Source organism: Ambystoma mexicanum, chromosome 8 (assembly GCF_040938575.1).
Source record: "Ambystoma mexicanum isolate Mex_15411 chromosome 8, UKY_AmexF1_1, whole genome shotgun sequence".
NCBI classification, from domain to species: Eukaryota; Metazoa; Chordata; class Amphibia; order Caudata; family Ambystomatidae; genus Ambystoma; species Ambystoma mexicanum.
In genome coordinates, this window is record NC_090929.1 from 682,052,976 (window position 1) to 682,125,064 (window position 72,089).

Genomic DNA, 72,089 nt, shown 5'->3' on the forward strand with positions numbered 1-72,089 from the left:
ATGAGGTTGAGGCAAGCTGTTGTTCCACTTTTGTTGATGAAAGTAGAGAAGTTGTGATAAGGGCCATCGATGATGCTGAGGTTTCTAGCTGATGGAGAGCAGTGGAGAGTGTCAACTGGAAACTTGATAGGCAGAGGAATAGGTGAGAGAGAGCTTTTGGCAGGGAAGAAGAACACCTCTGTTTTGGTTGAGTTTAACACCAGAGTGTGCAAAGTCATCCAGTATTTAATGGCAGAGAGACAATCAGACATTTTGACAGAGAGATCAGAGGAGAGTTCAGGAAAAGAGAAGAAGATTTGTATGTTATCCACAAAGAGTTGGTACAGGAACCCAAAGGTGGAGATTAGTGCCCCAAGAGCAGAGGTGTTGAGTGTAAAGAGGAGCGGACACAAGACAGAGCATTGTGGAACACCAACAGGTAGAGGAGTGAGTTGAGCAGTGTTGTTGCTCCAGAAGACAGACAATTATGAGGTACAAGTAGGATTCAATTGAGGCAAGGGCTTGATCACAAATCCCAAGAGGAAAGAGTGCATTAAAGAGTCCAGAGCGATCAACAGAGCAAAGGCAGCAGACTGGTCAAGGAGAACTAGGATAGAGGATAGGTTGAGTTATTAGCAGAGGTGATGAAGTTGTACACATTCATGAGAGTAGTTTCTGTGGAGTGACAGGGGTGGAAACCTGCTTTTAAGGGGTCTTGAAGGCTGTGGATGGCTAGGAAATTGGTAAGACAGAACACAACCGTTTCAAAAACATTAGAGTAGTGCAGAAGGAGAGACACAGGGTTAGCTGGTAGTTTCAGGTCAGCCCCTTCATTTTATAGGAGCAGGATTACTGTGGCTGTTTTGAAAACAGAGGGAAAGCAAGCAGAGTCGAAGGGCAGATCAAAGAGTTCAGATAGGTGAGAGACCACTAAAGGGGCAATAGGCATGACTAGGGGGAGCAAAAGTGTCTGATGGGGTACAAGTGAGGTTTGCCTTCATCAGCAGAGATAGCACTTTGTCAGCATTAGTGTGACTAAAGCAAGAGATAGAGGTAGAGGATGATGGTAGAGTGGGCAGAGTGTAAAATATAGGAGGAGGGAGTGTGAGGAAGGTCAGGAGAGAGTCTCTAATATTGGAAATGTTTGCATAAAAGTGTTCTGCTAGGTGATTAGCTGTGAGAGTGGAGTTGTTAGTCATAGACTTAGAAGGAGTGAGGAGTGAGTTTAGGGTGCCCTGTAGCCGGTGAGGATGGTTGGAGTGAGAGTCAATGAGGGTTAAGTAGAATTCCCTTTTCACTCTATCAAGAGAGTTCTTGAGGGAGTTCAGGGCAGAGAGGTAGAGTTGCAGGTCCTCATGCAAGTGGTTACGCCTCCATTTGTGCAGCAGCCGACACCAGTCTCTGCAGAGAGAGCATATGAATGGGTTGACCCATGGCTGAGGATGCTGAGACTTAGGGGTGAAAGTAAGCGGTGGCAGGTGAGAGGAGAATAAGTCATATAGTAGGTATTAGAAGTTGGAGAAGGCAGTGTTGGTGGAAGAGGCACAGGGTGTGAAGGAGGAGAGTGAGAACTGTAGGTCGGAGAGAAAGAGGGAAGGGCAGAAGGTTTAAATTTCCTTTTTAGTAATAGGTTAAGCAAGTGGTGAGGAAAGGTCAGACGGTGGAAAGGAGATGGTGGTGGAAACAATTGAGTGATCAGATATGGATGGAGTGATGATAGTATTAGTGACTGAGAGAGAGGTGGAGATGAATAAGAGATCCAAAGAATTACCCCCTGTGTGGCTAGGTAGGTTATGGATAGAGTATAGAGTGTGGTCACTAAGAAAAGACTGAAGTTCAGATTTCTGAGAAATGGTTGGAGAAAGATAATAAGGTGATGTTTAGTGGAAAGAGAATCAAGGAGTGACCCAATATCATCAAAGAATGGTCCATTGGGACTGGGAGGATGATAGATGTAGATGATGTGAACTGAATAAGGAAGAGCAATATTAGAGATGGTGAATTCAAAAGAGGTAGGAGAAGATGTGGAATTGGAGATTTGTAAGGCATTGAGGCGGGAAGAGAGTAGGTGCCATATGCCTTCACCTCTGCATGTCAGTCGAGGAGAGTGAATGAAGGATAGTTTGGCGTTGTGTAGGGCAGCCAGATGGAAAAATACAGGTTATAGCAAGAAGGTTTAGGGGAGGAGAGCTGGGGAGAAAGTAGTCAGTGATAAAAGATGTTTTGTTCTATGCAGGCTGATCATTCCAGGGTGCAATGTTCAGTTGATGAGGTAAGGAAGAGTATAGAAGTTGAGTGTCAGAGGAAGAGAGGCTAGGTGGATAGGTGTTAGAGAGGGCATGGTTAGCCTGTTGGCTTTGTTTTCTGGAAGGAGGTGGAAGAGAGATGGAGTAGTGGGTGTTTTGAGTTGTTAGTTTTCTAATTGGGATAGGAAAGGAGGAAGTTGTAGCATGATTGGAGAAAGCGGAGGGAGAGCTGGGTAGGACGAGCAGCAGGAGGAGCAGGAGTGAATGCATTATATGTGAGTAGCACAGTCTGGAGGGGCAAAAAGTAATTAGGAAGCTATGGGTACCCACAGGTGCAGGTGTATGCAATTAGTTGCTTTAGTGGAGTGGTGGTGGAGTTTGATTTGAATGTGTGTGTGCTGTGTGCAAGGCATGTGGCAAACAGGGGCTAACAGGGAAGACAGAATAAAAAAGAGAAAGATATAGTCGCAACCCCTAGCTTGGTTTTCCCTTTTCTCTGGACTCCCGGACAAATGCACAGTACTTACATACCCAAATTAACCCAGAAGTACCTTTGTCAGAGGTCTCAGCGACAGCCCCTAGATTGATCCTGGAAGCGTGTGTTGGGTCACCTAGCCCCTACAGACAACCTCAGGCAGATGGAAAGAGGGCTTCTGGTGGTGTTGAGGAGGTTCTGTGTTGCTCCCACCCAGTTGACGTTCCTTTTGTAGGGAGAAAGACCTTTCAAAGATTGTGGTTGTGGGGTCAAAGGTCACAGGGGCAGTCCCTAGATCAATCCTGGATGCTTCTATTTGGTCTCCTGACCTCTGGAGGCAGCCTCAGGCAGATGGCACATTGGCAACATGTTTGCATGTAAAATGTGGTATGATTGTTTTCTAGCAAATACATGTAAATAAGGTAAAGGCTTGGTGGGCCACATCCTAATCTAGAGTCTTGTGTGTTGTGCTGAGCAGGGGGCATGCCCAGGTGAAGAATGAACGCACGAGACACATATCTTTTTGGGTGCCAAACCAGCCATATTTTATTTCACGGCAAACATTTAATGCACTCCCAAAAACAGAACTTTCTCCAATACACAGTCATTAATAATCAATACATAATTGTCACCACTTCCTACTGGCAAGTGGTCCAGGCAGACCCTCGCTCTCCACCCCGCTGGGGTATTGCATGGTGGTGAGCACCTGCCAAACCGGCCACATTTTTGTTTTCACTGCAAATATATAATGCACTCCCAAAAATGTGACTTTTCTCCAAGACGCAGTTATTAACAATCAATACATAATGTTCAACACTTTCTACTAACAAGTGACTATGGCTCTCCATCCTGCCAGGGTGTCGCATGGTGGCGAAGCCCTGTCCCCTCCCACCATGCCCTTCTCGGGGGGCGTTACCAGGAGGCAGCTCCCTTTCTTACCAGGCCCAGCGGCCATCTGTTCCCTCTGCCCCCCTACCCCACTGGAAGACTCTGGTCGCTGTGCCCTATTCCAGCTCTGGAGTCCCCCCGAAAGAGAACTCAGGATCCTGCACCCCTCTCCCCTCCTCCTAACAAGAAGGGTGGGAGGGATGCATAAACAAACTCCAAGGCTGTCAAGACAGCTCCATGCGGGTGGTGCAGGTGGGCATTGCAGGCATGACAGTGACAATCCCTGGCTGGGCGAGGCAGAGATCTGTGCTCTACTTGTCGCCTAGGGGCAATATTTAAGCCCCGGTTTAGTGCTGCCATGCCCCCCCAGTCGCACACAGAGCCTGAGAACCACCCTCTGACGCCTCGCTGGGGCTGGTTCTAACAGACATCAGCCTGACACTTCCACCCTGGCCGCCCCCCCACCTGTCCAACCCGGCAACGCCACAATGGTGGGTTTCACATGTGATGGAGGTTGTGCTATCAATTGGGAACATACAGAATATCAGGTTTTGAAATTAAGATTTGATCAGCAGGAGCTAAAACCAGCTCCTGGGTGCCAGGCATCACCCAGTAGGCAGGACCACTGGGGAACCAAGAGCGAGTACACAGAGCACTGCAGATATAACCTCCACATGAGATGCACACTTTATTATGTCTGATTCGTTTTGATTAAACGTGTACAAGATGGGTCTTTGTTCCTCTTTATTAACATTCTCAAATACTCACAAAGTTAATGTCACATATGCATGTTTGCTTAGGCTCCAGTTGGCCAGGGAGCCAAAATTAGCCACTGGTATCAGTTGCTTTCAAGATATGCCGGCTCTCCCAGTGAAGAGCAGGAGGTAAATCACTCTCAGAAATTTGGAACGTCAAAAAATTGATTTGTCCATATGATGTATCTCCAAGGTTATGATTTTCTGAAAGAGCAACAACGAATCTCCCAATTCCCTTCGGTGATTTAAGTGTAGCTAATTCAGGTATCTCTAACGTCAACACAATGACATTGGTGAGATCTAACTGTCTATTTGAAATTGCATATTTGCTGTGAAGGCGGAAATGGCTCAGTTACCTTTCATCCCAATCCCAAAAACAATGTTTAGATATCTATGGCTTTCATAGGCCATGAATTATAAATGCTGTTTGTTCTGCACTAAAGCAGATCTCACTTGGGTTTGAAAAGTGAGAAAGCGCAGTGCATTTCACAGAAAATACCACTCTATTTAGAATCAGTTTCCACAAATGGTTCCCCCCTCCCTGATCCACCCATTCCAGGGATTTGGCAGAGAGGTGAATAAATAGGGCATCCATCTAATTGCATTGGTTTGGTACTTTTAATATTCACTTTAAGGTTATTTTTAAGACACAAAACCAGCCTGGACCTTCAGAGCTCTCAGGTATACTCCCAGTCAGCTATGACAATTCTGGTTTCTCTCACCCGGCTCTAGGAAATCAGGTCTACCTTGGGTAAAATCTGCTTCAGTTTTCCTCGTGGACAGGCCCATTCAGCTCCATATATTATTCAAAGCTCAGTGCCCATCAATTTGGGAAAGGGGCTCCCCATTCTGGACTCTTCAGAATCCTAACTCTTTACCTATTTCATGTGTGTTAATGACTAATATTTCCCCACTTGGTCATATTGACATCACAGGTTTTAATTGCTGAAGTATTTCCAATGGCTGACATTCCTAGATAATACACCTCGGCTTTTCATAGGATAATCATATTTTTGCATATGTGGTAGTGTGGGGCTGTGCACTGTGATATCAGAATCATTCTATATTCCATATCTTCTGGTAGGAATCTTTCCATCTATGAAAGATGTATTTTCAGATTCACAGTGTCCAGTCCTGCATATGCATATACGGCATGAATGTGTACGATGAAATAGAATTAACTTATTAATAGTCATATCATTTTTCAATGATTTATATATATTCATAAACTTTGTTTAGTCTCCTTTTGTGGGTGAGACACTTGGTTTAGAACACTTGTTCTTTTGATATTGGACCCCTGCATTGTGAAGTTTCATTTAAAATCATTTCTAAATGCATCAAAGAAATGCTAATTTTAAAATGTCAGAAATGTGCACATGGGAACCTCTTGTTAGCGTAATGAACCATGTGGGAAGCATCCAAAGGCCCTCTGAGAACCTAATGATTAATAAGATGGGGTGCCAGGTCATTTTGTTTGGGTTTTCATGAACTCCAGCTTGTTGTTTTTATAGGGACAGCTAATGTGAAGAGGTGAAACCTTAAATTAATTCAGGCCTTTAATGCTTCACAAATGAACTCTCAGGCCTCTACACCATGTAGTCAACTCAGATGGTCTCTCTTCAGAGGATCATGTTTGAGGCCTTGCTGAAATATATTTAAATGTATTTTTAAGAATATTTCTCTTGAGATGAGCTCATGTTTGTGGGGTAACCAATTAGCCAGAGGCCTTGAGTATGGAGTTCCTTGGTAGTAAAAGATCAAATGTGTCTCTTTGATGAAAGATACATAGGTCTATTTGTCTCCAGATAGCTTAGCTAATCTCTCTGGCCTTAAGCCTTCTTCCATCACTCATTTATGAATGGTTGAACAGATGTTCCTTTTTAATTAAAGTCACTGGAGACCCAGCAAAAACAATCATCGGCCAAGCCAAAATATGAACTGCTATCTGGCCATACATATTAAATGGTAATGTATTCCTTGTATGACATGTAGCTATAACACTTAATACATTTGCAAAATACTTTTAGTTGCATTTATAAGTGCATCACAGTTTTCTTCTGACGTATATACTTGAAAGGATAATCCATTTCGTGTGTACTGCTGTTGAAAATAGAAACAATACAGATATTCAACATTATCTCACATGTTCTGAATGAGATATTCTGCAAGGTTAAAGCAAGCCTTGCATAATGCTATGGTTAATTTGAAAATACATGTCAACACTTTATGAAATTAAAGAGCAATTTACTTGGCTTTTATAGTTTTAAAATTAATATTTATATATTACATGCCAGATTTTCTTATTGCTTGGCCGTATTTCTGACAGAGTATGTAGAAACAGGTGCTTGTCCATTGGTTTCCTCACATTTTCTCTCTCCATTATTTGAAGGCAATGCTGTTATTAATGATTCATCTAAACACATAACATTTCACAGACTCCAGATTTCTTGTTTGCAACGTTTGTTTAAGTACCTCAGTATTCTGTTCATGGTAGAAGATAAAGCAGGCCATAGACAAGGGTAGCCAGGCATCTTTTCAACATTTCAAATTTATTTTTGAAAATGTGTAGCTTTCTGGTAAAGAATGAGATGAGAACCCACCCTGCATTAGTAACAGACTTCTCCTGTGAACTAAGTGCAGACAAATGTTCTGCATGGGGTTGTATTTCAAAGGTGGAATGAAAACCTGTATGCTGCAAAAAATGGATGACATGTTTAAAATCCTGCTTATAAGTCAATTTTGCTTTTGGTGCTTTTGGCATAGATGCTGAGTCTTGGAGAAATGGGCACCAAGAAAAGGGTGTCATCCCCTGGTCTGCAGCTAGCGTGTGTGCCTGGGATACCGGTATCATTCAATGAGGCAAAGCAGCAGCCACATTATTTTCCCTTCAGCATAAAGACCATTCAACCATGTGCCATGCATTCCAAAGAATTACCCCAAAACCGGTAATGTTTGCACCATCTATTAACAAGACAATTCAGTATTGTCAACTGGATCACTCAAGCCAACACATAGATCCATTACATTGTCAAGTAATTCTACCCATCTTTTGGGATCTTCCTTCACCTCTCTGGAAAGCCTGGCCTGTGGTATTTAATCTCTTTGCGGACCACCGAAGCGGTGTGGCATACAGCAGGCAGGAATAGACATTTTCCTGCCATTGGGGGCTTTAAATCCCAGTAATCTTTTGCTGCTGCACCCTGCAAAGCCACCACAAAACTGGGCTCAACATCCACTTCTGACTCTGACAGCAGTCTGGTGCAGGTGATGATGCCACCACCACCCAAGGGGTGGGGGCGCGACCATCTTTTCACTAAAGGATGCAGAGCTATGGGAGATTTCTCTGCCAATGCACATGTTGCTTTCACTTTTACCTGCAATGTATGCAAATCTTGTTTATCCTAAAATAATTTTCATGGATAAGCAAACTGGAGGATCACTTTCACTTGACCATAATGAGAGAGGTGGGGCAGGTGAATTTGTTAAGTGAAGCATCAAACGTTTTTTTTCCCGAATTGGCCCTACGGATCAAACAAATTAAGGGAGCTTGAACCACAAATCTTGGTGATCTGTAAGTGTTCATCCACAATGTATTTTGTGTAAATATGGGCTGAAATTGTGCATTTAAAAAAATGCATTTCTGAAAAATAGGGTTAAAAAAATAAAATGACAATTTGTACAGAAACACGTTTAAAAAATCCAGTAAACAAAGTCGCCAGATGAGTACAGGAATATTTTGCATCCAATTTTTGTGCTGACTGTGCACAAATAAGAATTATGAGGACTGGCTCGAAAATATATGCCAGCATTGATCAACTTTCAAGCATGTCGCCAAACCCGATCATGGGGCATGTCAACATAATATGCCAGCTCATTCCCCTTTCAGTTCCTAACACAAGTCATCAGATGGCTTTCCTCAATAATGTATGTCAGCATTTTCTCTGTAAAACACATTTCAATGCTGTCTTTTCACAGCAATATTTGGCAGCATTGTGTCACCATTAACACATTTTCATGAGGCCTCAATAGTACATTCCGACTTTGCCGCTGTACAACACATTTTTATGCTGCCTCGTGAGGCCTGGTCCAAATAATATGCCTGCGTACCCCACTTTTATGATTCTTGTAGCCAAAGAACATGTGAATTGTCAACAATATATAGCAGTGACGCCACCCTATTTTATGTTGCTTGTGCTGAAAGAAAACATGAGGCTTGCCTGCCCATGGCATATGCCTGGGCTGCCCTTCCTTTCTTGTCACGTATGCCCAAAGAAAATATTACAACTCCCTGTCAATGATATATGCCCATGCTACCTCATGCTTTTCATGTTGCTTGTGCCCAAAGCAGACCATGAGTCCTGTCAATATATGATCAGGACCACCCTGCTACCACAAACCCTCTTCATCCTGCTTGTGCTCAAAGAAAGAAACTGGGCCTGAGACAGTAACTTCTTTCCAGAGGCTCACTGAGTGGCAGTAGCATGGTTTTTCCCCCATTGTCCTCTGCACATGCATAAATAAAAACACACATATACCCTCTGTGCACACATCCCTACACACACACACATACAACTCACACTTACACAGCATAAATCAATCCTAAACCCACTAACCTCGCACCAGCGGTCTAGTAGGACTAGCTCCAGCTTTGGACATTAGCAGAAACACAAAGGCAAGCATGTAGTAGGCCTCTCCCCCCCCCCCTCCAGGGCACGGCTGGAATTGCAGCCCTGCATAGGAGTAGAGTGGCTCATTGGAGGGAACTTCCCTTCATCCTTTCCCCCTCTGTGCTTCTGTGATGGCTGGAGCTGAGGTCTTCATTCTCCACATACCCCCAGCATATGTACGAGAAAGGTTGGAGGGAGAGGTCAAGACCTTGCTTTGCTTTAGGAGTGCTTCAACTTCAGTGCCCGAGGATGCCATCTATCTGTAGCTTTTGCAGTCAATGCTTCACAAGATGGGGATAACCCTATACTGCACATCATGAACCTGCGGCCCTTTAAGATGAGGTAGCGCTATCTGGGATCGATGGGGATGCAGGTCTTACTCTCGCACCAATAATCAGACCGACTCAGGAAGTTGGCAAAACACAAACTGTTTAATTGCAATTGTCTAAAACAGGGATTACAACAGGCATCAACGGACGCCGCATAGTCACATGTCTCTGAACAATTTTCATGAAAAAACACATATTTATAACAATAATTTGTCATAAGTGACGTCATACTATGTGGCAGAATAAGAAAACTTACTAGAGGATGTGATAGGCTTAAGGTGAACATCTAAGTAAACTTTCTATGGAGGACTGGACTGTGATTGGGTCTCTACGGTCAGGTGGAGAGCTAAGCCCACCCCTAGTGCAAATCATCTTCCGTGCCATACTAATACACGTTTCAATGGCTTTTCAAACTATAGTGCTCTTTGCTATGTGGCCCTCTACAATTGGTTGGCACACTTGTACCATTCTGGAATATTCCGCTTGCTAGCCATGCAAGCTGGTACCCCAGGTGCTGTAGGGTTAGCTTGGTCATGCCACACCACCCAATTAGCCCAGCATCCATCATCACTCCTACTGTCTGCCATTAAATTAATCCTTTGAACTCGGCCTTGCAAGTATCACTGTGCCTGAGAATAAAAGGGAGTTTGTTATCTTCTGTTCTCGGTGTAGTTTGCCCAAAGTCTATTTCCAACTTGACCATGTGACAGAAGATCGTGTTTTGAGCTCTTTCATTGTATTTAATACTATTAAATGAATAAAACCTGGCACTTCTAGTGCTTTTCCAATACACCTCAACAGGAGCCCATCTTGCTTCGCACGTTCATTGTATCGCCTCGAGTAGATAACCAGTTTCTTGGCTGCTCCAATACTTGAAACTAGGCCGGACAAGCCTTCTCGAAACTTCCTTCACCATCAGCTGTTTTATTCTACTGCACCACACTTTCAGCCCTTCTGTTCTTGGGGTCCAAGGTTGCTAAAATGCATCGTGGAACATCCAGATTCTATATACAAATATATAAATATTGGCGGCACCAACTGCAGTCTATTCACTAAATATAGCCAGCCTTATGATCACTTAGTCTACTTGTGTTACTGCATCTGTACAATTATAAAACGGCTTTGCATTTTCTTCAGTGCTCTTTGTACATTCAATCTTCCTTCTGCTCATGAAATGTTGCTCAAGTCTTACTTTGCCATCCAATTCTATATGGACAATTCACCTTCTTCATTGGCATTTCTTCTAGGTGCGTCATTTCTTCTTCATGTGATTTCACCAGTCTTCTCTTTCACTCATCTTCACACTTCTTCCGGAATTTCCATCAGAAGACTGTAAGTTCTTCGCAGATACATCATATAGGATTTTCTCAAAGGATACCTTGTTTCAAGGTCTCTTTGAGGTATAGTTATCATTATTGTAGAAACGTGGTTGGCTCTAGATTTGGAAATGACCTTGCTGAGCTCTATTGTTCCTGGTGCATTGGGGTAGAATTCATAAATCGCAAGATCACTGGAGCTGTTTGAGATTTAGCCAAAACCCCATTTGTTGAGTGGAAGAAGGGAGTGTTTTCCTGGCTATCTTGCTTTTGCATTTCAAAGAAAATAATCTTTCACACTGTTTGCTGCGATATAATGTCGTTTTGATTAGTGAAAGTGGTGGGTTCTTCTTCGATTTGTAGTACACATGTAGTACATCTGGGGCTCTTACATCCCCTTGTTGTCAGCCGACACGTGTTTCGACCCATGGGTCTTTATCAAGGCTGATTCGTATTCAAAACCATGTGAGGTGATCAAATTGTGACATAATTGTGACATAATTTGTTTCATTAGTGTACAGTGAGTGGTGTTGAGTGATAGTGGCGTGTTAAAAATTGGAGAAATACATAATAAACATGACACAATATATTCAATGCATTATCAGCCAATGTTAAGGCAGAGGGAGAAGGAAAGAAGGAGAGAAAAAAGGTTTAGCAAGAGGTTTGGTTTGTTCCAAGTTAGTCATGTGTGCGGATTGTGGCCTCTTACTTATTGTTTCAGGTCTGGTGTCCCCTGTGGGGTCCTGGTACAATGCTGTGGATTGCTTGTCCTGTGAGTACAGTGGCTCCTGTTGGGCCCTGTAAGGGAAGGATGAGGTATTGAATAATGGTCAGGGTTCTGTGTGGTACTGCTGTGGAGTTTGATTGTGCCTGGGGAGTTAAGGGGTCGTGTTGTTGCTGGCGTGTTGAGGGTCTGTCCCTGGTGTAGGCTATCCAATTGTCTCCATTGATCCTGGCATGCAGATGGTCTGGAGGCTCCGCTGTAGCAGTGGGGCAGTGCTGTAGCAACCAGCTGGTGGCTTGAAGGCCCGTTGGCCGTGTGCTGGTTGGCCATGGATTTAGCTGCCGGGCGGGTAGTGGCGTGATCTGGAGGTGCCTGTTGGGAGTTTAACTGAAATTATATGCAGGTGGGCGCAGGGGTGCCAGGGGCAATGGCGTGGGCTAGTAGTACCCATTGGGAAGTGACTGGAGAAATTGTGCCGGTGGGCGTGGGGGTGGGCCGTCTCTGGTTGCCTCGAAGGTTGGGTGCAGTCCCTCCCGGTATTACTGTGGTTGAACGTCTAAAAAGGAGCTTGGTTACACCGGATTTTGGGGGCTGGAGATCTCCTGAGTGGATGTGCCGGCCGGCCGATAGGAATGGGACCAGGCTCTTGGACTGTGCATGGGCGCAGAGTGTCCTGGTGATCCTTGTGGACTGGGGGCTCACTCTTACCTGGCGTATCGTTATGAGCGTTCGGTTCTCGTTGTTCCGGGTGCCGTGCTGGTTAGCAGGATTATATGCTGTGCGCATGTGAAATTGCCGAGTCATGGAGAGAGTGTCTGTGCACATGTGCAGGGGGAGTAGTGCATGCGTGTTTGTTGGTGTGCATGCACATGCACAGTGAATCGGCGGTTCCCTTGTGCGCATGTGTGAAGGGATAGTGGAAGTGGCCACCGTGCCTCCGTGTGAAGTGAATAGTGTGCAGCCTAGGTTGTGGACTGGTGTGGGGGGAGAAGAGGGAAGGGGCCATGGGGTGCCAGATGCTGACACACGGGGGGTTTATTTGTGCCAAGATGAGACTTGGTAACATGTGCCTAGGTCTCTAGGCTTAAAACTAATTGGATGGTGTGGTTATATGGATGGGGTGCAATGTGGTCTAGTAGAAATACTCTCCCTTAATAGTGAGAGCTGTGTTGGAGTGATCACCAGTCATGATAAACTGTTTGGGGCATGTTGATCCGGATCTCTAGTTGTGAGTCCATATGGTTGGCATTGTGATTGTTGTATGTATGTAGTCCCTGTGGTCCAGCAGATGAGGATATCATCACGTATACGAAGGGATGTCCCAACTTTCTGTGCATGCAGAAGGCCTACTGTGGTAGTCCTGTAGCGGGATTGGTATGTTGGCCCTATGTCAGGTCATGCATGTCAAGGTAGGGTTGGTGGTTTTTCTGGAGAAAGTCTCTCAGAGAGCAGAGTGGAGGGCATGTTGAGACAGAGTATTGGTTACAAGAACACATTAAAATCGTGATCCCTGTTCAGGCCATTCTTGATACATCTATAGCGGCAGATAAGTCTTGCTTCTTCCTGTCGCAACCTTCGTACTCTGTCACCTCCTCTTGCTCCCATCTTTACTGTTTTAAGTCCAATGTATCTTACCTGGCTTTTGTCTTCCATCTGGTGGTTTTTCTGCCAGTGGTTGGCTAAAGGCAGCTTCGGGTCCTGGGAGTGGATGCTGTTTATGTGTTCTCTTATCCGAGTTTGTACTTCTCGGATGGTACTCCATATGTAAATTTTGTCACATACACAAATAAGTGCATAGATTACATATTTAGTTTTACAATGTATGTGTTCCATGATTTTGAATGGTGGGCAGCCTCTAAATTTTGCACATTTGGTAAGGGTGTCGTATTTGCACATGGAACAGGTTCCGCATTTGGTGAAACCAATTAGTGTTTGACTGCTTAGCCTGTCTTTTGCTGAGATGCTTTGCTCGGACATAAAGGATGGACTGAGTAAGCTTCTCACTGTGGGCGCTCTGCTGTATTACAGGCTTGGGTACGCATTTAGACTGGGTCTAATGTGTTCATCCATTAGTAGCAGTTCCCAGTGTTTGACTAAACATTTTTGGATTTCATGACTGTCCATGTTATATCTGGTTAAAAATCTGATTGTAGATTCTGTGTCCGTCTTCTTTGTTTTGGGAGTAAGTAATGTTTCCCTCTTGATGGTAGTGGCTAGCTTCCTAGCTTCCGTGATGTTTTTGTCAGAGTGACCTCGGCATCTGAATCTTTGGTCCAAAAGATCACATTCTTCTGCAAAGTGTTTCTGAGTGTAGCAATTTCTCTTAGCTCGAATGTATTCACCTTGTGGAATGTTCTGGATGACACTTCTCCTGTGGCAGCTTTTTGCATGTAGCACTGAGTTTACCTCTGTCGGTTTGCGGAAGGGTTTGGTTATTATCTTGTTGTCTTCGATTGAAATCCTTAGGTCCAGAAAGTCAATTTGTTCTGTACTGATATGGCTAGTTAGCTCAATATCATAGCTGTTTTGGTTAAGTTAATCCACATATAGGTTTAGTTCTTCTTGTGTTCCTCTCCATATGAGGATGACATCGTCTATATAGCGTGCCCAGTTGACAATAAGACTGGTGAATTTTGTCTCTCGCATTGCGTGTTTCTGTTCATATGAATGCATAAAGCAGTTGGCTGGTGCTGGAGCATAGCTGGCTCCCATGGCAATCCCCTTCGTTTGTTTGTAGTATTCACCGTTGAAGATGAATGTATTGTTAGTCAATGAGAATTTAAGAAATTCTTTTGTCATCTCCGCTTGTTACAGATGTGATGCTGATTCATGTTTGATAAGATAACCCAAACTGGTTATAGCCAGTTCATGTTTGATGGATGTGTACAAGGCCTTTATGTCTAATGTGGCCATTATAAAGTTAGGTTCCCAATCAATCTGTGAAAGTATTGCCAAGGTATGCATGGTGTCTCTAAGGTGCGTTGGTATCTTGGTGACTAGCGGTTGTAAAACATTGTTGATATATCTTGCTAGTGTTTCGGTAATTTCTCCTATTCCGCTCATGATCGGTCTACCTTCTGGGATTTTGTCAAAGTTCTTGTGAATTTTTGGCAGAAAATAGAGGGTTGGCATGATCGGGTGATCTGTTCTGAGGTAATCATGTTCATCATCTGTTATGAGTCCTTCTGTTTGGTAGTGTTTGAGTAGTTCTTGGTGTCCCTTCAGGATTCCTGCTTGTGGATTAGTAGCTAGTTTTTCATAGTTGCCTGGTATTTGGAGGTGGTTCGCTGCCATCTTTATGTAATCCGCTTTGTCCATTATTACAATGTTGCCACCTTTGTCAGCCTCTTTGATTATGATGTTCTTTTCTTCCCGTAGGTTATTTAATACAGTTTGTTCTTCTTTGGATAGGTTTTCTTTGTCGTTTTTCTTGTGATTGAGTTGATACTCCGATCTATGTAATTCGTTGGTGACAGCTTGTTGGAACGTGTCAACATAATTTTCTGTGAAAAGTTGAGGCATAAATTTGGATTCGCTTCTGAGGTCTGGGATACTCATGGCTACGTTATGGATGCCAAGTTCTTGCATGCAGTCCTTTTTGCTCTTTAGGTCTTCTTCTAGTGTGCCTAGGAGATGGATGTCTTCTAGGTCACGTGTAGTGACAGCACTTGGTTGTGGTGTCTCTTCTCTGGGTTTGTATACCGTTGCTTTTGTAGCAAAGAATTTGGTCATTTTAAGACGTTGTGTGAATTTGAAAAGGTCGATTTGAATGTCGACAAAGTTGTTGTTGCGTGACGGTGAAAAGGAGAGTCCTTTGTTGAGTACTTCTATCTCTACAGATGTTAGTTCTTTGATGGCAAGTTCATAATTAAATTTTGTCGTTCTTTTGTCCCATTGTTTTCTGGGACTGTGACCTTGTTTGTCTTTGCTCTATTTCTTCCTCCAAGTCTCTTGCACCTTTTGTTTGATCTTCCTCCTTTCTCTCTTCTTGTTGGGTTCTTGTATTTGTTAATGCCACTGCGAAAGACACCGTTTTCTTTATTTGAGGTTTGAGACGGCTTGCTTTCTTGTGTCATTTTATTTGCTCTAAAAAAGAGAGTTTAGTTGGTTGTTTATCTGTTGCATGTTCATTTGGTTCCGTTGTATCATCTTGTTCACTGTCCACTTCAGAGCTGGCAGGTGAGCTGTTGGGTGTGCTTTCTTTTGACTTCGGTTTGTCTTGGTCATATTTTGTTTGGTAGGTAAAATGCTCTATCTTCTCTATAGACTTTCTCATCCCTGAAGAATGTATGTAATTTCCTCATTTTTACTTCATCCTGGTGGGTTTTGAGAATTCTGTACATTGTTTTGAAGTTTTTCTCCTCGGTAGATTTAGGGGCATCATAGTCTTCTATTTCCTTTTTTAATTCTTCAATGAGAATAACAACTCTTGCATGTTATCATTGTTGTTGAACCATGTACAAGGTTTTGTTCCCATTCATCAGCTAGATCAGAGTCTTGTGGATCATCAAAGTCAGGAAAGATAAGTATTCTCAGGCCTCTTGGGATTTTCTTTTGTTCTGCATATTTTTGCATTGTGGTTTTTTCCCAAAATGTGTTCATTTCTTTTCTAGATAATTTTTCCAGTCTCATAAACTTTTGTTTGAGGTCTTCTTGTGGGTTAGAATCTCTAAAGGCATTGTCTGTGGATCCTCTTGAGGCAAACAGTGCTCTGATGTCCTCATTCCTTGACATCATATATTCCGCCATTCTGTTTCTGATTTGTTTCGTTAAGTGGTATATAACCAAAAGCTTGAGCAGTGGTCGTCTCCCTAGTGTTTATGGTAGAAACGTGATTGGCTCTAGATTTGGAAATGACCTTGCTGAACTCTATTGTTCCTGATTCTTTGGGGTAGAATTCATAAGTCGCAAGATCACAGGGGCTGTTTGAGGTTTAGCCAAAAACCCATTTGTTGAGTAGAAGAAGGGGGGTGTTATCTTGGCTATCTTGCTTTTGTATTTCAAAGAAAATATTCTTTCACACTGTTTGCTGCGATATAATGTCGCTTTTATTTGTGGAAGTGGTAGGTTCTTCTTCAATTTGTAGTAAACATGTAGTACATCTGGGGCACTTACATCACCTTGTTGTCAGCTGACACGTGTTTTGACCCGTGGGTCTTTATCAAGGCTGATACGTATTCAAAACCATGTGAGGTGATCAAATTGTGACATAATTGATTTGTTTCATTAGTGTACAGTGCGTGGTGTTGAGTGATAGTGGTGTGTTAAAAATTAGAGAGATACATAATAAACATGACACAATATATTCAATGCATTATCAGCCAATGTTGTGGCAGAGGGAGAAGGAAAGAAGAAGAGAAAAAAGGTTTAGCAAGAGGTTTGGTTCGTTCCAAGTTAGTCATGTGTGATGATTGCGACCTATCACCTATTGTTTCAGGTCTGATGCCCCCTGTGGTGTCCTGGTACAATGCTGCGGGTTGCTTGTCCTGTGAGTGCAGTGGCTCCTGTTGGGCCCTGTAAGGGAAGGGTGAGGTATTGATTAATGGTCAGGGTTCTGTGTGGTACTGCTGTGGAGTTTGATTGTGCCTGGGGAGTTAAGTGGCCCTGTTGTTGCTGGCGTGTTGAGGGTCTATCCCTGGTATAGGCTATCCGATTGTCTCAGTTGATCTAGGTGTGCAGATGGTCTGGAGGCTCCACTGTAGCGGTGGGGCAGTGCTGTAGCAACCAGCTGGTGGCTTGAAGGCCTGTTGGCCGTGTGCTGGTTGGCCAGGGATTTAGCTGCCTGACGGGTAGTGGCGTGAGCCTGAGGTGCCTGTTGGGAGTTTAACTGAAATTATATGTCGGTGGGCACGGGGTGCCAGAGGCAATGTCGTGGGCTAGGAGTGCCTGTTGGGAAGTGACTGGAGAAACTGTGCCGGTGGGCGCGGGGGTGGGCCGCCTGGCTGCCTTCGAAGGTTGGGTGCAGTCCCTCCCGGTATTACTGTGGTTGAACTTCTAAAATGCAGCTTGGTTGCACCGGAGTTTGGGGGCTGGCCGTCTCCTGAGTGGATATGCCGTCCGGTCGATAGGAATGGGGCCAGGCTCTTGGGCTGTGCATGGGCGCAGAGTGTCCTGGTGATCCTTGGGGACAGGGGGCTCGCTCTTACCTGGCGTATCGTTATGAGCGTTTGGTTATCATCGTTCCGGGTGCCGTGCTGGTTAGCAGGATTATATGCTGTGCGCATGCGAAATTGCCGACTCATGGAGAGAATGTCCGTGCACATGTGCAGGGGGAGTAGTGCATGCGTGTTTGTTGGTGTGCATGCACATGCGCAGTGAATCGGCGGTTCCCTTGTGCGCATGTGTGAAGGGATAGTGGAAGTGGCCGCCGTGCCTCCGTGTGAAGTGAATAGTGTGCAGCCTAGGTTGTGGACTGGTGTGGGGGGAGAAGGGGGAAGGGGCCATGGGGTGCCAGATGCTGACACACGGGGGGGGTTATGTGTGCCAAGATGAGACTTGGTAACATGTGCCTAGGTCTCTAGGCTTAAAACTAATTGGATGGTGTGGTTATATGGATGGGGTGCAATGTGGTCTAGTAGAAATACTCTCCCTTAATAGTGAAAGCTGTGTTGGAGTGATCATCAGTCATGATAAACTGTTTGGGGCCTGTTGATCCGGATCTCTAGTCATGAATCCATATGGTTGGCATTGTGCTTGTTGTATGTATGTAGTCCAAGTGGTCCGGCAGATGAGGATATCATCACGTATAGAAAGGGATGTCCCAACTTTCTGTGCATGCAGAAGGCCTGCTGTGGTAGTCCTGTAGCGGGATTGGTATGTTGGCCCTAGGTCAGATCATGGATGTCAAGGTACGGTTGGTGGTTGTTCTGGAGAAAGTCTCTCAGAGAGCAGAGTAGAGGGCATGTTGAGACAGAGTATTGGTTACAAGAACACATTAAAATCGTGATCACTGTTCAGGCCATTCTTGACACATTTATAGCGGCAGATAAGTCTTGCTTCTTCCTGTCTTAACTTTCGTACTCTGTCGCCTCCTCCTGCTCTCATCTTTACTGTTTTCAGTCCAATGTATCTTATCTGGCTTTTGTCTTCCATCTGGTGGTTTTTCTGCCAGTGGTTGGCTAAAGGCAGCTTCGGGTCAGGGAGTGGATGCTGTTTATGTGTTCTCTTATCCAAGTTCTTACTTCTCGGATGGTACTCCCTATGTAAATGTTGTCACATACACAAATAAGTGCATAGATTACATATTTAGTTTTACAATTTATGTGTTCCATGATTTTGAATGGTGGGCAGCCTGTAAATTTTGCACATTTGGTTTGGGTGGCGTATTTGCACATGGAACAGTTTCTGCATTTGGTGAAACCAATTAGTGTTTAACTGCTTAGCCAGTCTTTTGCTGAGAAGCTTTTCTCAGACAGAAAGGATGGACTGAGTAAGCTTCTGAGTGTGGGCGCTGTGGTGTATTACAGTCTTGGGTACGCTTTTTGACTGGGTCTAACATGTTCATCCATTAGTAGCAGTTCCCAGTGTTTGATTAACATTTTTTGGATTTCATGACTGTCCATGTTATTGTTATTATGTTATAGTTACCATTATTGGCTTTGCGCATGTTGCAATTTCCGGCTGCCAACATATAGGTAAAATCGGGGCAGGACTTCCAGTAGAGGCACTTGGCTCCTCCTCTACATATATGCTGGGGGTGGCTCACAGAGACATACGCATCACACGTCTACAGTATAATTAGACAGTGTGCGTGAGTGATAGAGGACATTTTAACATTCCTATCACTCATGGACCTTGCTTCTCTTACAGTATTGGCTGAAAGGAGGTGGACACCGGCCCATCCATAATAATGGCCATCTGTGTCTGATATGAAATTTAAAAAAGAGCAGAGCATGTGTGTGGGAGAACTTGGCACAATTCTCTACCATACAATGAGTTTCAAAATATCCTGTTTACTGTTTTCTTCGAAACTGCCCACCATATCACACCCTTTATGAATACTCAATTTGTATTGACAACGTTCTTCCATGCGGTTAAATATTAGTCTTAGCGTGTGATACATAATGCACCAATCAATATTAAAGGACTTGTAATGTGCAACTCCACACCTTGCAACTCCACACCTTGCCAGTTGTTTGGGAGAAAGAGGTGTGGTTTTGGTGATGAAATTTAAAAAAAAAAACTTGCAGTAACAAATAGAGTATCACTGGCGAGGCAGATATTCAGTTTTAAGGATGCAAACTACTGAATTGATATGAAGAATGAATTGGCTCTAGTTCGGCAATGCCTCCATCAGATTGAGACAGTGAGAACCCTTGCTAGTAGTGCACAGGAATTGCAGTCTAGTGGTTAGCTTTAGAATTAAGTGAGCTCGAATCCCAGTTTACCTGCTAATCCAGCCACATCACTTATCCCCTCACCTTAAAAATAGGTCAGATATTTTTAGTTCCTTTGTAAGAACAAAAAACAAAAAACAAAAAAAAAACACAAAAAATATATATATATATATATATATATATATATATATATATATATATATATATATATATATATATATATATATATATAACACATCCAGTAGTCCGAGTGCTGAAGGTTAAAGAGATGAGGATTTTCTATGAAGAATGCACCACATAGCTGCCTTGGGTCTTGGGAGGTGGAAAGTGTTGGTTGGTGGTTTTGAAAACAGTGACCTGTCTTTTGCACTCGCCATTTTGTACTGTGTAGAGTTTTCTGGTTTGGTTTACCTCACATTCCCAGCCTAATGCATCGTTGTGCCACGAGCCGGAAGACTGGTGCCTGAACAATACATTCTATGCTCTTGAAATTCAGGACCGATGGGGGATATCTTGGAATTCTTAGTTGTATGGGTGTATTAGCGTTTCGGACTGATGGATTGTTTGAAGGGAAATTCAGGGGATTTTTACAGCATTTGTTCTTTTTGCACCTGCTTTATTAATTCCACACATCTGTGCCCATGGAATCTGGTGACCCAATTGATAGGGAAGCATTCATCATGTTGAAAATGTAGGTGGCTAAATATGTCAGTGTCTCCCAGAGATGAGGTATATCGTTTGTATTATGTTATGTTACTTTTTTTTTTGTAAAATACAAACTAATTGTGAGTTGGTGTCAAATGGTATATGTACTTCATGGGGGTGCACAGAAGGTCATGTATGATAAACATCCCATACGAGTCCAAGTCTTAACCCTGTGGTATAGTCAACGTACGAGCGTTTAAAAATTGAAATATTCACGTTTTTAGCATTACCATTTTAATTATAATAAAGACCTATCTTGTGTATAAACTAAAAAAATATATAATAATACAAATGTAATAATGTTTTCTATGCGCTTTCTTTCTGGCACCTCAAACGCTGTTGAATACGCTCTAGGGCATTTGACCGTTTACTTGAAAAGCAGAAGGACCGTGATACCATCCCAGCTATAAAATGACGCATTGAATGAAAGAGAGAATTATTGATAAACGTAATACGTGTATGTGGTCTAAATGAGAGTACGTTGGTCTCTGCTCACAACGGTTCAAAATTCAAAATAAAATAGTTCGACAAACAGACCATGCCCCTCATTGAATACTCTAAACTTCAAACACATCTGCCAATCACCCGAAGGGAAATCCCGTTAGGGGATCATTAGAAGCTATAATACAGTTTCCATTTTTTTAAAAAAATGGGCTCCCCCTGCCGACCATACGCACACCATATTGGACAATAGATGAAGCGCACAGTCCCAAAGGGGGTTTTATTTTCTTTCTTCCACTTTATTGGTCTTTAACAGAAAGAGACCCTGGGGCACGCTTTTGAGATTGAAATGGCAGCCAGACAATGGCTCTGCTGGGTAAGCTATTAGCGGAGAGCGCTGGGTACTGGGAGCCCCAACATCCCTGCGCCTGGGTCCAGTATCTGGGCGACGCCACAGATGATCCCCGGAATCTGGAAGCCGTAATGAGAACAAGCCCCCCCCCCTTACACACACACACACTTTCCTCGCGCAGTTGTTATGTTAAAAGCTCCTCTGCCCCGAAGCGTTGACTGCAGCCTCATTGAGAAGCGGGGGCCTGGCTTCCGAAAACACGCAGTTCAGCCTCCCTTCTGTTCCCCATATGGGGACATTGTTCCGTCATTGCCTGACAAAGCCGGCCCCCCTCCGAGTTGCCTTTTCACCCCACTGTGCTCGGATAAACTGTTGGTTTCACTTTTTATTAACGCCTCAGCCTTGGGCCAGCAAGCCCCAGGAATTTGTGAAGGACGGCGACACGTTCTCGTTGCGTTGGCGTCCCCCCTGCGTGGGCACGCAGAGAAGCACGCTGCCTGTTAGCCATATTAAGGACCCGTCCAGAAATAGTTTGTGTTTATCAGAAAATGAAATCTCGTTCGCGAAGTTTGGCATTGTGATTTTAAAGAGGATGCGCCTAGCAGCATTTAATGACTTTTCCCTCAGCACCGGAGGCGCAGTATATTTTTGTTAATGCCCGCTTCTCGAAGGTCTTTGAAGATTTTAAGTACATATGGTTTGGCAATGGCATGAAGTGCACTCCAAAATCCATGTAACAAAAATGCCCCAAGAAGGCGCTTAATGCCTTTAGAAGTCCGAGGTAACTTGCCAGGGGGTGTACATTCTTAATTCCTCAGTTTGCATCATGCGCTCCACCCCTCTAAGCATCATGAGTTATTGTCCCCTACCAGTTGCAAGCACACCGATATTCCATGATAATACGGTGGTCTGTGGCTTGCAATGAATTTAAAGAAAATATCGCAACCAGCAACATCTAAACTATGTTTGCTGGTTCGTAGTTTAATCAGGGTATCCTTAACATGTTTTTATTAAGATTTCGCAGTCAGCCGTGTGCTAGATGCATGATAATGTAACCCCTAAGTCTACAGCTCAAGGATAGTAAAGGTCGCTGTGAAATTGGAGCAATATATATAGTTAGTAATAATTGTATTAACTGGCTATCGTTATTAGTATATAGTACTAATAATAACAGTCGAAATATTGATATTAAGAATAACGTACCATATATACAGTCGGACTAACTTAAAAGCGAATTCCTATAATACATGGAAGTGTGCACTATATGGATAAACGCCTACACGTAATTGTTCTGTTTGCAATAAGAACATTACAGCATTAAGTTGAGTTGTGAAGTCACATGTCTGATGCAAGAGCCCAAAACCAGCCCTGTCAGCGGAATGAAACACGTAATTAAACGTGAGCCATGGCTAGCATTTCACGCGCCTTTCGTTTCAACTAATGTTCTCTGTCCATTCCCAATAATTAGTTGATACATAAGGAACCAGTGATAGTTGTATGATTATTTCGATTTAGTACACGGCTGGGGTTTAAGGCATGCCACCACGCATTGGAACCCACAAAGACAGCTTGCAAATGCACTTTTTAAGCTGCTTAAAATATGTGTTTACAACACATCACAATTTGTTTAGTTGTGTGTTTTTTTTCCTTCAAAACAAGCAGATTTTGCATGTATTCCAAGTTTCACAATATATCATATATCTTCCAACAGAGCAAGCAATTGATCCGGTATGAAAGGGGGGTGATCACAGTGTTAAGACCATTTAAGAATATTGCAAGCCACCTCAGAGGTCCATGACATTATAAAGAGACTCTGGACTGTATTTGGTGACAGAGCCCCTTGCTGAATTGGAATGACCCCATATGCCACACCGGGGCGGGGGGCGGGGGTGTACTCCATACTGTGTATAACCCTCTAGCTGTGACATCACAGCTTCCTACTTCCATTATGATCCAATAGTTATGATATTGCTCAACACTCACTCATGGGAATCAGTGCTAATGGAAGATGGTGGCAGCCCATGATGTTGCATTATTCACTCTTTAGTCAAGTAGCCCGGCAGCTTTAACTCACAGAAAACGAACAACAGTCCTTCTAAGCACTGCAACTTTTTCCTTACTTCAAAGCACCTATTATCGCCTCTGAATGGATACTATTATTACTATGTATTATTATTATTATTATTATTATTATTATTATTATTATTATTATTATTATTATTATTATTATTAATCATAATGCTGGTAGTTATTATAAATGCTATTATTAAATAATATAGCAAATAATAATAATACTAATAATAATAATAATAATAAATATACCCACGTGCAAGAAACTATTGCTAAATGAGAATGTAAATACATAGATAACTGATGACGTGCACTATCCTTATTTTCAGTGAATTTAGTTTCATAACTTTGCACATTCAAAATGTTCCCTTAGCAGGGCTATGAATCCAAAACATCTTGTCCCATATGTTGAATGCTGCTCAAATTAGCCAAAGGATCAGTGTCTTCTTCTCGAGCAAAGTGGAACGTTGGAACGTTTCCTAAGCATGTTTTTATTGAATGCAAAATTCAGGTTTTTGGCACGTGTTTCCATTTAGTTACAGATCACAGCTGCTCTTGGTCGTAGAATTTATTTTTCCCATTTTTCGGTTCAATAACCTCCGCCCTTTTCTAGGCATCCCACACAGCCCTCACTCAACGTCTTAAAGCATGGAAGGCATCTGCATATTCTCTTTCGGTTTTGGTGCCTGCTGGGGCGTCGGCTAGCCCGCCGCCAGTGCTTCCGCTCTGAGCAGAGATTGCCCTGCAGACGAGCGAGACGGTGCAAGCATCCAAGATGGCGCTGGGGCATTGGATCTGCATCCCCTGAAAGGGGTAAAGAGTCTCTTGCGTTGGGACGAGTTTACACGGTTTGCCCTCACCGATCACTTCAAGCCTTTTTAGCCTGAATCAATGCATGCATTTCTGTTTCTAACCCCATCCCGCACCCCCTCTGCTCAGCCCTTTAAGCAAAATCTGCGGATAGTTGCTTCCCTGTGTTTGATTGGATAATTATTCTTCAGGATCAAACCCAGGAGTCTGCGGTTCACGGGGGGGGGGGGGGTGGAGGAGAGGGGAGACAGGGTGGTGGCATGGGCCTTCAACCTTGTCTACAATCCTTCAAATGAGTCGTGTGCAACCTGTGAGGCTAGCGGTTGATAGCCGGCTGTGAGGAACCTTCAGCCACAAGGCAACGCATGCACTATCAGCTCTATTCTTACCAGTGGTGCGTAGAAAATACCCATAGCACTAAGGGCTGGCCCGCTATTAGTGCTTCATATTGGATCATGTACTTTCCTAAAACAGATATTCACGTTGGATTTTGCATCATTGTTTTATCAGCAGACCCTCTTGTAGTAAATGTGTCTCATTGGTAAATTCCACAATTAAACATCCATTTGAAGGCCTTTTGTGTATGGCATCCTCTTGGGGAAGGAAGACGTTTAGTTGGGCCTACCTTTTCGGTTAGTTGGCTAGCTCTTCTTCCTTTCAGGCCATAGCCTCTTATTACACTCGTGCTCTTGTCAGGAGCAGTTGGTGCTGTTACGAATTTGCCTAACATTGCATCATAAGCTGTGCTTTGCTAACCCATTCTTGGTCATGCTCAAGGAATCTAGGCCACCCTCCCCGGCGTGGATTTAGGTAGTTTATGAATGTTTATCACTGTGAACAAAGCAAATGTTCAGAGTTCTGGTTTAAACATGATAGATATCAACATTCATGCAGGATGGCCACTTTGCCCAAGAAGGTGAGAAAAAGAGGTAAAGAGTTAATTTCCCCTACGAGTTGCTCATCTGCTTGGTGAACATTTTGCCATCAGGCAAAGGAAAGCTGATTGTAGTAGCTGTTTATCACACGTGGGCCTATTGGGACACATCCCTAACGCGGGAATGTCCAAAACAGACAAGCCTACATGCTGGTGTACTTGCTGATGGCCATACTTGCTCTTGGAAAGAAACTGGGCACCATGAGCTTGTGGCATACTATAATGTTTTTGAGCCGAATCTCTTGCAATTTGCCAGGAATGTTGGGCATAGGCATCAGTTGAAATAACTGGTCCCACACACCAGAAGCAAGTAGTCCTCCTATCATCTAGTTCTCCAATCTGCCCACTTACTTAAAATGGGCCGAACATCTGGGTTCAGGAGGCACAAATCATTAGAGTCAATTACTAGATCCCTGAGGGTCAATTGGGTTCACTGGTCTCAAAATGGCTACATGCAAGCACAGGACCCTTCATCAAGTCTTAGCTAGATGCAGTCCTGATGCACAGCTAGATTAACTTGGATGTGACACACCTGCATACCACTTTCTAGGGTGGGCTCAGCATAGCCAGGTTACTTATATTAGGAAACCCAGATGTACAGGCCTACCAGTATACAAGGCAGAAACAGCAGCCAAGGCTGTAACCCCACACATTTCTCAGCTCCAGGGAAGTGAGTATTGGGCCCCTGAGTACTCCCATCCTTGCCAGGTGCAGGGCATGACGAGGCTCACTTGCTCGTCACCCTGTAAAAGCATCTAAAGTCTAAAGTCTTCATTGTTCAGAATCAAGCTAGGAACTACGTTTTCCAACATGACTACTAAGTGGCCATCTTGGAGTGGTGCTGAGCATCATAAGCCCAATCACACCCTAGGCACAAGGCTTGCTGTTCATGCACCAAAGGGACCAGAGGCATCTAACCTGCTACCTCTCTGAACGAGAGTGACTTCCAGTGCATAATCACTTCTGGTAGGTAGCTTCAGCGGGACACGCCCCCATATATTGTCCCACTGCTGCATCAAAGATAAATACTTGGTCCATGTGGACTTACGCAGCGGGACTCCTGCTAATGCCTATGATAGTCCCGCCTGCTCTCTACGTTAAGGTGGATTTGGGGATCTCATCTGCACCAAGTGTACATAGGTGCAATCACGTGTTGCAATGCAAAGCCTAAATGTATGATATGTGTCTGCTTTCTTGTAACATGTGTATTTCTCGTCAGAGGAACTTGCCAGGCTATGTGAAACTGGAAATACCTAGCAGGGTAACCTCGAGGAGTTTCCGAAGTGAACAGAAAAGCAACCTTGCTACTGAAGTTTAAGGCCAAGATGATACTTAAACGTCTGCATCACGACCAAAGCGTAAGATGCTAATCAAACGAAATGTTTAAGCACATTGAGAAGTGTATTAACCGCATGTTAGCTGTGCGTGTAGCTATGCCTAAAAAGTAGCTAGAGTGCTGTTAAAATAACGCATGCAAAGAATAACGATGAAAAGCAACAATCACTTCCCTAAACCCCGACCTATCCACAACATTGCCTTAATATGCCCATGTAGCCGCACTCCCCGCGCCTCTCTAACCAGGAGTACCCTAAACCGCTTTCCCCCTGTGGTTCAATAGCCCAAGTAGTGTTTTCCTCCTGTACGGCTGGCACACTTTTGGTGAGGTAGTTGCCCTGGCACTGGTACACCCTGCTTCTGAAAAGAGCTTTCCTGGCACCAGTGACAACAGAGACATGGTGTAACCCCTGCATTCAGGGGCCACTGGTTTAAGTAGTTGCACATCTTGCATTGTTGAGCTTTACCGATTGGAACTCATCTGAAAAAAAGACAGGAAGATGGGTAACTCATTGGGAGAACTGTGATAGAAATCATAGTGGCGTCCGAGGGGGCAGGAGTGGGGTGAGGGACAAATGACGTGGCACATTCACTGCAGGGCTGTGTGATGACATCATCAGGATGTGCCACTGCCCTTTGCCGGAAGTCCCAAGATAGCATGGAGTCTCCAGTTTGCTGAGAGCGGGGATCCTGATTGGAGAGTGGGCAGGCATGCTTCTCCTCTTCGTTCCCGGTGCGCGCAAGGCTTGGAGCGCAACCTTCTTTCACCTACGAGGTTCTTGTTTACTGTGCCGACGTGTTCCTTGCTGTTCGTTGGATGCTGTGTTTTTCAAATGAGTCAGGGTACTGGTTCGATTGATGTCCACGCAGATGGATATTCGAGACCAGGGAAGGGGTGTTAGCAGTTCCAGGAGTCGTTTTGGTAGCGGGAGCTTTCTCTTTTAGAAAACAGATAAGTGTGGCCTGGTTGGCGGACGGGGGTATCAAAGACGGTCGGTGTGGGAGGCGTGCAAAATAATTTAGATAAGCACAGGCAGAGTCGCCGAGGGAACAAAGTAGTGCGATTGTTTGCACTTGTGCTCTCCATTTAAACATACGTGTTGTTCATTCGTATATGAGCAGTGCACCAATAGTGAGTGAATTAGGACTTCAGCATCAGTGTATGTGTGTGGCTGCACACATGCAGATTACCATAAAAGAATAACTCGGGGAGATTTGTGGACAACTGCTCACAAAATGAAATAGCGCTTCCCGGATCTGAAAGGTTTAAAACGAATGACATAGGCGGGTTTGTGGTGATTGCTTACAAATTACATTCCGGAATACCTTATGATATAAACGAGGAGGTCTTTGGGGCCGTGTTGGTGTCCACGTTAATGGGCTCAGCAAGGGGGCGTGATCAGTCCAGACTCACTACTTTTGGATGCCATTCCGGCCACTTTGTATTACCACATATTGTCATATACCAACATCAAACCAAAATGTGACATTCTTAATACACAATCTCCATCATTAAACATGTTTATATTATATACAGTTCCTCTATTATCACGTGGTCCCGGTGGACCATGCCTCCTGGCTCTCCAACGGGGTGCATGGTGGTGAGGCCCTATCCCCTCCCCACTATGCCTTTGGGGGGTGCCATACCAGGTGGCAGTCCCTTCGTTAGTTGCCCTAGTTGCCCCCAGGTCCGGCCCCCCCACCTCCCCCTCCAGGACCCTCTGGTGGCTGTAGCCTATTATTTAAATGGGGGTGAGGGGGCGTGCCCTCAACTCAGCCCCATTCCAACTATGGAGTCCCCCAAAAGATGATCTTAGTGTTCATATGATCCTCCCCCACAATACACTCCCCCTCCGACCTCAAATAAAGGGTGGGTGGGATGGGAAAATGCAGGGGTCGGCTACCAGCAGTGAGCCCAGGTCCAGGGTGGCAAGAGGGACCAGCGGCAAGAATTCCATGTCAGCAGGGCGAGGAAGTGAGCTGTACACTCCTCGCCCTGCGATCACCCTTTTATTGTGAAATCCTAGCGCCCTCCATCCCCCGCTACACCAGGGCCAGTGACACCTGGCGGCCCATGCCCCCACTGGGGAACTAGTTTTCACTGGCATCCACCTCTCTCCCCCTCCATGGTGCACCGCCGGCCCGCCCCACCTGGCCTCCACGCAATGGCGGGTCTTTGCACTTCATGGGCTCAGCAAAAGGGAGGAGTGATCAGTCCAGACACACTACTTTTGGATGCCATTCTAGCCACATTTTATTGCCACATATCATATACCAACACCAAATCAAAATGTGACATTCTTATTGAATGCATAACCCCTAGCATCAAAATGTTTTATATAATATACAGTTCCTCTATTATCACGTGGTCCTGGTGGACCATGTCTTCCTGCCCCCTAATGGGGCACATGGTGGTGAGGCCCTATCCCCTCCACACCATGGCCTTGGGGGGTGACAATACCAGGCAGCAGCCCCTTTGTTACCGGCCCTAGCTGCCCTCTGGTCCTGGCCCCCCCTGCATCGCCCACCGGGCCCCTCTGGTGGCAGAAAACTATTTTGATAGGGGGATCTCAGTGTTCACACAGTCCTCTGACACCTGACACAGGGGCGCTGATCCACCGGTCCGTGACACCCACCTTACTATCCTCAGATATCCCACATCCCGGGGACGTCGCCGCAGACGAGAAGAGCACGTCAGGCGTAAAGCAGGAAACAAGATGAAAAAATGCAGGCGTCGGCTATCGGCAGTGAGCCAAGGTCCATGGTGTCAAGGGAGCGTGGTGGCGAGAATTCCTTCTCAGCAGGGCGAGGCAGTGAACTGCACACTCCTTACCCTGTAAGTGCCCTTTTTTGTGAAATCGCAGCACCACCATACAGCCCACCCCTCTGCTACGACCTGGGACTTTTCATACCTGGCCACCCCCCCTCCCTTCACTGGGGAACTCGTTTTCACTGGTTCAGCCAGTCTCCCCTTCCACGGTGCGCCCCCTGGTCCATCCAACATGGCCTTCCCGCAATGGCGGTTCTTTGGACTTCATGGGAACTTGAGCCACATTTGCATAAAAGGAACATTTCAACTGGATGAGTGGCCTAAGGTGTTCCCAGCCACAGTAGATAGTTACAGCCCAGTGGCAGCATGAACCAATTATTGGATTAGTTGGTGCACCCCGGTGTGGGAGGTAGGCCCACAAAGAGGTGTAGTGACAAAGATGCGCACAAGACATTTTTGGTGTGTTTTGGTGCGAATTTAAACATCAGTTTGAGGGACATAGCAGCAAATAATGCCAGCTGAGGGAACAGAGAATTTGCTCCAGCGCCAAGATTCCTTCGGGCTTATGTTGCGCTTTATAAATATTGTTAAGATAAGATAAGATCTAATGAATAATTGGATGTGTTGCTGGGAGCTGTGCGGGACAGTGGAATGGCACAGGTTTGGGATGAGTTAAAGGCTTCCCAGCCACCACGTGCTAAATTGCTGCAGGATTGTGTGGGTGGAGAAAAAGAGAGGGTAGGAGCAAGGGGGTCCCTCCTGACATAGCTTTTGTCCTGCTCCCAAAGAAACACATGTATAATGCGCCTAAGAAGGTCATAGAAAGGGTTCAATTTCCAGGAGAACCATAACTGTGGAGGTCCAACAAGTTGGGGTAGTGTCCTGTTCCATTGCCACGAGTGGAAGCAGGGCTGGTCTTGTTGGCAGTGAGTCCAGTGGAGCCATCCATAGTGGCTCAAGTATTGTGGACCACAGCAGTAGTGAATACAGAGGGATTCCACCAACTAAGTGGGGTACACACTCACACTTTAGATTTTGGACACCTTTCTTCCCAAGTGTGGTCTCAATATCCCATGCTATTCCTTAGGCAAAGGTTTAACAGAGGGGAGGATGCAAATGCTTGTTGGAGGAAGTTAGGGGATATCGGAATGGCAAAGTGCTATGGCATCAGGAGTGGCAGGCAATCCATTGTTCAGCTCAATGGTGCTGAGTAAGGTGATGGGAGCTGTGAGGGCACCTGTTTGAACAGCTCTAGAAGTGCCAGGCAAAGCTCCAAGCATGGGGCAGCAGGTGCCAAAGACAACGGCGCATTGCTGTGTGAGCCAGATTGTGATGCATTTTGTAATGAAGTGGGCATTGTACCAAATACAGGAATGGGGATTGCCCTTCTTTTAGACTGACACCAGGGGGATGAGACTACACCAAATGTAGGGGGTGTGGAAAGGGGTACCAGATTTGGCCCTTGCACATTTGGGAAGTAAAGATATTAAATTGTTTGGGCAGTGGCTCCTGCATAAAAAACTTGGGCGGAGAAGTGGTGTGGGTGGCATTGTTACACATTGGAGAGATTTTGCCATGGTGGCACATGATCACAAGAAGATATTGTGGGAAGGATTACCAGCAAGAGCCTATAATGTGTCGGAATGGCAATTGAACAATAAAATGCCCTAGTTGACATTGCCATGAATCAAAAGCCAGTATATGTACCACAAGGATGGCATGCATCTGTCTAAGACAGGAATATACATACTCACGGGTGAGATCATGTTTTTTTGCAAGACTTACATGCACCGCCCCTTTTTGCAGAGGTTCTCTGCTCCACTTCTTGCCCCCCCACCAGACTCTTCGAAGGACATTTACAGACATGCACACCCCAAGTCCTACCATCCCGATCTGCCTCCCCCACATCTTCAGGTCAGAGTGCCATTGGTATGTGAGCGCCACCTGCAGACATACTGCCTGGCCAATGACGCCCCAGTCCCCATCCTGGGGGATATGATACGATATGATTGGTTATTTATAACACACTTAATACCCAGAGGTTTCTAAGCGCGGACCCGGGGATCGAACCTGTGTTGCTCCGTGTAGCCTTGCTTCCAAGTCGAGGACGTTGCCCCTGAGCAATCCTCCCGAGAAGAGCCTTCTTCACAGCATCTGATAACAGCACTCTTTAGGCAGAAGTCAAATCACCCCTCCACAGCCCGAACATAGCTTAATTGAACAAATGCACACCCTTCTTGTGAAACATCAGTTCTCCCTTCCAGAATGCATGGTGAATACTCTGCAACTTCCCATTGCCCATTGTCAACTTTTGCTTCTTGCCATTGAGTTTTCTCACTTAAGCATTGCGTTACTTTCTGCTCTGTGTTGTCCTTCAGTCTTTCCATGAATCAAGTGCGACCAGCCGCTTGCAGTCTTAGGAAAGAAATTAAAGAACCATGGAAATTCAGCCACCAGCAACTCCCTTGCATCCCTCCTACATAACCATGTCAGATCATTCCCTCAAAATTGAGCAACAATCACCATGGGCGTCTGTATCTTGCTGCTGTCAACCACCTGATTCACCACTCCTCTCACATGTGACAAACACAAGCCCGTAACTCCAAACCATAAATACCTAATTTCTCCAGGTTGATGTGCCCTTTGATAATCATTGCTGCCAGCCTCACAAAGGAATGCCTCGTTATCCACACAACGTGCATACTTAAGACTCTTCTTGAAAAAGATGGCAGGTAAACAAAGAGATAAGTAACCAACTGAAACACCTAATGATCACAAATATGCGTCCGAATGTATCTCTTAAGACAAACAATTCTCCACCTCCCAATTCTTTGCATCTCCCCCATCAGTCAGGTGCCCTGCAGGCTGCCGGCATGCAGTGCCGCTCCTAAATGAATGTGAGGAACACTCTGAGGCCTTAATACCTGCCATATCCAGCCCCCTATTAAACACTCCGCTGAACTGGAAATAGCACCTGACCTGTCTCGCTTACAAACACACCGACAAAAATGTTCTAGGCCTCACAGACAAAAATGGCAAAGAGCATTGAACTGGACAGCACTCCAAACCTGGGCTGGGACCCACACTTATCAACTTGCCCCTTCCCTTTATGTCAGTCTTTTACCTCTCTAATCTAATTAGGACACAACTATCCCTGAGTAATACATCCCTCTATTGACTGCCCCTTCATTGTCAATTATTGACAATAGTATCAGCTAGTTAGTCTTAAATGCAGCATGAAAGGCCCAGGAAAAGGCTACCCTGAAAGGTGAGAACTAATAAGCGGAGGAGCCCACCTTGCCCAATGTCCCAATAATCACCCACAGCTTTTCTACATCCACTGCCCTTCTGCCATCTTTCCTAATCCACTCTATTCTTTCTCTTCCAGCCGATATCTCCCTAATGAAAACATTTGATGAGACCACCGGGAAGACATGATGGACATGCTAGGCCCCTTCATTGCTCAAGAAAGATTGCAACAGACTTTGAACCAAAAAGATACCTGCCCCACATTTATGCAGAAGGGCTGGTATCGTGTGAACGGTCCATTGTAAGCTTTCTTCCTTTTAAGGACTAGGGTTACTGCTATCATATCCAGCAACCAAATTCACAAGTCGGCTGGAAAATGTGTCTTCATCATCGCTTCCTTGGGGTGGTACAACCGAAATTCCTGCATATCTAAACAAGTCACAGCATAAGCAGCATCTTTCAACACTCCTGGAAGGTGCTCAGCCTTAAATATGATGTTAGCCTTCAAATAAATCAAAACCACAATCTTCAACAATCTTAAAACCCACTTGCAGGATGTTCTCTGGTTGTTGAACACTTTCACCACTGACATGCTGTCAGACCAGAACACCACATGCCTATAACATGTCTGTAAGGCAGCCTCTGCCCCATAGATGCAGTGCCACCACAACGGGAAACAACTGCATGAAATTCAAATAACTCACTAAGCCACTCTTGCCCCATTCCTTAGGCCACTCTGAAACACACCAGTCATCTTCTCAAAATGCCCCAAAGCTAAGACTCCCAGCTGCATTTCTATTCAAGCCCACTGCCACATTCGGCACTGGGACATCAGGCTAGATCAGCACACCTTTAAAATCCTGGTGAACTCCTCCCATCCTCTCAAATCCTGCTTCACCCTGGCCGGCAGCCGCACCCTGTGTTATTTTCCTACCAACCCCGACATGTTCCTTCCAAAAGATCCAGAGAAAGGGCAGCACATGGAAAGAATGTGCAGAGCAAAATTAACCTGTCCCACCAAGACCAGACACTGCCCGGGTAGGACCGTGTTCATTGACAAACACCTCTGAATCGATTCACTGAATACCTCCAACCATCCGAGGAATCATTTCAGTTCCCCAAAACTGTAAAACCATTGTGGCTGCTGTTGCCTTTTCTGCAGTGAGTGGGAAACCCAGCTCACTCATTACCCTTAATAAATACATCCAGCACCCGCTCACAGACACAGGAACCTGGTCTCCCCACTAGGAGAGAGTTACTCAGGTAATGCAAGATGTTGCATGACTCCACCTGCGTTCTGACCACCCATTCCAAGAAAGTACTGAACCGTTTGATACGAAGAGCATGACACTGAATAGCCCATTGGGATACATTTATCAACACATTCACTATAACCACAATGGAAACCTAACAATCCAAAATCCTCTGGATGAACTGGAAGTAGTCCAAAGGCTGATCCAATGTCTGATTTTGGTAGCATTGCCCTTCTCTTCTTTCTTTGTAGCTTAGCAAACGCTTTATCAATGATGCATTCTTCATCGACCAATGCCCTGATTCAACAGCATCATTCACAGACTACCCCTGGGGTAAAGATACATTATGAATGAGCTGAAATTGACATGCATCTTTCTTGGACCGTTCTACTCGATCAAGTCGCATTAAGGTGTAACTCTGAAAGGTCACACTATCCCTTAACACATGTAAACCCTTCTCCAGCTGGCACAGCACCACCTCGGGGTTAGTCAGAGGAGATAATTGGCTCTTGAAATCAGATCTACCAGCTCCCTATAGCCTACAGAAATTCAAAAGTTATAATTGTAACCTGGACTGTCTCTTCATCAGAGTACCTCACCAACAAGGTGGACAGGGTCTCAAGAATTATAAGGTAGGTTGCCTTAAGCTCCCCCAAGCCCCGAGCGCACCTCCATTCAAGCACTGCTTGTGTTCATCCCCATTGCCCTTGCCCTAACCATCTACTTTATTTCCCTCTTTCTCTTTAGATTTCTTGTGGCATTTGAGTTTTGGCCAGGATAGCAAACCTCAGAAAGAACAAGCCTGCTTGAGCTTGGAAATTGCCTTTCCTCTATTGCATGCCTGCTGATTATATGCCCAGCAGATCCCATTACTACCTTGAATAATTCAAACACCAAAAGGAAAGCTGATCAACAGTGAGGCCTGTTTGGCTGTCATTTGTTATAGCAAGCTGGCACCTCAGTCTGAGACCACTGAATATTTGGTTGACCTGTCTTCAGCGTGTGAAACGTGGTGGAGTATGCCAAAAAAGGCCCCCAAACCCAATTCCCTCTGGGCTGCAATGATTGCAAAAGCATACTTTAGGCCCACATGCTGGATTTTTTTCCAACACCATTGACATATATCTACACATTTTGAATCTAATTCACAAGCAATGTGTCAATGTGCAGTTACTTGCATCTACCCCACCTAGCCTTTCGGTCTTTGTAACTGTCCACATTCAACATCTACCAACTTAAAAACATCCATTCACTGCCCCTTGCAAACCTTTTCTTTCACCTGAGACAGGTGCCAGACAACATGCCAGGTGTCGATAACATTGGCAATACATCTGTTCTAGGTACTCTAGTCTAAGCCATGGACTCAGCCGCTGAAGATGCTGTTTGGCTGCCTTTACAGTGTCACTGTGGTTGGGGCGGCTTTGTTATCCTTCACCTGTGCAGCACTTTCCGCAGTGCCCTGCTGCCTCCCCTTCTGCTGAGCACTACCTGTTTCCTCTCTGTCCTTCTGACAAAGGTCAGGGTCCAGCGCAGGTCCTGCTACAGCTGAAACAACGTTGCTTGACACATTGGTGACATCCTGACCACTGTCCCTTCCTGATTCTTTTTTCACCCCTGGGATTGTGGCCCATGAACCACATTGCTGTGCCTGATGGCCACCCAGAATTTCCAGATTCAGCCATGAAAACTGCTAAAGAGGGAAGGTCCAAGGGAGCCTAACCAACTGCCTTGTATGCAACACTGGCCCCCACCGACCGTGTGGGAGAAATCCATAGAGACTCTGCAACCAATTTCCAAGCAAACTCTTCCTCCCCTCCCTGTATTTGCGCCCCCTATAGTACTTAAAGTGGGAGGCACTACCGACCGTGATGGGGGCGCAGATTGGGGGGCAGTCAATATTTCTATCGCGGGCAAAACAGACACTGTGTGCACCAGGAGCTGAGACCATACTGTACTTACTCCAGGGCACTGGGCTCACCAGCCGCAGCTTGCCAGGCGTGTCCTTCCCCATATTTTCCTTTTTTAGCACCTGCCTGTGCAGGTGACCTCCTAGGCCTTTTTGTGTCCAGGAGCAAGACAGCTTTTGGGGGTCCCCACACTCAACCTGAGCGTTCCACACCGGCTGGAGCGGCCCCAAAGCCTTCCCAATTCACTGAATCTCACCACCAAGTATGGCTATCACAGATTCCATCACCTGCTCATTCACCAGGCTCAGCAGTTTATTTAATAAGTTCTAATTCAGCTGAGTCATTGCTAATTTGCCCCAAAAGATTGAATCCAAATAAACTCCCTGGAACATGTATCCTCTCTAAAGACCACTGGACATAGTAGCTCCACCATGCAATCCCACTATACTGTGGCACGCCACTTGCACTTGACAATAACATAATTCCCCACTTAGCACGGTTCACTGGCAGGCTAAGCAGTACAATTCTTAGCCAAATGCCACCTGCAGCTAAGTGTGGGGCACCGTTGCACCAATGATTGAAATCATCTCGTGCCCCACTCCTCCTGCCCGTCCAGTGGTACCGAGTCCTGTCCCTCACTCCCCATGACAGTTAAAAAAGAGAGCACCAAGATATGAAATAGGGACCTCTGATCCGCAGTCAAATGCTGGACCACTGAGCTAGCCCTTCTATGCCTCCATGCCCCATCTAAGCCCTTTTCCCCTCCTTTCAGTCCCCTTCTTATTGCATGACTACACAACAACAATCAGGTGTGGTAGCACCACAACAATAGCTCCTCTGATGCCCTCTCACCCGGTGATGCCCTCTAGAGCAGGTCACAGGTGCCTCCACCACACAGAGATTGGGTGGCAGGAAATATCAAAAAACACCCGTACGTTTGGAGCGGCGCTGGTTCTGAAAATGTCTCCTCCACTGTTTCTGCGGGATCCTTCTAGGATGCACAACAGATCTCCTCTCCTGGTGCTCTGACAGGTCATAAAAGCTACTACTCAACAGCCTGGAAAGGGACCACACTGGTGTGGGAGGGCTCCTTTATGCCTCATTCCGAAGAGACCCCTCCATTATGGGGACTGCTTCTGGAGCATTTCACTGACATCACACACCGGCATGCCACCGATGAGAAAAGGAGGATGACCTGCCTCCCCTTGTGGTTCCAGGGTGAGGGAGGCTCCTGAGCAACTACCGTCCCTGCCCCCCAAATGGGGAACTTTTTCAGTAGGCTAAGTAGTTTGAACTAATTCTTGTCTCTGATCATGCTCCAGTGGAAGCTGCACTGGATGGAAGAATAGTTCCTCTTTTGAGTCGGCAGGTCATGTTTAGGATTCTCTGGAGTACATTTGGTTCATCATGAGCAGATCAACTTTTTCCCGAGCTGCATAGTCACATTTGCCGGTCATTAGGGCACTGCTTTTGGCAGTTTGGGGGAAATTCAGGGGAACATTGTCTGGAACAGTCATAGTTTTACTCAGCATCATTTGGTGAAGGTCCTTGATACCTACAACATCCTCCAGATATTGACCTAGATTATTTGTGTATGTGGTAAACATCACCTGTTAACTAACAAAGGGAGTGGGGCGGGGATCAGTGAACGGATTCAAGTTTTCTAAGTGGTTGGCATGGGTTTACAAGAGATTATTCAGCTTGAGTGTTCACATTGCCCAAGTTTATGCAGGACCCTTCCAGGATGCATGACAACAGATCCAGATCTTTTGGCACCATAGTGATGATAGTGGATCCCTCTTACCACTCACCTACAGGTGGATCTTTGGCACAGCAAGGCCTTTGGACTTGACCAGACTCACGCGAGACAACAGGTAAATACGGAATTTAAATGTCAATGAATGTTTGGACCGCGACGTATGGAATAACCGGTAATTTACTGAATATATTACCTGCATATGTCCACAGTCAATCCTTGTAATGGAGATTACAATTAGGTGCAGTTTTCAACTGGAGGCAAACATGTACCCAGCTTTCTAGGTTGGGGTGGATTGTGTGGGCACGTAGTTACGCGATTGGGAATGGTATTCATGTCGTATTGTTAGGTGTATCTACACACACACACACGCACATGCACCTACCTACCTATGTATGTTTATTGCCCATGATATTGAGCAATAACTTGGATGTAAAAATTGGCCAATGTTGGCTGTGAAGCCACCATTGTTCATGACTGACCTTATTAGTTACAGCAGGATAACCCTTTACATGGGTAATGCGCATGGGCGGTAAGCACATAATGGGCCTGATTCATGGAATTCTTTGCACGGTTCAAAGCGAATTTGCACTGCTGAAAAGTGACTTTGCACTGCCGACACAAACTCTGATTCCTGGAGCTGTGCGAAGTGTATTTTTGCAGTGCAAAGTCAGTGCAAGTTCATTGCGACTGACTTTGCACTACTCCAAAAATATGCTTTGCACAGTTCCATGAATCAGGGGTTGTGTCGGCAGTGCAAAGCCACTTTGAATCGTGCACAAATTCACTGAATCAGGCACTAGGTCCCTAATGTGGAATATAAATAGTAATTAATTTTATACATTATTATTATTATTATTATTATTATTATTATTATTATTAATAATAATAATAATGATAATAATAATAACAATAATAATAACAATAATAATAATAATAATAATAATAATAATAATAATAATAATAATAATGATAGTAATGATAATAATAATAATAGAGAGCAGACCTAGCTTCAGGGAGCAAGTCATGGAGAAGTGCACGGCAAGGGAAGCAGATCACAAGAGATCAATACAGGGGGAGCCGGGAGCTAACAATGGGACAGGGCGGACAATTTAGCGGCAAGGGATCTACACGCATCCAGGGGAGGAAAGAGGAGGGAGCAGATCACCCAGTCTCAGTTTAGGTGGAGAGTGAAGGAGGTGGGTCCCTAAGTGTTATGGGGGAGCCATTTCTTGAAGAGGGGTATCTTAAGCTGCTTCCTGAAATGTAGTTTGAGAGAGAGAGAGTCTTGTGTTCATTTTATGTGTTACTATTGGTGGAGAATACATTGGCTAAGCGATTGCGCCCGTCTTACTGTAATTTGAAATGGAAAGTTAATGCTTTTTTGTATGGGTTGTATACAAATGATATGCAAATATATTAAACGTGAACTTTGCTGCATAGGCATACGTCTTTTCCAGTTTTTTTATGTCACGTATCCATGCGCATCTATCTGAAATCTCCAGACCCAATGGCCCCCAATCTTATGCTTTTCCCGCTCCTAAAATGTGCTCGTGCCAGACTCTCTAGTGCGCTCCCTTTTATTGTAATGCGTATGTCCCCGCTGCCTGTCTGAGGAGGACGTTTCAAGCATTCGTTGTCGCCAGAATATTTCTTCCACTGAGCTGTGCTCGTCTCTTGCACAATATTCATGCGGCTGCGGTATTGCAATGTCTCTATCATACCCGGCTTCATTCCTCTTTTCTCGGGGGCATACATGTTTAAGCCCTTAAGTCTTTGCTACATGTGTCCCGCAATGAATTATGCAGCGCCCTCGAGCCCGCGGCGGCCTCTGCAATGTGTCCAGATGACATGAAAGCGTCACTTCAACAATGCTAATTCTCCACAACCCAGACGTCCACACCCTGCCCTTTTGTCCCGACTTGTCATTTTTCTGAATGCACAAATCTGTTCCTGGGGCCAAGACATTCAGAGGCATTGTAAGCCGGCTTCTCGGGTAAAGTGTGTCATTTATGAGAATGAACGCAGGTGGTCAGAGCGCCCCCTGCATCGTGCATGCCTCGGCTGCGGCAGTTTTGGCATTCATACGAAAATCAGATGTGTGTACGAGTCTATGAGCAAGCAATGGTCGTTGCATGCAGTCATGCTGACGAGGGGAGCTTAGGAGACAGGATTGTTCTAGAGCAGGGGATTAGTGTGCTTCTCCTGTGTAACACCAGGCTTCCTATCACTTGCACGCCGAGCACGCATTCTTTGCTGGCATCTTCATGACTGCAGATTCAGTGTTGAAGGCGATACAGAGGTAGCCAGTGTATGGTGCTCTAGTAGGATCTCTCCCATGGTTCAATAGGTACAATATGTACGGGCCTCATTACGAGTACAGCAGTGCGGTAAAAAAAGGGCAGTGATTCCCTTACCGCTGCATTACTGCACCACCGTACTATAGGTTTGGTGATAAGGTAGAGAATAAACTAACTCTGCCACTTGACTGCCAACAATTGGCAAAATCGTCAGGTTTACCAAGAGCAGTAATTCAGCTGAAACCCCATGGAGTCCTATGGTCTCCAAAAGTGGAGACTTACACCGTCCTACCACCGCTTGAAATCCTGCAGTAAATCTGCGGGACCAAGTAGCGGTAACAGTAATTCCATTTGGTGGTATTTTAGCAGATTTACCACCGAAATACTGCCAAACTTGTAATGAGGCCCATCTGTTTTCATAGACTTTTGGTCGACCTGAATGCAAGTTTTTTTTTTGGGTGGTACTTGCATGCCCCCCAGCCCACATCGCTGCCGGCATAACCCTACTTGCCTACGCCCACATACACATTTACTTATAGAAGCATAAGATATGCAATCAGTCTATTTTGACCAAAAGTTCAGGATCAAACTGTAGACTTTCAAAATAAAGTATATTAAAACATGTATTACAGCATTCGATAATAACTTATGCAGGGCCACTGTGAGGATTTAGATCACCCAATCCAGCGTGCCATTTGCATGCTACCCTTTAATGATTGTCTTGTTCCATCCCGATGTACTGTTGCTAGCTCCTACCCCACAACAGCGGGTTTATTGTATTTACCACTGTGGAATGGCTCTGTAATCAGTGGGGCAGTTCCAGTCATCATTAAGCCTTTGGCACAGTGACTTATGTCTTACACTCTTCAGTTTCAATAAATACATTCAAATACATGGAGTCCAGATGTATTGTTTCTAGAGCCAAAATGCCACGCATTGGCATCCACATGATAGTGTCACACTAGCCAACCAGTTAGCTGTGTGTTATTGTAGCACTGGCCCTGAAAGTATTGTAATAAATAAACTGTGCAAAAAAACTCCAGTTGAAGGGACGTCTTAGTTCAAATGAGAACATTGATATCATTTACAATTCCAGTTGTGGTATTTGACAGGATGTTATCATATTATAACATATCATCCATTCAACTCTTTTTTTCATGACCTCAAAACAGTGTTTGAATGTGTTTTGTGGTAAATCGTTATTTGTGGGTAATAGTTTTCATTTTGTTTCATCCGAGTCCTGAAGCTCTTCTTCACGCCCTCACTCATGTTCCTTCTCGTCCCAAGCCCTCTTGCACTTCCTCATCCCAGACCCTCATGCCCTTTCTCATCCCAATCCCTTATGCCAGTGGTCGCCAATGCGTAGTTCAGTAGCAACATGATGCTCCTGGCACCCTAAACTGTTGCTCGCCAGTTGCTCTGGGCTATGGTGTGGTGGCCTAGAAGGAGATGCTGGAGGGGTGAGACCTCAGTAGCAGTATAACCAGGACAGAGTCCTGGACTGTGCGAGAATGCTGACCAGTGAGCCTGCTGCGGTTCCAGTTGGCTTTTTTTTGTACATGCAAGATTTGAGTTTGTTGCCACTGTGCAAATTATTGTTTCGTGAATGTTCTTTCTTACTATAGCAGTGTCATTGTTCAAACCCTGTCATCTTCAAATACTTTACCCAGCTGACAAATGTATTAATGAGCAAAATAATTGTACCATGTCTGTGGCCTGGAGAAAATGGTCCTTTTCTGTTATTTTGTACAGCTAGTAGGAGCATAATGGACAAATAAGTGGCATGCATTCCCAAGGTTCCTTTATCAAATCATTTGCATGCACTTGTTTTTGTACAAGGTCTGTGTTTCATGCCACCAATTAATAATATTTCTCCATTAAGTATTAAAAACATGTATCATATTTCATGAAATTCAAAAGTCCAAAATGATAGGGCAGCTTTAACATATTCTAACAAGCTATATATAAAAACCTGATCATTACAATTAAATATATAAAACATAGCTTCCATGCATCTCCACGCATACGCAAAACAGAGAAACACTGATAGATTAACAGAAAATGAACCGAATCTTCATTGACTCCCATTTTGCAGGCACACTTTGTGCTTCCGCCTTCACACCTTCTTTATTTATTGAAGGGTGAGTAAATGTAAACGTACCATTCGCATCAGGCTCCTGCGTTGTGGGGATCTTATTTCACAGAGTTCTCCTTGCCATTGTGTGTGTACATAAGTCTGCATATAAAGCTAAAGAGGGCAGCTTATGTATATTTTGGACATCTGCCTCTCTCCCCATCGGACAAGCACTTGCTTAAGAGCTATTTTGAGTTAACTTAATGTGCCAAACTTAGTTCTATCCCAACCCCTTCCATATCCAAATGGACAATGCCCTATAACCCACTATTCCACAAGTCGTTTTCTTTAGCAGGGTAGGCTGCAATCACATTTACACTGAAATTCACTTTATGATTAGCAGATAATTCCAGATATCTTTTAAAAAAATAAGTTACTAATCTTAACTGGTCCGACAACTTCAAACTGAACACCCCCCAATTCAGCTCATAAGGTACTACCAGGTTTACCTGTAGGGACACCTATTTGGCAGTGGAATGTATTTTATAACCACCCCAGATTTCACTGTCATAAACAATCATTGAACAGACCTTTGCTTATATACCTCCAGGCACTTGTCCAATCTGAATGCCCCAAGCTTTAAATAAAAATGTAAAAAAGCCATTCATTCCTTTCCTTTATCCCTTGCAGCAGTCTTCTCAAAATTATTGACCCAAGCACCATTATTTGAGAACAGTAGGCTCAAATAGAAATTAGACTACCTCCTCATATGGACATTCATTTAAAAACTTGCTACATGGTTTCACACTTTTTCCAAACATCATCATTTTAGTTTTTATCTTATTTAATTTCAAACTAGTCATTTGTGTATAGTAGGCCCTGTTGGAGATATGTCAGGGTTAAGTCAGAAATCACAGTGTCATCGGCATAAAGAAGTATTCTATAAAAAGTACCCTTCCGAGAGGATGGACTAACTTTTCTAAGAGAAGTCATAGAGCCAAAGTCTGAAAGGAAAATATTGGGGCCAACTGACAACCCTGTGTAGAGGAGAAGTCACAAGCCTCTGCAGGAAGTCCCGCCCACCTACTACCTACATGCTGGGAGCCTGAGATTGTACCATGCTTGACACCAGCCATGTGAACATTCTGCAGCGAATATTCGAAAAAGGGTACCCATTGAGAAAACCATATCAAATATATTCCTGAAGAGAAGACAATTTGATGCAGGAGTGTTGTGAAGGGATATGAAAATAAGAGAAAGAGGAGCTGGTGACGTCACAAGAGATGAGCGTGATGCACTAAGAAGATAAGCTGAGGAAGGTGTAGAAAATGATGACGAAATAAAGAATTGAGAAGACATTTATATGCAAAAAGAAGATTGCACATTTGAAGAGTACTGCAGAAAATGCAAGCACTTCAATAAATCTACAGATGCAGTAACGCATAACTTAACTTTTCCCAAGGTTGCATCAGTAAATGACGCTATAGATGAGGACTTGTGTTCAGTAAGGTACGCCTCCTTTCACTCATCTGCTGGGCTTTCAGGTAGGGGGCAGATACTACTATGGGGTGCTCCATTTCGTGTGCATACTTTGAGGAATTCAGTACATTCCTGGAATGGGTAACAAAGAGGGTCTACAAGGGAATGCATATCCTCCATTACTTTGACAACTTCCTGTTCATGGAAAAAGGGGGCACTGACGAATGTGCTAGAGCTCTCAAAGGTTTCCAGAAGGTGGCAAAAGATATGGGGGTGTGGGAAATAATACAGGGGGTGTGACAGCACAGGAGACCATGACAACAGGTATGGGGGCCATGCAGTCAGGGGCCAAGCAGGCAGGGCACGCTTCCATCCCATTTCAGGCGACAGCCCCTGTAATGTTAACATGGCACGTACCTATTGAATAAAGGAAAAAATATGGAAAGAAAAGTACATTAAGATATTCTCTATCTTGGATTATAGAAGGGTGGAGGAATGCAAGAAGGGAAATGATGAGGGAAAAGACAAAAAAATGTTGTAGAGAGGTCATTGGCTAATTGGGTGATGGGCTTTTCAATATTTGCTGCCATTCTACTGGAAAAGTGCACGCAGCTGATTCAAAAATGGTGGTCTTATAATCATCTGATAGTGAACATGTATCATGACTGAATAGTTGGTGCTTGGTTGGTGTATGACAAGAGATTCAGGAGTGCCAAGCTAAGCAATTCTGCACTTGACTGGGGGACTAGAGCAATGGATTTATGGGCTAGCTGCATGGCAGTGTGCCATCCAGTAGCAAGGATTTCATGGAGGGACAACCAGCGCAGTCCTTTCGGACCGGCGGAGGGAACGGGGGACGTTGGGTCAAAAAAGTGGCATGTTGGGCCTACAACAAATCATCTTGCACAAGCGCGGTCGGCACATTAAAACATGTCTGTTCATTCTGTGGGATGTCAGGGCATGGAGAAGTCAAATGCATTAAGTGCGGCAAAGAGCAGAAGAAGGAGCATGATGTGCGCCTTGCCACTGTCGGGACTACCCTCACCCGTGCGCGTGGAGATTGTGTGGGCTTGAGCTAATGGGTGTCCTTGGGTGTATGATGCTGTTTTACTGGCTAAGGGGTTTTCACAGGGTTGCAGGATACCGGTAGAGGGATTGCACACCCCCTCGGTGCCTGAGAACCAGAGATCTACTTGGGCACAACCAGCAATACTGAGGTTAAAAGTTAAAAAAGAGGTGAAACAGTTGTTTCTCCTGGCGATTGTCCCACAAAAAAGAGCCAGGGAAGTATAGGTTGATTCATAACTTATCATTCCCAAAAGGGGCGTCTGTGAACGATAGGAACCTATACGCAGCAAAATATGCATCTTTTCATTCCGTAGCGGCAAGACTGCAAAAGATGGGAAAAGGGGCATTGCTAGCTAAGGTAAACATTGGGGCTGCCTTCTGGCTGCTGCTGGTGCACCCTGAGGATTACCACCTGTTGGGGTTCCAAGTAGAGGGCAAATTCTATTACGACAGGTGTTTACCAATGGGGTGCTCTATTTCATGTGCTTACTTTGAAAAGTTTAGCAGATTCCTCGAGTTGGTGGTCAAGAAGGAGTGTATCTGGGCTCAGGTCTTGCATTACCTGGATGACTTTCTATTCATGGGAAGGAAGGGTACTAAGGAGTGCGCCAGGTTGCTGGGGACCTTTCAGGCAGTAGTAGAAAAGACGGGGATCTCTTTGGCAGCAGAAAAAAGCAGAAGGGCCCAACACCTCTCTCTGTTTTATGGGCATTGCAATAAACTGCGAGGCCGGGGAATGTCAGTTACCTCACGACAAGGTGCATGATTTCATGGGGGTGGTATCATGTCTGGAAGCCAGGAAGGTGACCCTAGATAGGACAGTTGAGTTTTGCCCTCAGAATCATTTACATGGGGAGATCATTCTCCCGTTCAATTGCAGGGGCCATATCAGAGCTGACAAAACCACATCACCACACCAAGTGGACCAAAGAGCAAACACAGGACTTGAACATTTGGGATAGTTTTCTGAGTGATTTCAACAGGGTGCGGAAATGGCCAGAAAGCATGGTAAACAAGGACCAGTTGGGCCTGTTCATTGACGCAGCTGGAAGTGTGGGGTTCGGGGTGATCTTGGGCAGCAAATGGTGTGGGCAACAGTGGACAGACAGCTGGTGGCAGGAAGGTTTGTGCAGAAATACTACAGCAAGTCAGCCTGACTTCTTGTACAAGGGCCCACCCCAAGAAACCAATTGCGGATCTAGGTTTTACATTATCCAGGTTTAACAATCAAGTGGGCATTGGGCCAAATGTATATACTTGGCATGATCAATATAAACTGTATTCTATAACACTGTACTATTGGGATACTAACACATGAAATTGATGCACTGTACAACAGATTGCTGAATAATAATGGTCATAACGTTAAACAAAAATCTACAAACTTACAAACAGTTATGAATCCGAACAAGCTGACATACAGTTTGTGTTTTTAATGTTGACGACTCGCGTCAAGTAGCCTTGACGAAGCCCGCAGCAGGGCAAAACATCAGCATGTGCCACCATCTGGTTAATGTTGGCTCCAAACAGAAAGGCTTAATCAGTAACACACAATATTTTCAGAATGTAGTAGAATGCTGATACTCTGCTACAAACATAATTACAATGATGATACTGACTCTGAATAGAACCTTGAGAAAAAATACTTTTTTTTACTTTCTCCCTACTGAATATTCCTTGGCCATGGCGCATGCCACACCTAACTAACAAACAAAACATACATTTATCTTGCTTGATTAGGGAAATGTCAGCCATAGCTAGGTCATTGCAGCGGGCTAACACACACTAAACAGCCACTCAAGACATCAAAGGAAGGCGCAAAGACGTGCATCTGTCCCTAACCCACGCAGCTGGTTCAATATAAAGACATCCTCTCGAGAAAAAAAAGCTTCTATAATAAACTGATTGCACCTCACAGCTGAGACCTTAGAATCAACATGTTCTTGGGGGTTCTTTACGGGAATAGCAGTTACATTGTTGTTCATGTCCCCTTCTCTTGTCAAAATTGTAGGTGCATCCAGCAAAGTCTCCACTCTGGATCAACACGTTCTTCGGTGTCTTTGAAAAACCATTGCTCCTGCCCTGCAATTCAATTGTTGAGATGACAAAATATGTTGGTTTCTTTTCTGCCATACTTGTACCCATTGAAGAGAGTTCCTCTATTTCATCAATATGAGAGGGGCTCCACAGATCATTGGGGGCTCCAATATAAGCTCCATCTGAAAAGACACTTCCACGTTCTCATGGTACTGATTACTTTTACTCTTAATAAGAGACGCTCCTAACTGAGGATCCTTGGACGTTTGCTTAAAAATTGACATGAGTATTGGTTGTTTGAAAGGCTTGCCAACAAGGTCGCTGGGCCAACCCTTGGTTATCCCCCCTCTTAATTTCTTGTTAATGACAAAGCACGCAAACATTTTAAGGATGAACTTTTCTTCATTTTTTGACCCTTGCTATTTTGGGATTTTTGCACCTGTTGATCACTGCCCTTGTTTCTTTTTCCACCCCTTAACTTCATATTTTTGGATTTGTTTGTTCATTCACAAACTCAGATGTATCCTCATTTCCATCAGGAGTTTTGCCAGCTGGGAAAATGACTTCAGAATTGATTGCGACAATGTTGTGTCATACGCAACATTATAGTATTTCTCTTTATCACAATCTTTTTTACCCCCTCTACATCTGGCCATGCAGGTTGTCCCTTGTCCATTGTGGGACCGAGCCTGCAGTTTCTTCAGCAACAGAGTTCCGACCTTGGACATATTGAAGATGGCTGCCGCGTTCTACCTTCTACAAGCTGCCTGTTTTGCCTGGTGGCACCTTAGATCATCATGCAGCTTGATTAGCGATCGCCTCCAGCAAATACTGAGGCCCAGCTGAGCCTTGAGGCGAAGCCGGGCCTGGCAACAAAGTCATGGTGTCTAAGGCTTCCTGTCTTTACCCTGTCATTGTTCGGGAGTTGCAGAGGACCAGATGGCTGCTCGTGGCCTCATCTACCCGCTCATCCAGTCCTCGGAACACCACTGATACTATATCAGGTAAGATGCGAGTCTTGCCGTCGGCTTACTATCCGTTCTCCTTCTGCTCCATCATCGCTACCTGCTATCTACCATTCTTCTTGACGAACGCCCTCTCCTCACCCATACGCCTTTCCTCCACTGAATTCCCACTCCGCCCGATGTACACTCACCAAGCGACCCACCATTCCTGATCCGCCTGTAACACTGCTCTAACTTACTGAAAAAAACTGAACTACATCCACATGTCCTACAGACTTTACTGGTGCTATCTCACACTCATGTTACGTCATTACCCTGTTTTATGCTAGTTGGCCATCCCTACTGAGGCTATAACACAATGTTTGATGTACAACCTAACGCTATCAGCTCGCAATTGCTAATTGCCATGGTTTTCTGTGCTGCAGTGAGTGTGCCCCTCTCCCCTGATCCCCTGTGTTGTATTGTATACTCCCCTCCCCTTGGTCGCATGTGTAGTAGTGTGTGTTCCCCCCTCCCCCTGGTCACATGTGTTGAAGTGTGTTTACCCCACCCCTTGGTCGCATGTGTTGTACTGTGTATTCCCCCTCCCCTTAGTCACATGTGTTGTAGTGTGCATACCCCCCTCCATTTGGTCGCATGTGTTGTAATGTGTATAACCCCTCCCCTGGGTCGCATGTGTTGCAGTGTGTATACGCCCCTCCCCTTGGTCGCATGTGCTGTAGAGTGTATTCACCCCTCCCCTTGGTTGCATGTGTTGAAGTATGTGTCCCCGCCCCCTTGGTCGCAGGTGATATATTATGTATGCACCCCTGGTCACCAGTATTGTACTGTAGTGTTTGTGCCCCCACCCTCCCTCCACTAGTCCTCGCATTTGCCACCCTGTAATATGGGGCAGGCACCATGTATTTGCTTACCTATTTGACTCTGCATTTGTATGTTACTGCCACCCTGTAACATGGGGTAGGCACCATGTATCTGCCTACCTATTAGACTCTGCATTTGTATGTAGATGCCGCCCTGCAACATAGGGTAGGCACCATGTATCTGCCTACCTATTTGACTCTGCATTTGTATGTAGCTGCCGCCCTGCAACATGGGGTAGGCGCCATGTATCTGCCTACAGATTTGACCCTGCATTTGCATGTAGCTGCCGCCCTGCAACATAGTGGAGGCACCATGTATCTGCCTACAGATTTGACTCTGCATTTGCATGTAGCTGCTTCCCTGCAACATGGGGCAGGCACCCTGTATCTGCCTACAGATTTGACTCTGCATTTGCATGTAGCTGCCGCCCTGCAACATGGGGCAGGCACCCTGTATCTGTCTACAGACTCGATTTTATATCTGTGGACTGCTGTCTCCTAACAATTATAGGGATAGACCCTATAGATGTGAGAAACCAAGTCCTTGTTTATTGCACTTAGCATAAGATGTCTATGTAACCCATGTCTTACGCTTCCTTCTGTAACCTGAATCACTCACTGTAACCGTATTCTTAAATTAAGGCGCCTTGATACCTCTGGGTTTTGTGCGCTATAAAAGTGTCAAAATAAAATCTATAATTTGTGGCTCACACAAACTAACAGTGACCAGGATTGGAATTACAAGAGGCGCCAACTTTGCATTTCCTGTTTGTGATTTTACCTTGTCCTTCAAGTCTGCTATTCGGGTCGAATCATCCCTTCCAGCACCCCAAGAACATTGTTATTAATCACCTCCTTTAAAGCGACCCAGGATGAATCACAACTTCCTAGTTCTTCAGTAATTTCCAGCAACATGCCTGAATGTACATGAACCTCGCCCTTCAATAATTCAAATACCTTTACAAGTGAATTTGAGAACAAAGTTAAAAGCTGTCAGAGTGTATCACTATGGCCCTCCTTTGGCAGCTGTTGCAAGGCACGTAAAGAATCGATCGTTGGACCCGAATTCTTCAGCGACCTGCTCGTGAGTATCAAATATTGCTCATGCAGCTGGTCGCTCACAGGATTCAGAGCTGGCGAATGGGTGACCTGTTGCAAAGTACATGCATTATGTACTTCAAGATTTAGCAAGCATTTTAGTAGTGCAGCAGCTGGGCACAAATCTCCCAGACTGACACTACAACCTTTAAAGAAAAAATCTGTTATTTCTTGGGATCATAGTGGATGATTATATCGATATTCGGGTCAGTTGTAAAAGCTCTAATGCTTACAGGGTCTACCATTCTAGCTTGACGTTAAATTGAATGGTTTCCCACGATGTTGCACCAAGGGTACGTAATGTATTCATCAGAGTTGGGGTGCCCCCAAATGTTGTACTGGGCTTGTTGTTCCTTTCGCAGTATCGGCCTCATTACAAGCTTGCTGGTCTGGATACAAAGGTATCAGTAAGCATGCCGGTACTGTTGTATCCGGACTGGCAAACTCTGAGATGTGCTCGTGGGTGCCTTTCATTCCGCCAGGTCTTACCAGGCGGAATGAAAGGCACCCGCGAGCACAGCATGTCGGAGGCACCGGCACCGTTATAAACGGTTCCGGTGCATCCAACCTCCTCTATGGGGCTCAAATGGGAATGGGGAAGAATTTTTGACCCGTAACGACCCGGTAATTGCCCATTTCTGGGTGCCAGAAAAAAATGAATACCGGCGGCAGCCGTGCCTGTATTACAGGCACGGCTACCGCCAGCCTCGTAAAGAGGCCCATAGTCTACTTCAATTGCAGGAGAGTCATCACATAGACTAGTACTTTGTAGGTAATAACATCATGAAAAAATACATTTCATTGATAGAGCTTGCTCAGCAGCGTATTCAACTGCTCCGTCAATTACTCGCTAGACGGCTAAATCGTGGCAACTGCAATACAAAGTGCTGGTTGTCAACTGGATTTCGCCTATCACCACTCAGACTGCACCAGGAGTTTACTCCAAAGTTCAACCTGGATTGTGCCGCCCCCGCCTCTGACAATTGTCACACACTTTGCGTGTGATTCGCCCTGTGGAAGTGCTTTTGAGTCTGACTTGGCCGGTCTCAAGCGCTAAAGGGCAGCCCGCCAATACTTGAAAAAGTAAAGTGTGCAGTCTCTCAGCTGCACAGGGCTCCAAGGGGCCGTCTCCCAATAGCTGCAGCAAGAATTTCCCTCGCTGTTTGAGCACAAGACGAGTAGCAAGATAACAGCTTCCTCTCCACACCAACACTTGTCATACACTTTGGACTCTTTCAATAAGTGAGATCCTCTGCGTCTCTTGTACCCACTCGCTTTTAGTAGGTCAGTCGACTTTCATCCACGCAGTATTAACTTTTTGGCTGCCTCTACAGCCATATCCACCAACCATTTCTGAGAGTATGGGAAATCTTCTAGCTGTGGGTCAGAGCCTAAAATGAAGGTCTCAAAGGTGAATTGCGTATTTGATCATAGCACTATATTCATCATCTATGTAACCCTGTTCCAAAATGTTCTCCCCTTCACTATCCTCCTTACCGACAAGTTTCTAATGTGCAGAACATTGAAGTCATTTTTTCACTGCACCAGACACACATGGCCTGTGCATGACACACTTCCACCCACTAGAACAGGGGTCTGATGTTTTGGACTACCATTCCCATCAAACCTAGCCTTCATAGTCAATGTCGAGGCATAATGGAAGTCGTAGTTCAAAACGTCTGGAAAGATGCATCTTCTCCTTGTCACTCCCGCCTTCTCACTTCTCACCGTTTCCCCTCATTGGCCCAGATCTCCTTATTCCAGGAAAGAGCAAATATGCATACTCCAGACACGCCGCTGCATCGCGAATCCTCAACGGTGGAGGTGGACAACTAACTATAAATGACTATTTCATGACATTATATCACAACAATGCGTGCTTGTCTATTCGCCAACAAAATAGCTTTGCAGAATTGAAAGTATGTTGTGTGAATGTGTGTGTGTTTGTGTGTGTGTGTATGCATGTTTATGGCACGGTCGTACATGTTACGGTCTTTTATTTGGAAGTTCTTGTTAGCTCACATATAATACTGTTTCGCTGTGTTCCAGTATGTTATGTTATGTGTTTTTTTAATAAAGAACACCCAGCCCATAGAGAATGCAGCTGCTTGGTTTGCTTTAGCTTCCATGGAGCAGTCCTTGAAGCAGATTAGGCGCCGAGAAGGCGTGAAGGACCTAAGATGGTAGTATGCTATGGGCCGAATGGTTTTAGGAAGCATGGCCGGAAGGTGACATGGAGCCCATTTGTGTAATCCAGAAATGGAAAGATTAAGACATCTGCAATTCTCCCATGATTAACAAAATACGCAATCTAGTGTGTCTGGGACTTAAAAAGTAAGGATGCTGGTATTTTGGGCACCCTCTTGGCACTACGGTAATATGCTTGTCAGAAATACAAGATGGATGTCCCCAAAGAAGCAACTGACCGGCATGCATATCCTGCACTGCATGCATCCACTTATTTATGGATCTCTGTTGTTTTATTTAGCAATGGCCGGCCGCCATCTTGAGGCTGCGTAGAAGGACTTTTCTTACCGAGGGTTAGCATCTCTAAGTGTACTTTTGTTCACTTATCATAGAAAGGGGGATGAGCACGAGCCGAGGGAGGCAAATATTGTGCGCGAACCACCTGTGCACTGCCTCGTAGATGGGCATTTGGAGACCAGCAGGTGTGGTTGGTGGGAGGACGAGGGGAAGATAATGTTGACAATGCAGGGAAATAGGCTGGGTCGGGCCCAATAGAAAACCGAGGGAAACAGAAAGCTACACTCGCTCCAGTCACCCCATGCATGTCCCCTGTATTGCAAGTAACCTTTGCTCTGTTGGGACTTACATGCAGCTTTCGCTGGGCACGTTTCATTTGGAGCCAACAATGCAGATCATAGTCAGTCCAATGTAGTGTAATAATGTATTGTCACGACCAAGCTGCTCACCAGTAATGGCACACATACAGTCTTAATGTATTTACAAGCTGGCTGTTTTTTAACTGGGGCACAATAAAAATTCCCATGATTAGATACACCCCCCTCACCCTGCCAACCCCCCAGAACTTAGACAGAAGAGGGCAGTATGCAAATTGTCACTAATGAGTTTTCCCACAGTCAATGGCTGTAGTTTTAGTTTGGCCATCCCACTCACTGTAAGCAAAAGACCAGCGTTGGGAGGTAACTAATGAGCCAATTAAGGGGGTTGGGATTCCATTGATATGTATTGAGGAAAAGGGATCCCTGAGAAGCATCTCTTTTAAACATCTTTTTTGAATATTCACAACATCAGAGGGCGGAGCAGCCCGAGTAACCTCATTTTCCTAAACAGTTTCCAACAATAGCATTGCTTTTGTCGGCTAAGTCTTGTGGATTCACCGTGATTTCTGAATGGGATGGGCTGCTGCTGGTCAGCTGCTGGGATCTCGGCATGGGGTGTGGGGAGAATGCAGCGTTTGCAGCCTCGGCATTTTAATTGGTTCGATTTAAGAAGGACTGAGTTCAAGGATGCTTAAAAAGCGAGCAAAACGGCCAAGAGCTGAACGTACATTAAAAACACAGTGGATGCATGAAAAGCACCTGTAAAACTCAGGATACTTCCTAAACGGGCGATTCACTGGCCCTTTAATAGTGTTGCCTCCTTTGACACAGGAAACTGCGGGGGCGTATGCGATGTCGCTAAACCCGAATTTTTGGGGGATTGGCATTTCTGCACTTTTGAATCATTGGGGCCTGTGTTGCATTTGGCTTGGAACGCTCTGTTCACTTCACAGAGTGAACCTATTTTTTTGGGGGGGGGGAGGGGTTGAGTCATTCTGCCTAGTGTCAGAGGAAGCACTCATACACCTTTGGTACTTATGGTGTATTTGAGTTTTTTATTTATTTATAGATATACAGTAGGAACAATGCTCTTTTGATCACAAAGAAACGTGCAATAGATAAGAAATCAGATGTGACGGGAAGCAGCAAGCTTCTTACAGTGACATTCTGACCAGGTTGCGTGAGGGGAGTAAATGGAACAGTCACCTGGGACAATACATGGGTGAACTTAGATAGATTAGGGACAATCAACATTAGAAAAGTGTATGTGCAGGTAGGCAGTAGGGCCAGCTGTGTTAGGGATGTGACCATGATGGATGAAGTGCTAGAGTGGAGGCAGAGACCGTGAGGTGGAGAGGCAGGTTAGAGGCAAGGGAAACACGTTAGCTGGGAGCAGGGACATTGCTCGGGAGGAGCTGAGGGGAGTGCGGTTATATCTTTTGGTTATAGCCCCGGAGAGAAACTCAGGGGCTAGAACTAAAAGACTAGCTATCCCACAGTCCCGACATTAGCACAACCCCAGATCTTTTTCAGACCTAGCAACATCCCTGGCTGGAAGGCAGATAAGAGGTAGGTTAAGAGGGTACCCCAGAGGGGAGGAGGTACGCTTTAAGTTTGGATTTGAATGCATTTGTGTGGGCTGTTTCTCGGATGTCCAGGGGAAGATAATTCTATGCAGTAATGGAAACTTCCGCTCTGAGCAGAGGGAACATCTACCCAATAAGAGATCTTTGGGACTGAAAAAAGCAAATTGTATAATTGCTCATGAAAGGCTTGAGCAAAAGATGGAAACCCTAATCCTTTCATATTTCTCAGAGGTCGCTAACACAGACCCAGAGATGGTAGATGTAACATAAAACTAAATGCACCTTCCAGCAAACCTTTTAAAGTCAGGCCAAAAGTGGACTGGAAAAGAGTGTCCGCCATGCAGTAGCTAACTCAACATTGCAACATTTCTCTGGAAATCTTAGGTCCTCATTTATTTTTTCACCAAATCTTGAGGGACTTCAGAGTCAGGTCTTTTTTGAATGACCTTAATTGCTGGAAAGGTTGGTCCTGATGGTGTTTCAGGTTTGGTAGTTTGTCCTCTTTCATTTTGGGTGGATATACTTTTGCAGAGGTAGGGCAATACTCACACTTCATTGATTACAAACTGTTGGAAGAATACACAAGAACAGGCCCAATAGAGTCCTGGGGAAAAGTTATTTTCACTTATTTTAACTTCTGGGAAAATGACCCCTCAATTTCAATGCTACGAGGGGAACGAAGCACCCCATCCCAACTTGTGTTTATAGGGGGCAGAGGAGATCAATGGGGCGAGTGAAAGGAGTTGCAAGGTGGTATTACTTTCGGAATACAATGTAACTGCATTTAATAAGAAATCATACATGGAAAAATAACAGTACTAGTTGACTGTAAATAAAATCACAAACCAACACTAGGACCCAAAAAAGAAGTCACAAATTGGAACTTCCTCCCTGCCCCTGTGTACCTACTAGATGGGTTCCTGCTGGTGAACGCCCCCACAAGACTTCTTTCAAGTCCAGTATCCCCTCGTCCATAGCACCATAATAACAAAAAGGCAAGCGGCTTGGGCACTGGTCCGAGCCACAACAGGAACAAAGAGGCTGCAGCGTTGTTGTCTTTTTTGACACCCAGTTTTCGGCATGGCCGAAACTTGACGTGAGTGCACTGGGAATTCGGGGTCATTTCGGGTTCAGGGCACATATTACTGCACTGCACAACCCCAAACCCTCCTCCCTTTGGAAAAATAAGTCTCCCCTCTCTGGCCCATGTCACCAGCCACAAGTGCTGTAGGGTTTCAATTGAAATGTATGTTTGTTCATAATTATAATCAGGGGTAAGTCCTAAAAATTAAAGTGGGGGTACTCATCCACAAACGCAATCGGATGTGACGTCGCCAGTAATTAGCATATCAGGGTGAAATATGCACATTTCATTAAATTGTCTTTGCATAACCACCCAAATTGCACAGGACGAATTGGATTTGCCTTTGATAAAATCAACACACACACACAAAACCAAGAGAGGAAATTTTCTTCTATTTTTTTTTGTGAAAACATTAAACGGTGTGCATGTTTTAAACTCCAAGAACCAATGCAAATGTTTTCCCTGGAACTTGCAGTACCGAAATGAGAAGTTTCACCTTTAGTTGTTTTGTTATTTTTCATCAGGTTATATAGTATAGTGGTGAAGTGTCTGGCCTGCAAACCCGAGATCGGCTTTAATTCATAAATTCAAAGAGGTCATTCAATAATGATTCTAATTTTAGCTGGGGGGGACGGGGTCCACCCTCTGAAAAATGTGGGTGGACTGTGTCATCCGCGTGTACCCTTGACCTGAGCCCTGATTATAATGTCCTATATCACAGCAGAATGCAGTACAGTAGAAAGCCGACATAAATACAGACAAATCGAAAAGAGAGGAGTAATGGTACAAAGTATTACTGTACAATAGCAAGCAGGGGGTCATGATCTCATATGGCAGGGAATAGACCAATAAAACCAGGTAACTGTGGCAGACATTCTGGTGCTCTGCGGGGCGCCTTAATTAGCACAAGCTTGTAAGGATGCAGAAATCCATAGAATTCCATAGACAATGCAAAGGCTTGGACATAGACATCCTTAGCACACAACCGGTTCATTTCCAAAATGTAGACACCGTTAAAGCAAAAGAATCGAGGCGGGATTGAGTGACATTATACACAGTCAGTGGTGGTCTTCTTAGCAAATCTACCTTACAAGCCCTTAAACACAACGAAACTCACCACAGTGCAAAAATAAACTAGCTGCAAACACATATCTCTTGGTCTTCATGGACAACCTTGCATTCAGAAAAGGAACATGTGGGAACATGTGGAAAGTTCTCATTTATGCATGTGCTATCAGAGATACATTGGCACATTCAACCTGGTCATGGGACCACAATGAATTTGGCTATTTTTAAGTAAATATTCTATGCCTGTTTTTCAGTTCTGTTGTTTAGAGATGCTTACATCTTGAATAGGGACTGACACTGGCACTTCCATTTTTTTCAGCAAAAAGCAGCACTCCACATACTTGCAAGTGCAAGAAGGCAAATGTGATGACTATTGGGTATTTAGGTAGATCCCTTTTCAAAGGACTGCTGTTGCATGTGTGACCGTTAGCTCGACTGATTGATCTTGCCCTTGCAAGGTCTGCACCACAGCAATTGCTCTTGGTCCAAGGAGTTGCCTCCTTCTCATTGTTAACCTGATGTTCTATCATCTCAATAGATCTTACTTCTTAACCATTGCTAAAAAGTAGATTTTTTAAAAATAGATTTAATTGGTCGCTACATCTTGCAGATGGACAATGAAACTAATGAGGATTTTTTTTTTCTTTTAGGGAAGGTGCAAGGGCAAACACTGATCTTGCCGTACGCCTTGCAAATATTGCCATGGGATAGTTCATACAGCAGTTTCTGTCTGAGCCATATTCGTTTTAAAGGAGTTAACTATCACTGCCCAAAAGTGCCGGTATACTTAGAATCCCATGGCATCAGTCCACCACACAGCAATAGAGCATGAATAGTATAGTGGCTAAGTTGTTGCCCTTGAAACCTGGAGACCTGAGTTAATAAATCGGGCCTATGTGGAGGGTACCTACAAGTGGATGGCACCCACCTACTTTTATCCTGAGGCAGGCGCCACCGCCCTTGGGAGATTTTAAGGCTGGGATTAGACAGAAAATGTTAGTGTGTTTCCTTTACTGAATAGGTGAATGTTTGTTATGACTGCTGCTGAAGCTATGATTCAAACATGAGTCTTTCGAAAAGCGCCCCGGGAAACCTTGCCCGTACAGCGGGTTGGGAGGTGCGGAGGCAGGCCAAAGGGAAGGGACACCCGTAGGGGGAGGCACCTCCTCAGCGCCAGGCGGAAGGGCAACATCATGTGCAGGCACCCTCACCCGGTGCCGGTAGTAGAGGCTAGTGGTCCCGGGTGGGTATAATGAGAGGAGACGCAATGTGCCCTCCCTCTCTTTTTGCCGGCCCGGACCGGTGTGCTGCTCGTGGCCGCATGTTTCATTTTTCATCTGTGCTGTTGTGAGATCGTTGCTGCCCCTCCTTGTACTGTCACTTCTCTGAGTCGGGGGTCTTCCCTATGTGTGCTAGGAGTCGGCCCTCGGCCCGGGGACATTTATGCAGGTGAGGAGGGGATCGCTCAGGGGTGTGTGGGCACGGCTATTGGTTTTCGGTGGTTGCAGTGCATGGGAGAGCAACCGGGGAGCACTGAAATGCGTACCGTTTGCTTTGTTGAGCAGAGTATAATGATATTTACAGGGTGGAAAAGGTGGGGATCCGCCCTTTGTGTACCGTTGTACAGGCGGCAGTTATCCGTGTGCGGTGATTGGTATCAGGAGGCACTATGTCTCCCTCGGTGGAGAGTCGAGGTTAAGTATGTACTCTGTCTGATGTTGCTCATCGTGTAGTGGCAAACAGGTGGTAGTAATTTTGTTGGAGGATGGGAACGCCGTATCTTACTTGGGGAACAGCAGAATGCAATTGTGTTTCTTGTGCTGGCATACATGGATTGGGCATGGCTAGTCATAGGTAGTAGGATCTCGCCGACCTTAGTGTTGTTATCATGGGACAGAGCTTAACAGCAGTTAAACCCAGGGTAATTCATTCAAGGCATGGACTGCCCAGTGGTGGTTTACGGGCATAGAGTAAACGGGATGGACCCAGCGAAAGTGGCAACCTGGATCACTATATTGTAGAGCAGATTGTTGGATCTTGTTATGTCGCAGTTAGAAGGTGCCGGGGGTTAACGGGTGGCATTTCCTCGCTGCCAGGAATACCCAAGGGGCTGCACAGTAAACGAGCGCATCACTGGGGGTTTCAAGGGCTATGGTTTTCCTCGAGGGGCATACACGGTACTAATTACTTGAACAGGGAAGATAGCCATGCAGAAATGTTCTTACCGCACGGGAGAGGGCGGCAGGGCTACCATTGCACTCAGGAGAGTAACCAATGAAAAGTCAGATGCGCATGTTATGAATAGCTCAGTGGGTTGAACGCTTGATGCAGCTGGCCGAGGGTGAGCTGCAGGCGCAGGTTTAATTACGGCGAGACTGGCTCAGCTCTTCCTCCTTTTTCAGTCGATATATGAGTTCCATCTTCAGTTGGGGGATGATTTAACTGAGTATTGTAACTTGGCGAGGATTATTAAAAATAAATACTGACTACAGTTCTTGTGATAATGGTATGAAATGCACGCCACGTGCAGCACGATGAATTTGATTAGGTGCGAGTTCTTGTGTGTCCAGGTATTACCTCTGCTGACTACGAATTCCGTTCAGACAGTTGGATTTGAAGTTCCAAAAGCGGTTTTGGCGCGAGATGCCGGCTTTAAAAGGAGGCACCCTGATAGAATGTTGCGGGGATGGATAGCTCCAAGTTGTTAAGGGTGATCAAAAAGATGTTTTTTTGTGGAGGTATGTGAAAAGATCACGGTGCAAGAACACAATGGTAGGACCAGGTGGACATGTGGCATTGCAATTATGGTGGAGTAAGGGCTGACGGTTTCAAAATGCAACGCAATGCTACCAGGCCATTTCGTTATGGTATTGCAGATTTTTCCAGGGAGTGCAGTGAAATGATATGATAGGTTATTTATAACACGCTTAATACCCAGAGGTTTCTAAGCGCGGACTTGGGGATCGAACATGTGTTGCTCCTTGTCATCTTGCTTCCAAGGCGAGCACGTTGCCACTGAGCTATCCTCCCGAGAATGTTGTCGCAACTAGCATCTAGGGAATTACCAGCTTCTGCAGATGATTACAAGTGGGCAATAACAGCCAATATGGACGCCGCTGATCATTAATCTACAGCAACGGAATCACAGGGCCTGTACATCTGCATATCAGCTGTAGATAGTACAGGTGTATTTATAAATGTATCGGGCATGTATTATTTGGCATTGTGGGTTGCATAGTTTACTTTTCAGGAGGTTTTTAAAGCAGAGATACAATTAGTTTATCTGCTAAGAATACGATATTACTGTCATCGACACAAAGTAGTTGGCTTGTTCGGTGTCGACACAAAGTAGTTGGCTTGTTCGGTGTGAAGCTAGGGGAGCACAGTGCGGGCACTGTCATATTTTTGCTGTTCTGGAGGGTCATAGTGGGTTCCGCTGTGGGTACCTGGGTTGTGTAGGGCTGGGGAGGAGGTCAGGTTGGCACTCTCCAGGGGCCTATTGGATGGGGCCACACACATTCATGGGCAGAGGGGAGCAGAGGTCATTGTGGTGTCTGCCGAATGCATTCTGGTAGGGGTATGCTTCCAATCAAGGAATTGCATGTTGGTATGGATCGTCCTCCTTTGAAGATAGGGAGCTGTTGCGACATGTGGTTCATTCTGGTACAGAGGAACGATTTTAGTGGTGTTTTCTTCATTTCGAGAGCCTGGGCTTGGGCCAGGTTCTGTGCTCATAAGTTGGGGGAAAGAGGAGGAAGGCCGTCGTTGGGCCTTCTGCTGAGCCTTCTGCGGAACTGCATTCTGGTATTTGTCAGCTTCCGTGCAGAATTGGGTGCAATTGCAAGGTGGCTATTTGGCGCAGATTGGTTAGGTTAGTAGACATACGTGACAAAGGGCCCTGCAGGCAGGGCTGCTGTTCTCGACATGTTGTCCAGTATCAGTCTTGAGCCTCGTGCCCGTGGCCCGGTTGAGGGGGTCATGCAGGTCATCGCCCTCTTGAGGGAGAGGGGATTGCAATTTTGGTTCCTTTGGACGTGTATGACAGAATCTGGCTCCCTGGTGGCAGCCTTCGGGGGTACGAGTGTGGTGCACCCAGGTGAGTCAAGGTTTTCACCAGGTAGGATCTCCAGAGGATGAGATCCGTGGGCACATCGGATGCAGGCAGAGGGGAGGGCTTCCCGGGTATCATTTCTTGGGAGTGTGGCTGGGTGGGGGGCCATCCTTTCTGCTGGGGTGGGATTTGCCATGGTGAATGGCAGGTCTTCAGTGGTGCTTGTTTTGGCATGGTGGGGGTTGGAGGCTTGCCCCCTGGCAACAGCCTAGTGTCCGGAGTCATTCGGGCGGGGTGGCCCCACCTGGAGTGGGGCTGGTGGGCTTCGAGCAGGGAGGATCTGTGTGGGCTGGGAGATCATAAATTGAGGGTGCTGGATGCAGACCCTTGGTCTGTGGGGCCCCCGGGTATCAGTGTGAGGGGATGCGTCTACAGAGAGTTCACACTTTTTCTGATGATGGATGCTCGAACGACTGGTGGTGATAGATGCTTTCCCCTTGGTAGCAGGCTGTGTGTCCAGAGCCATTTTGTGTGTGGGTTTACTTCGGGTGGGTCTGGAGGGTTTGGGACAGGTGGTGCCTGCGGGTATGGGAGATCAGGATCTGGGGACGTTGGATTGCAGGCAGAGGGCCTGTGGGGCTCTCTGGGTACCATTCCTCAACAGGTGGTGTTTTTTGTGCCGGGGTCTCACCCAACCGGTTGGCTATGCTCACACCAAAAGGAAAGTGTGTAGGTGGGGACAGCTTGTGGGGGCTTGTGTGACATAGGCTTGGCTCCTAGCACAGTGGTGGTGGGGGGCCGTTGGCAGGTGGGACCCCCTCAGGTGTCAGGCATCAAGGGACTTGTCAGTCAGGCTAGGGGCTTAACCCTCTGCGTGGGGCAAGTGTCCTTTCTGGGAGACAGTTGGGTTGGCCTAATGCCTTGGTGTTTGGGATTTTTTGCCCCCTGGCAACAGTCCTGCTGTCCGGGGCATGGTTAGTGCAAAGTCCTTTTGGCAGGGAGCACAGGCTGTGGGCAGGCTGGGTCTGGGGGGGCGGGGAGGTCGGGATCTGGGTTGGAGCACTGGATCCAGGGTGAGGGTCCAGAAGCTCACCAGTAAGCGTTCTCATAGGGATGGCGGGTGATGGTTCACCCTCTTGGCAGGGCCCTCATGACTTGATAGGTTGTCAGTTGTGGTTCCTCGGGATTGGTGAGATATATGCTGGTCCCCTGGCATTGGCCCTGGTGACCAGAGCCGTCAATAGGTACTGTCATCCCACTTTAGGTGGGGCAGGTGACGGCTTCGGGACAGGGAAGGCCGGAGGGGGCTCACTAGGCACCTTGTCTCAGGGCATGGCACACTGGTGGCTAGCGGCAGGTGGCTTGGCCAAAATAGGAGGAGATGGGGCTTCTGGGACGCACCATCGGGGTGTTTGAAGGTGTGCAGGAGTGGGTGGTGTTGCCATGGGAGTGCCTTGGCACACCAGGAGTTGGTGTGAGTTTTGGGGCTGCCGGCAAGGTCACCATACAACGCGTGGGGGCATTCCGCGAGGTGATATGGGGGTCAGTGGGACTCCTCCATGGAAACCTCTTTTAAGAAACATATTTTTTGCAATACATACTTAGGTCTGTAGTTATCAGCAGCGCATGCTGGGGATGCAAATCATCGTTCAATTTCCTACGGCATAAGGCTCAACCATGACCCCAGCAGAAGCAAACCACCCCTGTTATTTCCTGCACTTATCCTGCATCCTAGCTCAGTGTACACTATACCCTAATAATGTAACCAATGGCCAGTGCTCATGGCTTGCAGCCATGGGCAGTCTCCAAATCCATGGGCTTCGGCTATACCGCATTACCCAATAATATAATCAGAGTACACATTTGCGTTTGCCGAGGGCCTGGCCCACTTCCCAGACACCAAATGTATATCATTAGTTTTTCGACTTACATTCTTACACTTTGGAAAAATAAAACACTAGACATATTTCCAAAAACCTGCTTTCAGGTCCTTGCTAATGCTCTTTGAGCAGGTTTGTTGTAATCTAGTCCACCACTTCAGGCTGTAACCGCAAGCAGAATATTTGTTCCCATTCCAACCTACCCCTTCGGGCATGCTGCATCCCCCAATAAGCAAATTACAGTACACAATTCTCCTAGCTGACAGCTAGGCCCATTGCCCAGACACCAGTGTTATATCACTGTGTTGTGTACACATTTTCACAATTTCAAAAAAATTAAACAAAGGACATATTTGCAAAACCATGCTTTCAAGTTCTTGCTGACCCTCATCGTGGATATTTGCTTCATCCCATCCAGCACTTCAAACTGTACCCATGAGCAGATGTTTCTTTACCATTCAAACCTATGCCAATTTCGAAAAACGTTACCACATAGTCGATCCGGGGTGGTCATGCCCACTTTAACCCCATTACTGGTTCCTCGTGGTCATAGCAGTAGCCTGATTGTCTGGGGAGAATCTGCCCGCTGCCCTTGGTCACAGGCTGTTCCTCAGTCACCAAAGTTATATCACAATTTTTTGTACCTACATTATGACACTTTAAAAAAAATAAAACACAGGCACATTTGCAAAACCGCGCTCTGAGGTCCTTGCCAATGCTCCTTACACGAGTTTGCTGTAAATCCACCCATGTTTTTTATTTTTTTTTAAGTGTCAAAATATATGTACATAAAATAGTCATATAACTTAGCCCCAACTTGACAAAATCCACTCAGACTTTGCACACACTTTCAAGGTTGGGTCTATAACCTTTCTGAAAACCTTTGTCCACATTCATGAAACGGCAACAAAATTATAAGCCATCTACAAATGTGGAGGCCAGCCCTCTAATTGTGCCCGCTCTTGCCAAAATCCCACCATACTGTGCACAAACATTCATATCTAGGTCTAAAATTGTTTTGCAAACGTTTCTGCAGATTCGTAAAAATGGCACCAGATTTATAAGCCTTGAAAATATGTTGGGACCCCCCTCTATTTTTGTTCCCTTTTGACAAAACAGCTCCACACTTTGCAGAAGCATTCAGAGTTAGGTCTAGGCAGAATTCAAAACTTTACTGAAATTTTATTGAGTGGTACCAAAGTTATAAGCCATCCAAAAACTGCTTTTCACCATAGGCATAAATGTCCCCAAACATCTCAGATGTTTGCGAACATTGCAGGACTGGCCTGGACATCCGGACTGTTCGTGGACGTCCGAGGTGAAAAAACACAATTGTTTTAGGATTTTAAGGCCATATCCTATGCCATCCTCATCACCCCTCATCTATCCTGAGATTGTTTCATTAGTTTTAAAAGTGCATTGTGTTTTTTGATATGTTTTCACTGCAGTGTTTGCGGACACTGGCAACTGTCCGTGAATCCAACATGGCTGGTGTTTCCAAAAATAGGATGCTCTGCATGCTTTTCACCATCCAATCAGCAGGCATGTCCGATGTACGCGAACATCACGTCATCCTCTGAACAAATCGGAGACCCATCCTGCGACTGAACAGGGAAGTGTGTCTGCGGACCGAACCCAGATATCACTATTTTTTAATCAAATTTTTGGTTGTTTTAAAAAAAACGACTGGATGGATTTACATCAAATTTACAAAAGCATGCTTTCAGGAACAAGCCGCCGCTCCTGCCGCAAATTTGGTGAAAATCCGTCCAGCGGTTTGGGCTGTAGGCGTGAGCAACATTTATTTTCATTGTCTCTATTGGAAAACCACAACTTTTGGGACACCCCTATAACTTTGCCCCCATTGCACGAAACCGCACCAACCTTAGCAGAATCAATCTGACGGGGCCATATACTTGTTATGCAAAGTTTTGTGAGGATTCGTCGAGGGGGCAGGGAGTTATAGGCCACCCAAAAAGTGTTCTTCCTATGGGTTGAGCAACTTAACCATAACTACACACCCACCACCGCAGGCCGTGTAATATATATATGTACATATATCTCAGTACAGGAAAGAGGGGCACACTCTGGTTCCCTGCACAGTAAACCTACTCCGCCACTGATGTTCTCCTCCTACCGGTTTCTGGTTTCTGTACTCTTCATATCGTCAGGAAGGCAGTATTTGCTTGCAGCTCAAAGCCAGTGCAGGTGTTATCAATCAGTGATGATTCTCCTGCAAGGACTTCTGTTATCTGTAGTAATCACGTTTGCAGGGAACCTGCTCTCACTCAGACCCAGACTGGGGAAAAAGGAGGATTAGCCCACAGTGTGCACTCCAAAGCAGGGCATGTGTTGCCTTGGTGCAGCACCCTATGGGATTCTGAAGCTTCAACTGTTCAGAAACCATGAATGTAACACTACAGGAAAGTGGGGCACACTCTGGTTCCCTGCCCAGTAAACCTATTCAGCCACTAATGTTCTTTTTCTATCAGTGTCTGTGCTTTTCACATCGTCAGGGAGGCAGTCTTTGCTTGCAGCTCACAGCCAGCGCAGGTGTTATCAATCAATGATGATTCTGCTGCAGGACTTCTGGTAGGTCTAGTAATCAGGTTGGCACAGAACCCGCTCACACCCAAACCCACAGTGGGGAAGTAGGGGGAGAAGCCCATAGTGTGGCACTCCAAAGCTGGGCATGTGTCACACTGGTGCAGCACCCTATGGGATTCGGAAGCTTCCAGCCTTCAGAACTCCATGAATATAACAGGACAGGAAAGAGGGGCGCACTCTGGTTCCCTGCACAGTAAACCTACTCAGCCACTGATGTTCTCCTCCTACCAGTTTCTGTGCTCTTCACATCGTCAGGAAGGCAGTCTTCCCTTGTTAGTCTTAGCAGTGCACGGCGGTGACGCAAGGTATGGTTGCCTAGCCTACCATAACTGGCAAATTTCTGGGGGTTTTCAGGTTTTCAGTTTTACTTGTAACCATAACATCCCTTTAACAAAGTATTGTCACTGAATATATATATATTTTAATTACATGGCCCGCGGTAGCAGCCGTGTCATGATGGTTAAGTTGCTAAACCCATAGGAAGAGCACTTTTTCGGCGGCTTATAACTTCGCTCCCCCTGGAGGAATCCTCACCAAACTTTGCAAAAAAGTATATGGCCAACTCTGAATTTTTTCACCAAGTTGGGGCGAGGTTTCGTGCTGGGGGGGCAAAGTTCCAGGGGTGTCCAAAACATTTTTTTTCTCCATAGAACTAAATGGGGAAAAACTACAGGCTGAACGGCTGGACGATTTTGCACCAAATTTGTGGGATGAGCGGGGGCTTCGGTCAGAAAGCGTGCTTTATAGTGTTTGGTGGGAATCCGACCAGTAGTTTTGTTGCAAAGGACTGAAATGTACACCCCAAAAAATCTGTGATATCTGGATTTGCTCCGCTGACCCATTTCCCTGTTCGCTCCGCGGACCGAAGTGTCATTGGCCTGCGGTACGCCGTGATGTCGGCGAACATTGGACGCGGCCAGTGGTTGGCTGTAGGGAAGCGTGCTGTGCGTCAAAGTTTTCGGGAACCGCCGCCATGGTGTATCGGAGGATAGTGCAGTGCCGAATGGGACTGGAAAATGTACTGTACGCCATGTGTTGGTGGTCAGAAGGGATGGAAAGTTTGGGGGAGTGAGAAGTGGTTAATGTGACATATGTAATGAGGTGGAAGAAGACAGAAGTGTGCCTGCAGTATTCGTGCATATAGCGCCAATTGGCGGGTACCTCGACAGGCGATTGCCTTGTGTGGTGAATGGAGGCAGCTGACGTAAAGGGCCGATAGCTTGTGCAGCAACCTGTTTGCAGCAACCTCTTTCCGTGGTGAGTTGCCAAACCAACAGATTTAGGCAGTAGGCTACTGCTTTTTAAGCAGTGCTACCGCCAACAGATTTGGATGACAGATAGTACTGCTTTTTACAGTGGCAGGCGATTTTGGTGACTCTACGGCAGGTAGCAGGTCAAGCATTGAAGACATTAAGTAGTCTGTGTGTACAGTGGCCTGGTAGGTGATTACATTGATTGGGCTCAGACCAATCCACTGACCTGACAGCTACGTGACCCCTTTAGGTGAACCACCGGTGAAGGCAAGTGGCAGAGCATATCACCATCACACAGCATCTGCCTATCAGACTGAGGGGAGTATCAGTCTGCCTGTCATTCAGTGCTGAAGTTGCACTGCAGCAATACATATATATTGGCCAGGCTGCTGCTACAGAGCAGTGGCAAAGGTTGCCTACCAGCTTTGTGTGATTACCTTCTGCGAAGTTAGGTATTTTAATTTGGTGTTAACCTACCATGCAGAAATGTACATGTGTAACATTTGATCATCATTTCATGTTGTGCTGTTTGATGGGTGGTAAATTTTAGAATGCTTCAATGATGGCAACACTTTATGTTTTGTATTTTTCTGTGATGTCATTGTTATGCAAATTTCTTTTTAAAATGTGAAAACTCCTACATCTTTTTGGTCACGGAATGTGGGTAAGTATGGCAGTGGTGGCTGGTGATTTTGAGAAGGTGAGAGAATTGCACATGGTGGCATGCATGCTTGCATTAAATTGTGGTGGGTGTGTTGAAGGACTAGACTGTTGGGTGCATGGCCGAAGGCCGTAGGCTGGTGGCCATGCACTCAAGAGTCTAGGGCTTCAGCACACCCACTGCAGCAATGCATATTTGACTCTGCATCAGGTAAAGGGCGGTGCTTGCATAGTCTGGTGTGTGTACATTGGTGGGAGTAGGGCCAATGTTGTGAAGATTACGTGGTTAGGTTGGGATCGACACAAAAGTTTGTGAATGGAAGTAGGTAAGACCATATTAGGTGAAGTAAAGTGCATAGGGTTGCAGAGACAGTGCTTTGTTTGTTGATTATGGTATCTGTTGCATTTATCACTGCATGGCTCCATTGTGGTGTGCAGGTTCGGTAGGTGTTCTGGTGGAAGTGGTGTGTATGTGGATTGTGGTAGTTGGTGACATCTGACAAACATGGTGGCATTACATTGCTGTGGGTGTGTTCAAGGCCTAGACTATTGGGTGCATGACCGAAGGCCCTGTGACATAGGCCATGCACTGAAGAGCCTAGGGCTTGAGCACACCCACGGCAGTAATGCCTTTATGACTCTGCATCAGTTAGAGGGTGGTGATCTTTGGAGAATGGTTGTGGAGCACATTGAGCATGTGCAACAGCATCAGAAGTGAGTAAATAAGCATGCATTGGTCGTTCCATGGTTGAGGTGATAGTTGGAATATGCTACAGTATCTGGTGTACGGCTGGAGATGGTGCAGTGAGAAGTTGTGCAGTGTGGCCACAGGGTGAAGTGTTTGTATAATGTGAGAATGGGAGAGGGTATGGGTGAAGTGCAGTGTATATGTGCTTGATTACGGTGATGATATGTGCAGATTTGTTGTAGTACGCCCTATGTTGTGATGATGGTGTGGGTAGGTTGGCAGTGACACAATAGTTTGTGAATGGCAGGGGGTAGGGGTGGCGGAAGCTGTGGTATGTTTGTGGATTCTCCAAACATTGATATGTTTTGGTGGATGGCTGTGTTATGGTGTGGGGGAGTTGGGTGGAAGTGCTGCTGCGTATGTTACGTTTGTGGATAATTGTAGCTGCACACATGGGGGGCGTGGCTAGGCACGACTGAGAAGCTCCTTCGAGATCCTGAAGAAGATCCGATAAAACTGGTATCAAAACGTTGGGGCTTTATCTGAAAACGACAGAATAGACGTCGGAATATCTGCAGAACATTCACTGAGTCTCCCGAAGGAAAGCGGAGGTCGGATTGCAGAGAAAAGGCAAAAGAAGAAGCTGCCCGCGCGAAACAAATGGCGGGTGCGAGGAGCTGAATGGCCGGGGAGAACGCCAGAGCCTTGTGAGCGAGGAAATCACAGGCGCGCAGTTGCGGGCCGGAGATAAAACAACATCCAGCTGGCCCAGGGGTCTGCCGGAGAGGGGATCGACGATCGGCACAGGCGACCCAGCAACGAGCACGGCCTGGTCACTCATAAAGACACGGAGGCGGTAAAAGCGGAGAGAGCACGCGGGGGGCCCCACCCTGATACAGCGAGGCAGCGTGCAGACTGTATCGCCCTCCCGCAAGCATCACAGCCGCAAGGCGGGAAGAGGTGGCAGCAGGAAGGTGACCCGAATAGACCAGTAATTTGCGGCAGACAGCAGGCGCACATATGGCCGGGAGAGTGGACTCTAACTCGGCAGACAGGACGCCAGAACTACTGCACAACAAGCGAGGAGTTCCCCGGAACAAATCGGCACTCGGAGCCCGGGGAGGAGGGGAACGGCCGGCCCGAAAAACAGGCAACACCTGGAGCAGCGGTTGGAGACCCAGGAAGGGAAACCGTGTGCACAGGAGGGGACATCCAGAAATCGAGGACCCCGGGTATGGTCGGATCTGGATTAACTGAGGGCCGTGCTGCACCAAAGTGAGCCCCCACGATATAATGCCAAGTCGAAAGACGGAGGGGAGGGCAAAGCAGACCAGCATAGAAACGTTCACTACACCACCTGGAAATAAACAACCTGCCCAGCCTACTACAGCAATGGCCTCCTCAGCTACTGGACAACAAGCAGGAAACATTACGAAAGGACCGATCCTGGAAGCTATAGCCGCTCGGCAAACATCCCATGAAACCAAGATGGACGCAGCGATAGGGACCCTCAAGACTTCCTTAGAGAACAAACTGGACACTGTCATGGTTGACGTGGGCCTTCTTCGGCAGGACGCTAGAAACTTTACAGAAAGAGTAACAATGGCAGAACAGCAAGTGCAGCAAAATACCACAGATGTTGCGGCCACACAAACACAAATGTCGGAGGCAGTACGGAAGATCAAGATCCTGGAACAGAGGACCGAGGACGCGGAAGGAAGGGCACGAAGGAATAATATTCGCATAATCGGGCTTCCGGAGGGCGAAGAAGGCAGAGATCCCACAGAATATGTCGAATCTATGCTGCTCCAAGAGATTGGTGCCGGATCACTGTCCCAGTGCTTTGTGGTTGAGAGGGCACATAGGGCATTGACCAAAAGACCACAGCCGGGTGCCCCTCCAAGAGCGATGATTGCCAAGATCATGAACTTTAGGGACAGGGAGAAGATACTAACATTCTCAAGAGAAGGGGGAGAGATTATATGGAACTCCTCTAAGATCACTATTTACCCTGACTATACGGTCATGGTCCAGCAACAAAGAGCAAGATTCGGTCTAACCAAAGTACGTCTCAGGTCGGCAGGAGTGTGATACATGCTCTTATATTCGGTTTAAGGTACTACACCAAGGGTAATCATGGTTCTTTGACTCAACGGAAGAAGCCCACGTATGGATGGACCAGCAGGGCCTCCCCCAGCAGGGACCGAGAAACCTGAACAATAATGAGAATCAGCCCTGGTGAAAAGGAGCACAGACCCCCAGGAACAAGACGTCAAGGTGATTTGACCAGGCCAGATGCATAGCACGAAGGAGCGACTCTCTCTAACCCAGCTGGGATGGCACAGGAAAACCACCCCCCAATTCAGAAAGTTCTACAAGTTTGGATGCTAGTTTGGAGGCATCACGCTGCAGCGAGCCAGTCCCTCTTCCAGGGACAGAGCAAGAGCGGCAGCGAGGACCGAGCAGGGGGAGGGTGGCTGGGCGTTAATTTGAAAGTTATGGTTTATGTGTTGGTTGGCTGTAGGCAGGGACGGCTGGCCCACGGCATCAAGGGTGGAAGGAACAATGTATATGTACATGGAACAGCTCGAGTGAGCAGGTACCAGGTCGACAGACAGCAATGTAATGAAGGAAATCACCCCAGGCGCAGAGGCAAAAAGGACATGGGGGAAAGAGGCACGCCCCGAAGACCGGACGGAAAGAGAAGAAACAGGGGAAAACACGAATGGAAGGCTATGGGACAACAGAGCCAGAGTAAACAATACAAATATGGGCCCTGACGAAATAACTATAGCAACCTGAAATGTACGAGGACTCAATGCTTATGTCAAAAGACTCAGGGTGTACGCCTGGCTGAACAGAATGAAAGCCAAGATAGCAATGCTACAAGAGACCCATCTGACAGCAGATAAACAGGCCAGGGTGAACAAGAAATGGGGAGGACAAGTATACAGCACAACATACTTGAACAATACAAGGGGAGCATTAATATGGATTGCACCGGGAGTACCGTTCCAGCTAATAAAGCAGGAAAGTGACCAGGAGGGGAGAATGGTGCTGGTGCACGGGATGCTTGAAAGAAGGGAAATATGCTTGATCAACACCTTTGCCCCAAACCACGACGCCACCGCTTTTTTCAGGAATCTAGCGACCAAACTGGCTCAGTACAGGGGAGCCACATTCATCTGGGCCAGAGACTTTAACTGCACCTTGAACCCGCTTCTCGACAGGTCAGATGACAAGCACAGGAAGCCAGCACCCCCTGCCAGGGAGCTTCACAAGACCCTCACACGATTGCAGCTGGTGGACGTCTGGAGGCAGGTACATGGAGACGGGAGAGGGTACACACATTATAGCGCACCCCACAGGGTATTTACACGAATAGATTACCTATTCACTGGCAGTGATTCTCTGATAGAATTCACGGGAATCGACATTAAAGTACGTACACTTTCAGATCGTGCCCCGATACTGGCAACATGGGCACACACACACAGAAAAAAACCCAATACCAACATGGCACCTCTGCGCAGAAGCACTAGGAGAGGGTGAATTTGAGGCATATCTGCAGGAGGTGATAGAAGATTACTTTGAACAAAATGAGTGGAGTGTGGAGAGCAATGCCACGCTCTGGGACGCCTTCAAAGTAGTGATAAGAGGGGCGGCAATTGGGAAAACGGCAGGGTTGAAGGGTGCAATTGTGGCTGAGCTAGAAGAAATAGAAAGGGAGGTTAAAACAGAGGAACGAAGGGCAGAAAGGGCGGGCCGGGTACCCAGGGAACTACTGGAGCTAAGAACAAGATGCATAGTACTCTAGGAGAAACTGGGGAAGCTGAATTATGGGAAATACTTACAGAGATTGCACGCAGAAGGGGATAAACCTAGTAGACTACTAGCGTGGCTTACCAAACAGAACAACAAGAGGGACCCCATAGCAGTATTAAATGTTGATACAGGAACAGAGGTTAGGAATCAGGTTGATATAAATAACCTGTTTGCCGGCTTCTATGAGCGGCTTTATGCTTCTAATCCAGAAGTGGAGCCGGAAGACATCCCAGACGTCCTAGCAGAGATTAGATTACCGAAGCTAACAGCAGAACAGGCCCAAATATTGGGCGCCCCGATTACCGTAGAGCAAATTGAAACAGTGATCTCTGAGCTCCCCTCGGGTAAAACCCCGGGCCTGTATGGGCTCCCAGGGGAGTTCTATAAGACATACAAAAGTACCATTGCCACATAACTGCTAGAAACATATCAGGTGGCATACAAGGAAGCACAATTGCCAAATAGCATGTCCGAAACGATAATACTCCAGATCCTAAAGCCAGGGAAATCCCCGGTAGAATGCACGTCATATAGGCCGATCTCCCTCATCAACCAGGACACCAAAATACTTACATCGGTTCTTGCGAACCGTCTGAAATCGGTCATATCCACGTTGATCCACTCAGACCAAACGGGCTACGTCCCAGGGCGAAACACGTCATGGAACCTCTGCAGATTACACTATGTGATAGAACAGACGAATCAGAGGCGAGGGGAATGCGCAGTAATGTCATTAGACGCTGTTAAGGCCTTTGATTCTGTGAGTTGGAAGTGGTTGCTGAACGTCCTCGCCCACTTTGGCTTGGGGGAGGGATTTCTCAGATGGATTAGACTGCTCTACAGGGACCCTAGAGCGAGAGTAAAAACGGGAAGGCACATTTCAAAAGCTTGGAGGATATACAGGGGAAACAAACAAGGCTGCCCACTGTCCCCAATGTTGTACATACTGGCTTTGGAGCCGTGGGCGGTCTTCCTCCGGGCAGAGAATGGGGACACAGGGATAGACATAGATGGGGTGGTCCATCAGATCTCGCTGTACGCGGATGACATCCTTCTTTTTGTCGAAAATCTGCGCGCCAACCTAGCCTGCCTACTGGAGGCGGCGGACCCCTATGCCAGACTTTCAGGGATAGCCATCAATAGAGAGAAATCGGTCTTATTCCCTTTGGCTGACTTAAGACAGGTCCTCCGAGACAGACTCCCAGATATGGGGCTAGCATGGGCTCAGGGCTCCTTCCGATATCTGGGAATAGAGATTCACCACAACACTGCAGAGTCACACAAAGCTAATACACAGGCAGCCCTAGATAGACTACAAAAGGCCATGGGTTTCTGGGAGACACTCCCATTGGGGATGATAGGGAGAGCGGCCATCCTGAAAATGATAGTACTCCCATGGCTA